The 72,089-nt window shown below is 35.4% G+C and overlaps 3 protein-coding genes across 3 annotated transcripts; 2 read left to right on the top strand and 1 right to left on the bottom strand.

Annotated features, from left to right (window-relative positions):
• The first annotated feature begins 11,848 nt into the window (after window positions 1–11,848).
• On the top strand, window positions 11,849–15,813 carry LOC110787509 (probable galacturonosyltransferase-like 1). The gene is made up of 2 exons (XM_021992143.2): window positions 11,849–12,542; window positions 15,278–15,813. The coding sequence occupies exons 1-2, from the start codon at window positions 11,903–11,905 to the stop codon at window positions 15,631–15,633; spliced, it is 996 nt and encodes a 331-aa protein (XP_021847835.1). The 5' UTR covers window positions 11,849–11,902; the 3' UTR covers window positions 15,634–15,813.
• A 595-nt stretch (window positions 15,814–16,408) lies between these two features.
• LOC110787508 (uncharacterized) lies at window positions 16,409–26,548 on the bottom strand. Its single transcript, XM_021992142.2, has 12 exons — window positions 26,230–26,548; window positions 25,540–25,582; window positions 23,876–23,902; window positions 22,772–22,870; window positions 22,537–22,640; window positions 21,944–22,136; window positions 18,815–18,922; window positions 18,602–18,697; window positions 18,053–18,073; window positions 17,865–17,923; window positions 17,112–17,202; window positions 16,409–16,685 (listed from the first exon to the last, which is right to left on the bottom strand). The coding sequence occupies exons 1-12, from the start codon at window positions 26,478–26,480 to the stop codon at window positions 16,581–16,583; spliced, it is 1,197 nt and encodes a 398-aa protein (XP_021847834.1). The 5' UTR covers window positions 26,481–26,548; the 3' UTR covers window positions 16,409–16,580.
• Window positions 26,549–47,794: 21,246 nt separating this feature from the next.
• LOC110787507 (probable calcium-binding protein CML41) lies at window positions 47,795–49,719 on the top strand. Its single transcript, XM_021992141.2, has 2 exons — window positions 47,795–48,170; window positions 49,113–49,719. Exons 1-2 carry the CDS (start codon window positions 47,901–47,903, stop codon window positions 49,515–49,517), a joined length of 675 nt encoding a protein of 224 aa, XP_021847833.1. The 5' UTR covers window positions 47,795–47,900; the 3' UTR covers window positions 49,518–49,719.
• Window positions 49,720–72,089: the final 22,370 nt, after the last annotated feature.

Here is a 72,089-nt window from a genome sequence, read left to right as displayed (position 1 = left end):
CTTGAAGACTTGATTTTGGGCTGTGAGCCAAGATTGAATCCATTATTTTTCATTGAACTGAAAGAATTTCAGTCTTATTTGTTGCTTTTTTCCTTCAGTCTTCACCATGCCCTGAAGCTCAAACAGCTTTGTTCAATTGTTCCCATTCAAAGTTACTTACTACTAAGGTTTTCTTAACATTGACAGAGAGTATGACCTTGTTCTATCGGGAGTAATGATAAGTAGTTTATCCATGTGTCCTCCGTTTGATTTGTCAGTTGAAAATATAGCATTCTCTAGGGCGACTAAGAGTTTCCTCTTTGGAATGAATGCCTCATTTCCCTCTCTAGTCTCTACTATTCCCCACCTTCCTCCATCTCCCACATTTCTCCTTTTCCTTTTCTCTCTAACTTTTTTTAGCAAGGAACCGAACTAAGGAAAACAAAATTCAAAACCTGAATTTCATTGAAAATAATATTTTTTTTCAGAAGGTCATCCTTAGATGTTAGAACCAGACCCCAAGACCAGGAAAGTTTTTTTCAAACATTTTGAGTTGATTAGATGGTTAGATCGCATAGTTCCAATGGAAAATACAAGAGTGCCAAAAATTTTATTTTAAAAAAAATCTTCGTAGATGTAAACCATGTAGTAATGGTATCATTCTTGAGAGGTAGTTTATTTCTTGTGTGTACAATGTAGTATCAACTGGCTATGTCACAAGCAAGATGGGTGAACAATGTTTTCTCTGGGATTCATTCCAATTTATCTTATCTTCTTAGTGGGAAATCTGATATGAGGCAGTAACCATCACAGCCTCCATAGACCTTTGGGGCATGCAACTAACAAATTTCACTGCTGCATATACTTAACCATTCTAGGCGATACGTGCTTAGACTTTCTTTGTCAATTGTCAGTGTCTTGTGAATCTGGTATGATGGTAACGGGATACATCAGTTGAGTATCGGACTTAGTATGATCTATTAGCTGACTTTTTATGTTTTCGTGCTATATACATTTCGGTGTTTACCCATTTTTAGCAGTTGGATGGGTCTGTTTAGGTTAGTTTGTGTGTAGGTCAGTTTTAGATGACGGCCAATTTGAGTTGTTTATGGCAGGTTTATCGGCCTTTTTGCCTTCAATGTTTGGGTGGACTTTTGTTAGTAAAGGAGGGCCATCTGAGTTCCTTAATTTACTGAGATTATAAGCTTGGAAATTGACAGTCTCATGTAGGACCAAAATATGAGATATAAAATTGATGATGTGAAACAAATAAATGAATTGGACTTGTGCAGTTGTTGCCTTTTGGGAAGAGCTTATAATTCATTTTCTGAAAATTTGTTCATCTTGTAATTAGAGTCGGGGACTTTTGGTTGGTTGCTGATGAAATTGATGCCATGACGTGTATAATATCTTTTCCCCGTAAGTTTGAGTTTCGATTCTTTGCTTGTCTTACTGTAATGAGGTTGACGGGGCTGGACCATGAAGTTCTTAACTTGCTTTTTCAGGGAATTGTAGGAGGTAGAACTAATCGTGTCTCTGTTTATGAGTTTTAAAACCATACTTCAGCTTAGACTTAGGAGTAATGAATTACAGTAATTTAGTCCGTCTGGCATTTTTGTACTGATTTGTTTGTGATTTAAGAATTAAGATGTTCTTTAGGAATGTTACTCTTGGAGAACCTTTTCTCTATATTCCCGTTCTTTCTCTTTGCCATTGATAAGAAGGGTCAACTTCGAACAGTTGAAATTTTTTCAAGAATCTGTGGTATACTTCGTATTAGATCACCGATTTAAGCAGCTAGGTTTTAATTCAAGAGTCCTTAAATACTAAGTTCTGGTAAGTTCCAATCTGAGCCTGATCCTGTTGAAACATTGGGAGTTGCTAAGATTGATCATGCATTTATTTATTTTTTATGTGAAGAAGATGAGTGCTGATTACTTAAAGTCATATCTGCAAATCTGTATGATTTTAACATGCCTCCATTCATAAAAGTTTGTTCATCTCCACGTTAGCAAAATGTACGTCGAGTGAGTGTATTACCAGCAAGGAAGTGATTTGTAATTTTGTATGTGTCTTTAGCATGGTCACTCTTGGTCTCTTTTATTTTCTTATGTGGAGTACCAGTTTTCTTGATCGAACTTTTAACTAAAGGAACTAACCTTTACACATTCCCATATGACCTTTCGACTTTTGAGCATACATCACGAATCTCCTTTTTCTTTTTTTCCATACATCTTCAAAACTGTTACTTCATACTGAGTGAGAAGTACTCTTTTATTCCTACACTCCTAGTTGCCCGAGGACCTTTAGTTCATTGAATTTTAGACCTGATCAACTATAGCCTGGCCCGAAAAGTACAGTGGTTGGGTAGCCTAAAATATGCATTTTAAACCAAAACCCGAGCCCGGTCCGAAAAGCCCACACCAAATTTATGGGTTTTGGGCATGGTTTTTTGTGTAAAAGCCCGGCCCGAATTTCTGATCACCTCAAATTGAATGAGACAATACAGATGTAGAAACGTGGAATACAGGTGATATAAGCTGGGGAGTAATTGGGTATGCTGGTATGATCTGTTAGCCCTGTGGTGTTCACACTCTTTCCTTCTAAATATAGTTTGCTGTTTCCACAAAAGGCCAGTCAGATTGTCAGGTAGGTTTTCTGATGGTAGTTTCAGTTTTAGTTCTTTGTCACTTTCAGGGAAATTTATGGTCAAGTTCTTATTAGCAGTCAGAAAAATCTTGTTGTAGCGGCTAACTTCTTGGGCAGGTTAAGCTCTACGTGATTCTTGACTGGTGCTCGTTGTTGGGATTTTGCGTGACTTTCACCTCGTTATTGGGAGTCTCACAGTGAATAATAATTGATTCTTTAGAATGAAGAAGTGAATCTGTGTTAATGTTCAGGCAATTCTTGCTTGTAATGGTACTTTTGAGTTGTATGAAATAATATGTTGGATGTATCTTTTAGCTGAACTTATAGTTCTGGAAAAAGAGAGTTTGTAGCTTGAAATTAGGGGATTTGCCACACTCCCATATATCCATCACCATTCACCACCAATTTGCCATTTCCCCTCCCACTTTAACTTTTTGTTTTTGAGAGATTGCGGAATCTGATGTGCATTAGTGAATTGTATGTCGAAAAGGAAGAGATTGAGATTGAGATTGAGATTACAATCATGACAGACTTTTTGGGATATAATGTAATACAGAGTATTGAACACATCTAAGATACACTCGGGTACACCTTGCACCTTCTCACATGATGGCCATGTTTGTCAATTAGTCATTAGATGTTAGATGTTAGCTGGTTTGGTTTGACTAGCTGTTAGTTGTTAGCGGTTTGTATTAATTGGTTTGACTAGCTGTTAGTTGTTAGCGGTTTGTATTAGTTGGTTTGACTAGCAGTTAGTTATTAGTTGTTTGTATTAGTTGGTTTGACTAGTTGTTAGTTGTTAGCTGTTTGTATTAGTTAGTTTGACTAGTTGGTTGAATTAACAGTTTGTGTGATATTTGGTAAGTTAGTTGTTAGTTGTTTAATGTGTAAGACTAAGGCCATTAATCACATTGACGTAAGTGATGATGTAGGTTGGTAAGAGTTGTAATTTTAGACAATATTAAAACGAAAGTTAGCATTTACACCTACTTCTTCAAACCTCTAATGCAAAATGCCCGTGTATTAATCTTTTTATCCCAAAACTCTCTGTGCCAAACCTCTCCCAACCAAAAACTCCCATTAGCTTTTTGAAATGACCAAACCTCTAATTCACCTCAAAAGACTCGTTTTTCTCCAAACCTCTCACAACCAACCACCCCTGACAAATTAACACATGCTTTGAACACATACTTTGAACAGAATTCTCTCTAGTTATTTATAATTCTCGGTCAAAGTTTTCATACTTGAAGACATATTCTAAAGCGTAAACAACTTACAAGAACGGAGGTAGTATATCATTCATACAAACTATTTGTACTCGTCTATAGTAGGTGATTGTATAAATGCCTGTAAACCAAGAAATAATGAAGGATACAAGTTGGGTTGAATTACGCTGCATGGGCTGGGCCCACCACATCTCTGGGTCTAGTGTGTCGGCAGGCCCAGGCATGACCCATGACCAATTGCCCACTCAATCACTCATCTATGTTTTGCTTTGCTTTTACATTAGTGGAAATTACTGTCTTAATCATACCATTATTGGTATTATACTCCTGAATTTTGGGTTTTAATTGGATTATAATTATCTGCCATTATCTTTTCTTTGATTTATTTGCAATTATTGAAATTACATTGAATTTGGCAATCTAGAAAATGTATAATGCTGGAGCAGTTGTGGATTTCAATTGAACTATTGTCTTTTGTTGTTGTTTTTCAACTCCTATGAAAAAAAGAAACCAAGTGTAAAACAATTTTTATTTGGGTAGTAAAACGTTTTTTTAATGGGTTAATAGTTAACCTATATAAAAAAGAGTTTGACCTACAACACAAATACTATTGAGTCTTTAAAGACCATTACCTAAATCAAACTAACAAAAGAAGCATTAGTAGCTCGTAGGTTCCGATCTATCGACTTATTTTATCTGAATTTATCTGAAATTTATTTTATTTTATTTTGTATGAAATAAACTTATTTGTGTTTAAAAGTGTCTCTTAACTTAACTGAATTTATTTAAACTTAACTGAACTTAGTTTGTCCGGAATAAGTCGAACTGAACAGATCCTTACATACGAAACTTTAAAAATAAAAGGTGTAGGAAGTTATCGGTCTTCTTGCCGTCCCTTAAAGTTAGACCAATTTATCAGGGCTTTAAACTTTGGATGAAGTATTTTCGGATATCTGATATGTGTGGCGCTAAAAGACAAAATAGGGAAAAATGAAGTACCATTCATGTTAAAAAAAAGTAACATTCTGTAAAAAAAAAGTACTATTTTTGTTAAAAAAAGTACAATTTAATTTATTTTTTTGTCTTTTGATATGATATGCATTTGCAAACACATATCAGATATCCGAAAATACTTCCTTCTTGCTAGACCACCCCTACAATACATATATTTTCGACAATTTCCATTCAACTTAGGGAGAAGTTTGGGTAAGAACCATTGAGATGATGTCAAGATAACACGTGCCTAACACGTCGATACTGGTGACTAAACCCTCAAAATTGGCTAAATCAACACCAAAAGGGAAGCCCCAACCCGACCTTTACCTTTACCGCAAACCAGAATACGACGGTCGACGAACACTAGTAGATGGTGGCGGTGACGACGGCTTTGATTAATTCAACGCCAAATTCACCTGATTCTAGATTCGACACCCTTCCATTGACTAGCCTGGTGTCTTATACGCAAAAAACTCTACAAATTACAATGACACCCTCTTTGAAGTTAGCACTAATAAATTAGTAATGACCTACGGTATTGGGAGTATGTTTTCTTCCGTATGTTGTAAAATATTATTGAAGGGAAAAACTTATCGTGTATTCTCATCGATGATGAATTATATTACTTCTAAATATTATTTTTCATAACATAATTTTCCTTATCGTAACATTATTGTTCAAAGTTTTAACACATGTAGGAACAATAACGTACGTACCACGTGGAATTACATTAAATCATTTACGAAGTAGTAATCAACTACGTACACTAGTACGTGGGTGAAAAGTTGTCAAGATGGTTGCAAGAAAGTTAATCGACCAACAACTTTTGGCAATTGTAGTAATGCATTAATTGCGGTGTGAAATAAGATCTGATTTCTTTAGAAATTAACAAGTGTGATGTCCCCCTTTTAGCCATACATTTTCTCGAAATTTTGGGATAGGCTTTAGGACTAGTAAAGATATTTTTTTTCTCCATCTTATTTTTGTTGATTATCAAGGAGTAATTATTTTGGTTAAAGTTACTCCCTCCATTCCTTAATATTCGTAACGATTTGATCGACGCGGAACTTAAAACACTTGAATAGATTTATTAATTTAATGGGTGGTAATTGATAGTGAAACATTTTTTAATATAGTTAGTGCGAAATATGTAAAGGGGTAGCGGAAGTGTGAATTTTTAAATGATTTTTTTTGTTGGGAGTGGGTTAGTAGGTAAATGTGAGAAATAATAATATTGGTAAATAAAATTCCATTTATAGAAGCGGTGCAAGTATTAAGAGATAGCCCGAAAAGAAAAGCGGTGCGAGTATTAAGGGGCGGAGGGAGTCGATCTTATCAATCTGGATAAGAAAATTCATATTAGATTGGATAAGAAAAAATAAAAAGCATTTATAGAAAACATTAAGATCAGACCAGAAAAAAAAAAAACCCGGCCACACCAGATGAGAAGAAACAAAACATGTAACATTTAGGGCTTGTTTGGTTGACATATGAATTTAATTCCTATAGGAAGTTGTAATTCAAGGGAAATTACTTCCCTTGTTAAATTCATGGGATTTTCCTTAATTTGTTTGGTTGACAACATGGGAATTAGAAATTCCCATGAATTTTGATTGACCAAGGGAAAACTAGGTAATTAACTTCCCATGTTTTGTAGGAATTCCAACTTTCCATGAATTCCAACTTCCTCCATTTTTACTTTTTTATGTCAACCAAATAACTACACTATCTATAAATTCCCATGAATTTCCACTTCCTCCATTTTTAATTGTCAACCAAACAACCCCTTAAACTATAGTACAAATTAGAAAAATTCAAACAAAATCAGATTAGACCAAGAAAAATAAGACCAAATCAAATAAAAAACTAAAAAAATATGGCAGATCAAAATTCAGACCAAATGAAGATAACAAAGCCTAATTTAAGTATTTTGTAAATAAAGATCCGATAGATCACCAATTCACCATAAGTGGCCAATAAAAGACTCCATGTGTACCCTAAAACTTGTGAAAACTCGTGATTTCAAATGTTGATTTGTAAAGTGCATGTACATTAACTAATCTATTACTAATTATTATTGTTATTTGTTTCAGATGGACATGGAGAGATAATGAGATGATTTTTATATTGGAGAAATTAATTACGCATTCAAGGTATGTACACGTGTAAGAGATTATATACATCGGAAATGATAAAGGTCGTAACATGCGATCTTTAAGCCGTGTCACAATGATGATATGACATGCTTATATGTCATGATTTAAATTGAAAATTAAAATATTTTACTTATATAAACTATTATATATATTAATAAAAAAGTAGTAAAATCTTAATATTCTAATTTGTTTCCTTCTTTATATCGAGTACCTTATTTACAAATTTTCATAGTAAAAATATTGCATTGATAGTAAAAATATTAAACTGCCGCATATCCTACGTGTCGCCTATATGTACCAATTAAATTATGACACGTAAAATTGCGACAACTAAATGCTGTCGCAACTTGCGACCTTTATCATCACCCTATATACATATAGTAATATTATGTACATAAAAGTAAAATAATTATGTTCAAGTTAGTGTTTTGTTAGTATATCATGTTTATTCATGTCATAGAAATTGTGGTGATGTGACTATTTGAGTAATAGAAATCAATAAAAAATAATAATTACTCCCTCCGTCCCGGAATACTCGACCTGGTTTGACCGGCACAGAGTTTAAGGGACTTGAATTGACTTATTTAATTTAATAGGTAGTAGTTGATAGTGGGGTGTTATTTTAATGTAGTTAGTGGGAGGTGGGTTAAGAGGTGGGGTTGGGGGAGAGTAGAGGTTGAATTTTTAATTATTTTTTGTATGGAGTAGGGGGTAGGTGGGTTAATAGGGGTGGAGTGAGAAATAATATAATATTGTTAGAATATTTCCATTTTTAGAAACTGGTCAAGTATTAAGGGACGACCCGATAAGAAAAACAGGTCAAGTATTTCGGGACGGAGGGAGTAGTTTTTAGTAACTCAAATTAGCATGCATGAAGTGTGTACTTAGCTATTTAGCTTTGCTGATTTCGTATTTAGTTTGTTATGATCTGTATTTTTTATTGACTTTGACAAAAGTAATTGGTTTTGCAGGTAAAATTCATGAAGTCTGCCTTATGGAGTTATCATATCATAGTGTTCGAGTAGTTTATATTGCCTTAATTTTACACAATAAAGTTTAAAGTATTTTGAACTAATGGTTTTGACTAAAAATGTAGTAGGGGCCTTTATGAATGGTTCCCATTTGTAAATTTTGACTTACAAATGGTTTAACAAATTGAAGTTATTAATTAGTTAGTTTTTGTTGCAATACTTTGACATTTTGCGTTAACCATTTAACAAAGGTTACGATAGATACTTTAGTAATTCTTTTTATTTATTACAAAAAAATACTCTTAGTTTAAAAAAAAAAATAGAGGGTTATTAGAGTATTACGGTGTTATCCTTATTTATTCCAGCTAATTGATATAGACTGGATGACATACTTTCTCCATTTTCTTTTAATTGGAATAAGTTGTATGGTAATCAATGTATAACTTCAAACGTTTAGCATATCAGCTTTCAATACGCAAGTAGGAATTATATATATAAAAAATTGATTTTTTTTTAAATATATTATTAGGTTTTGGGATGAATCTACGCGATAATGTTTTTTCCTTAGTTACAACGTTCAAGAATATACCGCTCAGAAAATGTTTACTTTATTAGTACATTGTAGCATGTAGGGGGGTATGGTTGACTAGGAATAACCCCGTGTTCAGAGGTGAAACCACTACTATAGTTGTTGTTCATATAATTATTAAGCATGGTTTTGGACCATCTTGAGATTTTTCAACGACATCACCAACATTATTTGCGGTTTCTCCATCCACCAGAGGATTTTCAAAGTTATCTTAGCTGGTATCGAATACCAAGGGGCTACAAGTACAAGATTGATAGAGGTTTCTTGGCACAAGGGTACTAGAGATGCAGTTATGAATTGGTTTCTTGATGGTCAACATATTTCATATGGAAGAGTTCTGGGTGGGCGCAGGCAGGATCATAAGATTATCGCGACAAATAGAGGTTATGATAAGTCTACTAAAGTACCAAGTTTATGTTGAGCTACAATTCTTACAGATTCATAGCGATCAAAGGAATTGCTAAGAGAAAATGATTTGACAAATGTGTAGATGATATAGACAATTGCTGAAATCATGAACATTATATTGGTAGAACCTTTGGTTGTTGCTGCATCAACAAGGCAGATCGATAAGACGACAACTTGTGCAACAAACACATGATCTGACAACGAATGTTTTTACTTTACTTTTGCCCATTACTAATTTTCCATCGTTTGCATTCTATATGCTTATGTCCCAAAAAAAAAAATGACCGTCGATAATCACGATCTGAGAGTCAAACTCTTATGATTGTTGTGAACATGGAAAATGATTTTGGCATCTCCAAAGTTGATTTAGGCACATTTACTATGACATCATAATTTTTCATGCTCTATTCACAAGGAAGTGTAGCAAAATCAATTAATCAAAATTAATTTTCTTTATTAATGTATTCCCTAATCTTTTGAAATTTTGACATTTGTCGGATGGACTCGAGTGCTTATTGTGGTGAGATGTACGATGTAATGAAAGGAATATCTTCTCACAAGCTAATGTAAAACAACTAATGTACTCTTGTGACCTTGTCCCATGCCTCAATTTTTACTTTATTAAGCCTTGGCCCTTGGGTAAAGTAGTGCCATAAATATGGCACTAGGTCGTGCTAGTGCAAGGTACAACACAACACGAGATAACATGTCAAAAATACGGTCTGAATTCTAAGGTAAAAATATATGTTTCAACCTGATCTTATATGATAAAACATGTTAAGTGAAATTAAACTTAATCATGTAAATACGACATGTCACAAGGTTATGTGGGGTAGGGTTGTGCACCGTCTTTTTAAAGATTTTGTCATGACACACAACAAGTGATTTTTTTTGTGGGTTGAGCTTATTTAAGTCCAAGACACGCGGGCTCGGCACGACCCACAACCACCTTTAATAGTGCACAAGACTTAGGTGTGTTCTTTTCACTTATAAAACCTATACTTATCTATATAAACTTATTGGAACCGATTAAATTGTTTGACGTTATGGGTCTAATACGACGTGATTGAAACTTATTTGGATCTGACTAGACATGGTTGTAAATTTGTAATAGAGTAAGCTTGAAAGAGTAAACTATAGAACCTCATTGGATTGATAGGATTTAGTTGGAACTTATCGACCATATATAACCTGATTAAAACTTATCGACTTAATACAACATGATTGATACTTATCTGAACTTATTTTTTAAGGTGAAAAGAACACACTATTGGTAAAGAAAAGATGAAGAAGAGAAACGATGTTGGATCATGCCTGTAGACCTGATCATCTATAGCCCAGCCCGCAGACCCGACCCAACCCAACCCGATCAGAAAAATACGAATTTGAACAACCTCAAATACACATTTCAGAAAAAAGCACGAACCTTTTGTGTTAAAGTCCGACCCGATCCAGCCCGACCCAAATTTGATCAACTCCAGATCATGGGGGCAATGTCAATGTGTGTAAATATCTTGAAAAGTTTTGACTAGTAGTAAGCTACTTCGTATCTTATTGGCCCACATTAGCTAATGATTTTCAAATTTCTTTACCAAACGACCTCTTTATGAGTAAATGACCTCAATTCAATCCTTCTTTTTTTTTTTAATGCCAGTCGACCTCTCTATTCATCTACGCGCATTCAATGCTAAAGCTAAGCAACAGACAGATAGACACCACTCAACACTTGAGCATCTATTTTCCTTTTTCCCTTTCTCTTTTAAACTACGACTACTTATTATACTTATATGGAGTAGTACTTTATATTTTATTAGGTAATTAAGTAGAAAGACCCACTAAATTAGAAAAAAGTCTATATTAAAAGTAGGTTATGTTTAAAATGGACGTAAGTGACTCATATTGTACTGATTAATTTAGTATGGGTACTGAATTAGTGTGTTGCTAACAAAAATGGTACTCCGTACTAATTAGTATCAATAAAAGTCACTTACGCTATTGATACTTAAATACTATACGAGTTGGTACTTGAAAGAAGTTGTATTGGGTGATTTCAATCCAATTTGATCACAAATTACTTGATGTTAGGAAATCCTCACAGAACCAGCACCAACATCTACTGAAGTCAGTTCAGCTATATAAGTCCATATTTGAGTCACTCTCAAGCATTTCGCTGCTGATAAGGGCTAGACCCTGTAACCTACAAGTCCCGAGGTACAGTAAGTAGTTCTATTATTTTATGTCACTAATCATTTCACATAAACATAAACATAAACACATGTATATATACATAGTTGATCAAAACAGTGTATCGAGTGATGTAAATATGTTAGTCAATCCAGTTACACATGTCCACGTTTAAATCAATCCCAAACATTTAGCAGTTGATAGGAGCTCGACCTTATGTCCTCCGAGTCACACGGTAACTGCTTATACTTTTATCACTAATCATTTCACACAAACACACACATATGTATAAGACATTGATCAAAACAACTACCACGTCATATAAACATATTACTCAGTCCAACTACACACGTCACACATTTAAATCACTTCAAAACAGTTTGTAGCTGATAGGAGCTCGACTGCTCGACCCTATAAACTCCAAGTCACACGGTAAAATATGCTTATACTTTTATCACTAATCATTCCCATAAACATAAACATAAAGACAAATATATGTATAGAGAGTTGATCAAAACAACTACCAAGTAAGATAGATATGTTAGTTAGTTCAACTACACAAGTCCACATTTAACTCACTCTCAAATATTTCGCAGCTGATATACCTCGACCATATAACCTCCAAGTCACACGGTAACTAGTTATACTTTTTATCACTAATCATTTCACATAAACATTTACATAAACATAAAACACACATATATATACAAGAGTTGATCAAAACAACTACCAAGTCATGTAAACATGGCTCAACTCTTCCCCCTTCCCCTCATCATTATCATCCCTTTTCTACTATCCCTTACTTCATCTCTCCAATTCAAAGAAGCCCCAAAATTCTACAACTCCCCAAATTGCTTAAACAACGATCAAACCATCCACATTTCCATGACCCTCGACGCCACTTACCTCCGCGGCTCAATGGCCGCCATCTTATCCATCCTCCACCACTCCACTTGCCCCGACAACCTCCGCTTCCACTTCATCTCCGTCACCTCCGCCACCACCACCCGCCACCTCAACCACACAATCGCCACCTCGTTTCCTTACCTCACTTACTACATGTACTCCTTAAACGACGGTAACGTCGCCGGACTTATTTCGACGTCTATTAGGTCATCCCTCGACTGTCCGTTGAACTACGCGCGGAACTATTTGGCGGCGTTGTTGCCGGAGCGTGTGAAGCGCGTGGTTTATTTGGATAATGATGTTGTTTTGGTTGATGATATTGGGAAACTTGCTGCGACTGATTTAGGGGAAGATGCTGTGTTGGCTGCTCCGGAATATTGTAATGCTAATTTTAGGACGTATTTTACGCCGTCGTTTTGGGCTAATCCTGGTTTGTCTAATACTTTTCATGGAAGAAAAGCTTGCTACTTTAATACAGGTACGATCTCTGTTCTATTCGACTTATTTTGACTGAACTTATATTATTTGAATTTGTCTATTTTTTTTTGAGGGAAAATTTATTTGAACTTAACTGAACTTATGTTATCTGAAATCAACTTATTTTGTCTGAAATAAACTTATTTGTTTGTGACAATACCTGGAAAAAAAAATTATTTTTTCTGAACTTATATTATTTGAACTTAACTGAACTTATTTTATCTAAAATAAGTCAAAATAAATTGAATATAACAGAGCCTTAGTTGTAATATTTACTGTTCATCTTAATTTTTGCAACGTGGGTGAATAAGTAGGTGATTACATTCATGTCACCATTTTTAAATATAATTAAGGGGGGAAAGTTGGTTGTTGATTATGGATGAGGTTAATTTTATGAAGTCAAGTGGGTAACTTGTTAAACATAGAAAACTTACGGTTAAAAAGAAATGATTTAAACTAAAAACATTGTAATTAAAATATAAGAAGGAAGTAATTAAGACGTTCTATCTCTGTTTCATAATGATTTTTTTTTACTAGAATAGTAGTTCAATTGGCATTAGAGTTAAGACACCGTTTGTTTTAGCAGGAAACATTCTCAAAGGAAAATGATTTTGAAGGGACATAGTTTTTTTATTTTTTGCCTTTTTACGAGGAACGTAAACGAAAAATGTGGAGATGAGAGACGGATACGAGGAGAGGAAAAGAAAGATAAAGGAAATAGAAGAGGAAAATATGACATTTCTTCTTTTTCAAAAAGTTGTTTTCCACTTCAAGAAAATATTTGTTCACTTTTAGGAATAAGTTTCTACTTTTAACAAAAACAAATAAAGGAAAATCGAAAATTTACTTATCAAAAAAGTGTTTCCAATTAAAACAAACGGAGAACCTTTGTTGCGGCAACTAAACACTTTCAACTTACTTAATTGGTTGCACATATTAAGGCAACGCAAGTATTGAGTGCGAAATTGCGGATCCATCCATATACTTTAATTTAAAAGATTAGATTATATTCCTTGTTCAAGCAATTAATAAATTTGACTAAATTAAATGTAATGTGCTATGTACTTTATTATCCCTTCAATAAATTAACCAAATCCGCATTTTTTCAAAAAAAAAAAACCTCAAGAATTTATACTAAAATGCTACTAAATGCAACATTTTTTGACATATGGGAGCATCAAAATTCAATAATGTCGGAAACGATGTATTAAATCAATATTTCTTTTGTTTCTGAATAAGTGCAACTCTTCCACTTTGTAACTAAATAAGAGATTGATTTTACGTTGTGCACCTAGAGGAATATAGAGAGGCATATACGGAGTAGCTAACAATTTCAAGAAGCAACTTATCGAAGTTGGAAAACAGATTTTTGTGTGATTTTACTTAAAGAGGGGATCTTGTACGATAGCAATTTAGAATCTAACATTTGGTCATATTACTATATTAGTGAACATGGAATCCAAAATTCGATAAGAGTTGTATAGTTGTATACCACCTTCGATAAGGGGTATTGCAACTTGCAAAAAGGTATGATAATATCGAACGTTGCATGAAATTAAATCCAACATTAACTACACCAATCAATGCGTGCTTTTAAGCTACACAATTCTAATTTAGAAAACAAACGTTGCATGAAATTAAATCCAACATTAATTACACATCAATGCGTGCTTTTAAGCTGTACAATTCTAATTTAGAAAAGATATAAATGCTTCTTTATATCCCTAGTACGTTGACAAAACAATGTTGGCATATGTCAAAAAAAAAAAAAAAAAACTAGTGTTAGAAAATAAAATCAACTAGGAGTTTGAGATATTTTATAGTGGGAAGTGTCCTAGGTGTAAAGAGTGGATAGGTGAATTGTAAATTAAACATAGAGATAGACTAATCAAGTAGTGATTGATGACGATGCATGACAAGATTTATGACGATTTAATTCGTTATATTTGTTATTAAAATTTTAAAATTATCTTCTAACTTTCTATGATTCTACTTTATTTGGGCCTAGTTTTAACATGATATGGATATTGGAATCAAGTTGGATGTTGCCCAAGGTCCTACCCAAGTTACAAACTCAACCATTTACCACGTAGATTCTTATAAATGATTAAAAGTAGGAATCGGGTTTGGGTTTGGGTTTGGGTTCGGGTTCGGGTTCAGGTTCGAGTCGGGATTTATGGACTATCATTATGACCAAACTTGCTAAACATGGGTCAGATCAGTTTAGGTTTAAGGCTATTGTGACAAAAAATTTAAGAGAATCAGGTGAATAGAATGCACCCTGATTAAACTACTTATGTAATTGCACACGAGTCACATGACCATCTCAATCTAACTTAATTAGTGTTTTATGAAAATAATCAAAAAAATTAAGATTAAATATTATATACACTCGGGTGTTCGATTATTTGGTTTTGCAGGATAGTTGGTTACATTATAAATAAGGTTATGTTCTACTCGACTTATTTTGTTTGATCTTATATTATCTGAATTTAATTGAACTGAAAAAAACTACGGAGTATTTGTGTTTGAAAATGTATGGAAGAACCTTTTTTTTTTCTTTTTTTTCTTTTTTTTTCTGTCTGAATTATCTATCTGAACTTAACTGGTCTTATTTTGTTTGAAATAATTCGAAATAAGTCGAACACAACAGAGCCTAAATGTTTAAATACATCAAAACATTATTTAATTTGAAATTGAGTTAATAACATTTTTCATCATAAAAAAACATGACAGGTGTAATGGTGATTGATTTAGAGAGGTGGAGAAATGGAGATTTCACAACAAAACTCACAGAATGGATGGAATTACAAAAAAGGATGAGGATCTACGAATTGGGCTCTTTGCCCCCATTTTTATTGGTTTTTGCTGGCAAAATAGCCTCAGTGGATCATCGTTGGAACCAACATGGGCTTGGTGGGGACAACTTTCGTGGGCTTTGTAGGGATCTACACCCAGGCCCAGTTAGTCTTTTACATTGGAGTGGCAAAGGTAAACCTTGGGCCCGTCTTGATGCTGGACACCCCTGCCCATTGGACTCACTTTGGGCCCCTTATGACTTGTTGCAAACCCCTTTTTTGTTTGACCATTGACTTTTTTTTAACCTTTTTGTACATTCTATCATCTACAAGTAGGATGTTGGGATGCATATAGTATGTAGGGTATCACATATGTACACATAGACTTACGACCTGAAATATATGTTGGTTTAGTATGGTAATTTTTCTCATCTATTAAAAAAAAAAATGTAGACGTAGATGTTGTTTTTTCAAGTTTAATTTTTATATATTGAAGTTGTAGAAACTGCGTAAATTAAACATTAGATGGAATTATAATTTTATTTAAAAGGTTACTTCGTGCCTTCGTGGCTATCGTTAAGCTCCAATTAGATAAGTTTATCGATACCCTCGAGTTTGGACCTAAGCTAGTAGACTGTAGACCTCTCCCAAGCCATAAATTAGAAGGTGCATATTGTATGTAGTTCTACATATAACCGGATTTAAAGCACATTTTATACCGTTAAAAACACTTTTCGAATTTAAAAGCATATTTTTGTGGTTTAAAAGAACATATTTTCAGTTTAAACACATACATTTATTTCTGAAAATTTCTTTTTTATTTTAGTGATTGTATTGTACTTAACAACCTGTTCTTTTAAAGCGAATGTGTTTTTTTAATCGGTAAATATATGTGTTTTTAAACAATAAAAATGTGCTTTTTTGAAGGAATAAAAATACAAAAAAATCTCATACAACTGGGTGTACCTTCTACTAATTGCTCCCAAGACCATACCCGGAACCAAGGGTAACGGTGCAGAAAGATCAAACTTTACTTACTCTACCTTGATTATCTTTAATGATCAATAAATAAATTTTATACTCAATTTATTTAACTTTGGTTAGCATTTTAAGAACATTAAAATGTTAATGAAGTTATGGGAAAAAGCAAGAATTAATGTACTTGCTCATGATCCTATTATAAGCTCAAATCACATTTTTTTTTTCCCCCATATGTAATGCTACAACTAAATACTCATGATTCATGAAACAAGAGACTTTGGCGCTTCTTCATAGTAGAATTCTCGATCTTCCTCACTCGTATTCCTCTTTCGCATGTGTTTGTAGTAAACATACTGCATGATTATCTACAAAGTAGCTTTGTCAAGGTATAACAAACTCCACATTTTTACTCGTATATATATAACTATTCAAGGCCTTTGGGTGATTGTGTCGTTACCAAGGGGTGGCAATCCGGGTCAATGGGACGGGTTCGGGTTTGGTTTCGGGTCAATTTCCGGTTGTGTCACAAAATATCAAAAAAATTGTAAAACTTAATGTTACTATAAAATAATGATAAATTGGTTAAATCGGGTCGATTTCAAGTTATTCGACTTCGGTTCAGGTCGGGTTTGGATTTCTCTCATTATTTTCAGGTTGGGTTATCGGGTCGGGTCATGGATTGCCAGCTGGTCATCTCTCGAGCATGGAATCAACCGAGAGTCGACCTATTCTAAGAAGCGAAAACAGAAGCTGAAGATTTATGTAAAATGGAAAAAAGAAAAAAAGGATACAAATAAGTCGAGCACCACGCAAACTACAGCATCCAGCAACCAAGGCATGTTAGCTTTGATTTCTTTGAATTCTGTGTGTCTCACCAATATGCTGCAATTTTGTATAAACAAGGAATGTTAGGTGAAGTTTATAATGTTTTACCACCAAAAAAACAGAGATTTCAACAAGTACAGATTGTGTGTTACAAGTTGACCCGAACTGAACTAAGGGTAGTGTAGATTAGACCTGGTTATTGGGCGGGTCGAGTCATGGTCGATGTGGGTCAAAAGCGGGTCGGGTAATAAATGGTCATTTTTAGCGGGTTAATGGGCGGGTCAAAGCGGGCCGTGGGTTAATAGCGGTCGTTAGTGGGCGGGTCAATAAACGAGCAATGAAAAATGAATATAAAGAGTCGTGTGCAAGTACAAGTGAATACGAAGCTACACATAATTTTTGGTATAATTTTCAAACATATTGTGGTATAAGTTTGACCCTATAATGACTCTTTCCAATAAGAGTCCTGCCCAATTAAAGCCCTATTAACTTGACCCTAACCCTATATTCATTGGACTACCGGCATACCCTATCCGATAACCAGGTCTAGTGTAGATTGGCTCGACTCACAGCTAGGCATGTGCAATGGGGCGGGTCAGGGTCGGGCCGTGTATAAATTAAACGGGTCAGCCCGGGCCAGACTTTTGGAACCGAGCTCAAGCAGCTAGTGAGTAATATATATAAGCTCGTTACAACAAGCGTGGAATAAGAGAGGATACCTTCCAACATACGCGACATTGGCGATAAGAGCAAACATGAACATCAGTGGATTCAGACCCTACAAAAAAAAACATATGACAACAAATTTTTCCATCACAAAAACAGGATAAGGGAAACTATCAAACTACACTACAACTGTTGGAAAGTGTTAAAAAAAGTCCCATGATAAATATATATGCATGATTACCTCCACACTTCCTCTTTTAATCTGGTCAATAAAAAGACAGCAATTTGTTAGTTATCAAATGTTGCAAGAACAAAAAAATTAACCTAATAAAATGATCTTGCATTTGGATGATATTAGGCCTGGTCATATTTCAGGTCGGGCCGGGTTCGATCCGGGCCATGCCTTGAAAATTCTATCAATTAGGTCGGGCCAGGACAAACTCGGGCCAAATTTTCTCCTCAAACCCCGCTATTTCGGGGCGTTCGGGCTTGGTCAAATTTATAACTAAAATTGCAATTTTGAGTTGTCCAAAACCCCCAAAAAATTAATAACCCGGTTGGGCCCACAAAACGGGAGTAAAATTTCAGCCCAAACTTTGGGCAGGCTTTTCAGCCCGAAACCCGTTATTTCAAGCCATTCCGGGCTAGGGAATTTTATAACTAAAATTGCAATTTTGAGTTGGGCCAGACTGGGCCCGGATCGGGAGTAAAAGTTCTGCCAAACCCGCTAGTTTTGGGCCAGGCCAACGGGCCGGGCTTATGACGATCAAGTCTAGGATGAATGACTTACATTCCAAACGATCTGAGGAATCCGGCCACCCATGTAAATAGCAGCCATCAACCACCCTAACCACTGACCAACTGCACTGTGTTCCGGACCATGTTCCTACATAATCAATTAATTAGTCTTAGTAATTAAGATCCTATTTTTTCACATAATTTACAGTAAATCTGAGTTTAATTTGGAATCATAATAAGTTGCAAGAAATGAATAGGTGTTTACGCTTAACAACATCCTCCTTCCGGTAAATCCCCTATAAGCTTCTGCTAATGCGTTGCCCCCCATCGGCAAGTTGGCCGAGACAGCAGCCACCATTGCCGCTCGAGCATTCTGACGAAAAAGACGGTGGATAAATGACACAAAAATAAGTTAGATGATGCATATGAAATTCATAGATAAGGTCCAACTTTTTCAAAAAATTAAAATCTAACAAAATTCATAAAATCATGAGATTGTTATATAGTTTTATTGATTTAACAAAGTTCAATAAAATTCATAAAATCTAACAAAATTAAAATTCATAAAAGGTCCAATGTTTGCGTTTTTCTACAATATACCCCTGTATTTCTTTGACTGTTAAGATCAAGGTCAGTAATAAAAAATCATTAACTTTTACAATTACAAGGGTACGATGTGTAAAATTTAAAACGTTTGGGTACAACGTAAAAATCAACGAACTACAGGGGTATAATATAGTGTTGGGGTGTTAAAATGGGCCCACCATTTTAACCTAAAAGCCAATAAAATCCACTCAAGCCCAATATCCCTTACAAGGCCTCAAAGGCCCAACAAAGGCACTATATATACCCCTCAAAGGGCAAGGTAAAGGGGCCATTCTCTAACCCTAGAGAAGCCACCCTACTCTCTCTCCCCTAAACACCTCATTTTATACATCAATTGTACTGACTTGAGCGTCGGAGGCTCCGCCTCGGGGACCCCCCCTTGGCCCGGAGTTCATCTTGCAGGCACCGTACGTGATCGGAACTCAAGACATCAAGGACGCTCCTTCCATCGTTTCAACCCCGGAACATATAGGAAGACCCTAACTGTTTAGTCATTTATCATCGTCACATCAACATGAGGACAACGTAACCTCGAGTGACCTTATTATTACGTGTTTAATCAACTGATTTATTAGACGAAATGCTTGATATAATCTTTTTAAGTTTCCAAATTCTCATAAGTTAGGGTGAGTTTATCCCTAGTCTTGAAGGGAGTCTCGAGGTGAGTCTCAAGCCTAAATCTTGGGATAATGTGGTAAAAGACTACACTAAGGGTGAGTTTATCCCCATACTCACCTCCAATCTTCAGATTCTGCCACATCAGCTTTCCACTAACTTTTTCATTATCCAGACTCACAAAAAACTCACCATATTTTTACACATTATCCCCAGACTCATCTCAGACTCACCTAACTCTTAAAATTATATTTTATGTATATATCTTTTTTTTTGTACATTTTCTAAATAATATTGAAAGTATATTTTCTTATATACAAACAAAGTAGACCTGATCAACGGGCGGGCCGGGCCGGGTTCGGGTCGGGCCGAGGACATAAAAATTTGTCCATTATGTCGGCCGAGGCGGGGCGGGCCAAGCTCCGGGCCAATTTTGTATGCCCAAAACCCGCTATTTCAGGCCAAAAATAGGGGGCTTTTCGGATCAATTTCGGGCCAGGCCAAATTTATAACTAAAATTGTTGTTTTGTGTTGTCCAAAGCGGGCAATTTTTTTTAAAAAAAATCGGGTCGGGCTCGAGAATCAGGCCAGAATCTTCTGCCCTAAACTCGGTAATTTTCGGACCGGGTCGGGCTGGGCCCATGTTGAACGCTCTAAAACAAAGTAGTTTATAATTCGAGAAAAAAAAATGAAAAAAACAGAAAATGTTAATTTCGAAATGGACATATATTCCGTACAAATTAGAAACAATAATACAACATATTAAATTCAAAAGATCTAGAATAAATTTAAAGGCAAATGAAACAAAATAATACATAAACCATCAATAATTTAGTTGGGTGAAATAAGATAAATTAAGTTTAATGATGTGGCATGATTTGATTGGAGGAAGAAAAAAAGTGGAGTCTTAAGTGAGTCTTGAGTGAGTCTTGGATTTTCAAACTCACTTCAAGACTTGGGGTAGTCTTTTACCACATTATCCCAAGATTTAGGCTTGAGACTCACCCCAAGACTCACTTCAAGACTAGGGATAAACTCACCCGCTGGCCCGGTCCGAAAATTACCGGGTGTTGGGCAGAAGGCCCGGCCCGACCCGGTTTTTTAATAAATTTACGGCCTTTGGACAACGCAAAACAACAATTTTAGTTATAAATTTGGCGCGGCCCGAATTTGGCCCGAAAAGCCCGCTATTTTTAGCCCAAAATAGCGGGTTTTGGGCATACAAAATTGGCCCGGCCCTCCCCGACATAATGGACAAATTTTTATGTCCTCGACCCGGCCCACCTTTTGATCGGGTCTACTTTGTTTATATATAAGAAAACATAGTTTCAACATTATTTGGAAATGTACCAAAAAAAGATATATACATAATAAAATATTATTTTAAGAGTTGGGTGAGTCTGGGGATAAACTCACCCTTAATAACACTTGAATCAATCAACATACAAAATCTTGTAGGTAACAAACATTATCATCAAAGCTAACAAATTACAAACGCAATTTTGCTACAACTTGTCCAAGACAGAAACTGACTAGATACCCTTCATATATATACCAACAGATAACACCAATAAGGCAATAATGTGTTAAAGACTGTTATGGGGAAATGGGGACCAGTAATTTTCACAATTGTCCTGCAAAACCTAGGACTACCTTTGAGGCTTTGACACTGTCAACGACTCAACACAATCCCCCTCTGAATGGATGTTAATTCGGGTCTAAGGATCGGGATAGAAGTAAAGATGGTTGTGGGCCGGCCGGGCCGAGGTCCGCCACAAGCACGAAAAAGCGCGAACGAAGTTGTGGGCCGGGCCTGGGACGCATTTTAGAAAAAACACGACAAGGAACGATAAATTTATTAAAATTAGGCTCAGACACGACGGTCTGACCCGGCCTAGCACGACGGCCTGTCCTTGGGTCGAGTCTAGGCCATGTTTTGAACTTGTCGGTCCGACGCAGCCCGGCATGATGCAGAGTGGGCTTGGCATGAGTTGGGCATGTGTTAGGCCCACTGCCCATGGACTCGGCTGAAGCCCGCCCCAGCCCAGCCCACAACCATCTTTGCATAGAAAGTTACTTTGGCAATGTGCACCCAGAAAATATTTACAAATAGCAAAATGACTACTATTAAGCCACAAAAATTCTGAAAAAAGATGGTTGTTAGCAAACTTACTGGACGTGGTATCTGTCTGGGAAGACTGCTAGTGGTACCTCTCTTTGAAGGGACGGTAATCGGGTTAGTCGCATCGTCGTCGTCCGAAGAGGAGTGGTCCCCGTGGCCCAATGCTGAGGGACCACTCCTGGGGCCCGACCTAAGATAAGACCGGAATGGTGGTGTGTCACTCCCAGCTAGAGACCTTGCTGACCTGCATTTCGGGTTCACGGATAACAAAAACAAAAGTATTAATTAAGCTTATCTCAATTCTACCAGTAGTTCATTCAATATATATTTGGTTGTTTGCTGTTTTTTCCAGGATTATCTACTACTCGCTCGTTCCATAATAATGTTTCAATTTATCTTTTTGACACTATTCAGTATTCACAGTTGAAGAGAATCCCAATTATATCCAATATATAAGAAAGAAAAACATATTCATGTGGGATATGACTTGTTTGATTCATCTCAATGAATACTTTAAGAAAAATAAAAAATTTATAGTAATTTTTAAATATTGTGTAATTATAGATAAAAACGATATAAAATGTGCACTGGCAAGCGTGAAAAATGAAATTGGAATATCATAATGGAACGGAGGAAGTACTTACATGTAATATCTTCGTGTGGGTGCTCTTACTGGTGCACTCGGGATTGGGATACCTGCCTGATCTGTTGGCTTCGGATTTAGTGGTTTTTTCTCTTCTTGATCAACCTATAATTAACAATTTTACCAAAAAAGTTTAATTAACAATTACTTTCCATTTTCTTATGAGAAATTTGGGCTGAAACTAAAGAACAAAAGTACAGATAATTACAGAAAATAAATGTAGGTCATAACATTACCTCGCTGAGGACTACGTTACGAGGACATTTCCACCATGAATAGAAGTAGTCATAGTATACACTCTGCAATACTAGCACTATTGTGCTAATCGTGTAAAACTGCGAAACATATAATGTATCGTATCAGAATGTAACTCTACACATTCGAACATATAATATATCGTACCAGTCTACCAGAAGCATAATAATACAAATGCTAGCTGATCGTATATGTTTAGTGTTTATTTCAAATATGTTACCGAGTAATTAAGTTGATGAAAATGCAAAGTGACTTTTCATTACTAATTGATAGAGTATAAAACTAATCTTGGGGCTTCAACCATCAGCTTAAGCTTTTGGTTGAGTTGGTCCTTCCACATGGTATCAGAGCCAACGTGACTCAAAGGTCACGGGTTCGAATCTCATCCACCCCTCCTTTCAAAGTGGAATATTTCGCGCTAGGCATGAGGAGGCCTATGCTGCATCCACACTTCAAGCCCAAAGGGCTTTCATGTGAGAGGGCGTGATAGAGTATAAAACTAATCTTGGGGCTTCAACCAAGATTAGTTTTATACTCTATCACTAATTAAAATCCACATTATTTATGTAAATTACAAAGGTGGTAAATGATGCATGTACAATTGCTCAAACCTATTGAATTTGAATTATGTAATCTTCTTATATATAGACTTTCTCCACTTAAATAATTTGAATATAATTAACTAAAATTGATATTCAAATGCATTTTTCTATATGTAAATATTGGTCCAATTAAGTTGGTTACATGCACACGCTGGACCGGAAGTATTATGTGTAGTTCCGGCCGTTTTTGGCGCCTTATGAGACAATCTTTTAGAGACGGAAGGAGTTCGGCATATATGTACATGTGACTACTAAACCTTTAAAATTTAAAAAGGAATATTCATAAAATTTAACAGGGAATATTCTTAAATTTTAACTGCTGCATTTTTCTATTGAGAGAAATTTTAAATTTTAACTTAGTCAACATAAATCAGAATTCAGTATCAAAGATTATTTCGGAAACTAACTAATACTCCGTATAACAATTTTAACGACCTAGTTTTCCCTAAATCAAATAATGAGAAGTGAGGACGAGATACTCACAAAAGCTGTGTAGAACTGGGTTGGAAGCTGCAATGTCACATACAAACAACATTAGATTTAACATCTTAACCTATGAAAACAAGCAAAATAATGTAACCAAAATAAGGCATTTTAAGTTAATAAATCAAGCATTACTCCGCATTAATTTCAACTTAAGAAATACTCCGTATATTAAATGTTTATTTACATCACTAAGAACTGGAAGCTGATTTTGACACACCTCTTGCGAAAAGAACACGGAAAACTGTAACCTTTTAACCACATTAGATTTAACAACCTAACGGAAAAGAAGCAAAATAATGTAACCAAAATAAGGCGTATTAAGTTAACTGTGAGAAGAGCACGGAAAACTGTCTTACAGTGGTGTACCAAAATTATTTCACTAGAGAATTGTACTATAGTTTTGGTCCAATGAGAAATCAGCATGTGAATAGTTAATAGTTTTTGGTGCAAGTGTAACCGTCAAGTGTCGACACTCAGCTGCTAATATGGCAACATAACATGCAGTACCGCCACTAGTTTTTTTCCCCCCCTTTTCTCAACTTGAATTAATAATTAAAGTAACAAATTAAAATTACATGAACTAATGAAGTTTCAAATTCGAATCCACCCGTCCACATTTCTACTTCTTCCGTCTCTTTTCGTTCTTTACGTTTGATTTTTTACATGTTTATTAACGACTAATTAATTTGCATTGATTCCCCTATTATTTTTTTTAACCAAGAAAAATTACATTTATATTAATGTGTATTTAGATTCCTCTATTTTATTTATTTAAACAAGAATGAAAATGATAAAGGTCGCAACATGCGACCTTTAAGCCGTGTCACAATCATGACGTGACATGCTTATGTGTTATGATTTAAATTGGAAATTAAAATATTTAACTTATATAATCTATTATACATGTTTCAAAAAAAAAGTAGGGAAATCTTAATATTCTAATTTGTTTCCTTTTTTATCTCGAATACCTTATTTACATATTTTCATAGTAAAAATATTGAATTGATAGTAAAAATAATTTGATGACGCATACCCTACGTGGCGCCTATGTGTACCAATTAAATTCATACACGTAAGATTGCGACAACTAAATGTTGTCGCAACTTGCGACCTTTATCATCACCCAAACAAAAAATATTACATTTGTACATTTATACTAATGTGTATTTAGATTCCTTTTTTTTTATTATTCAAACAAGAAAAATACGTTTATTTATAATGTTTTCACTTTGATCAAAATTCTTATAGTGGGAAAATTGATAAATTTAATATCCCAAAGAAAAAGTGTGAAAAGTTAAATGACCCAATGAATTTAATTGGTCAAATAGTCATTGGACACAAATTTTGATAAAATATTAAAGCATTTATGCGATGATATAAATGGAAATGTAAAGAACATTTTGAGACACCCAAAAAAAAACGTAAAAAACAAAAAGAAACAAAAAGAGACAGAGGGAGTAGTATAAAAAAAAAATGTAAATAACATTTTGAAACACCTAGAAAAATGTAAAAAATAAAAAGAGATGAAGGGATTAGTTTATATTGCCCTTTTGACTCACTCGTGCAAATAAATAAAAAATACGAACGAAGTTAAAAAAAATAACATAGTTTGAATTTTGAAAAAAAAAATGGATGAAATTAAAGAATTGAAGAACACTCACCGTAGCAGGCTCGAGAAGGCATCCAACAACATTAAAAATATCACTGAAATCAAACAAACCAAAAATAGAATTAAATAAGTTAATTTAACTGCCTGAACCAATGCAACATTATCATTATACTACACCATAATTCTTCCATTTTTTTTTAATTGTACCATCTGAGATTTCACGCTTGCCAATGCACTATTTTAACTACTAATATCTCTCATTATACATTTTAAAAAATTATAAAAATTTGATAATTTGAAAGTATATTTCGAGACGAATCTAACAAGATCCCACATGAGTATATTTTTCCTTACATATAAATCACTAAAAATAACTACTTCCTCCGTCTTTTAATACTCGCAACATTTGTTAGTTTCACGTATGCCAATGCACAACTTTGATCATTTATATCTTAAATTCTTTTTATGCAAAAATTATAAAAAGTTGATATTTTGAAAATACACATTGAAACGAATCTAACAAGATCCCACATGACTATGTTTTATCTTATATAAAAAGCACTAAGAACAGTCAAAGTAGATTATATGAATAGTGGCAAAAGTCCAAACGTTGCGAGTATTAAAAGACGGAGGAAGTATATAAGAATAAGCGAATAGTGCTAAAACCAAGATGGTGCAATTATAAAAAAAATGGAGGAAGTATATAACAGTATCAAACAATTTGATTCGGGTTGACCCATACCCGAGAACCCAACCGACGAGGAAGAGGAGAGAAACGCCATGGCTAGACTTGGTTTGAAAATTGGTGATGATTTGAGGAACTTCAGCAACAGCCCAAGCTAACAAACTTACAATTCCAAAAGCAAATGATAAATCATCTTTAAAATTACAAAGACAATCTTTGAAGTATTTTTCGATGAATTTTGAACATGGTTTTTGTTCTTTGAAACAGTATACTACCCTGTTTCGATCTGAATTGGATACCCATTTCATTTTTATGGGGGTATTTGATTTGAGTATTTCTATTTGTTTGCTCTGGTTTTTGTTTGTTTTGTTTTGTTTTTTCACCTCTTTTGCTCTTTTTATAGTGGGTTGGGTCACAACGACACAACTTTTATGTTTTGCTTTCATGGGTCGGATTATCCGATTTGAATGGGACCAACCCGGTGTTTTGTGGGTAGGAACCCGAAATACTACAATGTTAACTCAACTCGACCCACGTGCTTGACAGGTCTACTTGCTTGACAGGTCTACTATAGTACTAATGTAGTAATGTACTACTACCTTCATTTTATAAAGAGTTCTACAGTTACTATTTGCACAAAGATAAAGACAAAAGTAGAAAAGTTGGTTGAATATAATAGAATATGAGTAAAGTACGAGTAATATAAATGTGTAAAAATGTGGGTGGATGTAAGAAAAAAGAATGAATAAAGTAAGAAAAAGTAAGTGGAAAATTGTAAATATTATGAGGTAAGAAATGTAAGGTAGTAAATTTTCATGTCCAAAAATAATATAAAGCAAGTCTAAATAACATTATGAAACAGACTAAACGAAAAGTGTAAAGATCATTTTGAAATGGAGGTAGTATGTCTTTAGGGCAGTGATCTTTTCACCTAGTTCTTATTACTTATTAGATCAAAGCAGAAAAATTCAAGCACTTGCCAAAATCATTTGTACCAGACCACACAACAAATCAGACTAGTAAGAATCGGCCAGACCAGACCGTAAACTAGAAAAATTAGATTAGACCAGGTGAAGAGAACAAAGCATAAGTATGATGCCGACAAAATATTCACTTGTATTGTAGTAGGTTGGGTCACAACTTTTATGTTTTATCCTACATCACCTGATTATCCGATTTGAATGACACCGACCCGAAAATTTGTCACTAGGAACCCGAAATACTCAAATGTTAACTCAATTCGATCCACGTGTTTATTGATACGTAGTAGGTCCTAAGTTGTTTCGAACATAAAACGTATCGTACATAAGCCATCAGTTTAAATTACTGGCTACAATACATTATTGGTTGATAGGTCTACCATGCCTCTAAGTAGGACGTGTTCGAGAAGTAATTTACTTTATTTCCACTTATTTTATCTGAAACAAATGTACCTACTCATATTAACTTAACCGAGTTTATCAAAAAAATTATAAGTCTTTTGCGTAACCATTCCACAATAAATTATTTTACACCCGCTAGGTAACTTTTAATATAGTTTTGATTAACTTTTAAACATTTTTGGATAACTTTACACTTACCATGTAATCTTTATTAGAAATTTATTAGAACCATTTTTGGATAACTTTACACTTACCATAACTAAAAAAAATGTATCAAACTTTATTAGAAATTAATTTTAGTCTTAATTGAAATGGGATTGCCCTTGTGTTCCATGAACTGGAACTAACTAAACTTATTTGATTTATCTTAACTTATTTTTGCTAAAATAAATATAAAATTAGGTGAACATGGATGTACTTTTATCTTGCTTTGATTATGGTACTTGATCTTGTTGAGACTCAAGATTATTTACATGTGAGTTGTCTTACTTTAAAGTAGATGAGAGAAAACACCAACTTATAATCTTAAGAAGTTACCAATTGCCTGTTGGTTCAGTGGTGATTGGGGCTGAACTTGGTAGGGAGAACTCGTGTTCGATCCCCCGCAACAACAATTGGGAGGGGACTGGAACCTATCCACCCAGAACTCGCCCCGAATTCGGATTAGCCCTAAGGGTGAACCGAGTGCTAACACAAAAAAAAAAAAAAAAAAATCTTAAGAAGTTACTTTCACTATTAACAATTAATTTTAGTATGAAAATTCTGTTGGAGTTATATGTAAACCAAACTCTCCTCTTTTCGTGAAAGGATATTTAAATGATTTTTTGTTCACATTCAAATTTTGATGTTACCTTCACCAAGATTTCAAATAAAAGACTCAACTTGAGCATATGTAAGTTGAATTGTAAAAATAATAATAAAAAAATACTCAAAAATAATAAAAATGAACGGACTAAGTTAAATTACTTCAAATCCTTATGGTTGGACCAAATTAAATGTGACCTATTAGGACTCACAAACTGCTAGTTAGAGCTGGTGTTCAATGCTAACTTTTATAATGCTGATGTAACTCAATTTGTCCTCTTTATAATGGTGTTTTTTTAAGAATTGGTCGTGTATAATCGAGAAGAAATAAAAGTAACGGGTCTATTGTATTTTATGTGAAAATAAAGTTGTATTTTCATGAAATTTACGGTAATAAGACAATATTTTAGAAATGATCTAGACTGACAAATAAAAGGTCTTGCATGTAGGTCTATTGAACACAAAAATAACTTTTACCTACTACGTAATATTTTTTGTAACTTTTACATAATTAGGTAAACACTATAAATGATTAATCCGGTTAAATGATTATTTTATACATTATTAGTGATTTTGAATAATTGTTTTTATTAAAATGGAAAATTTTATCACTAAAAATAGATAACTTTTTACATGTTTAAAGTTAACTTTTATGCATTTTGAATTAATTTTTACTCCTGTGTACTGTAATGTCAAATGAAGCAAATATTTTTACCTAAAAGTAAGACTTTATGTTAGACCTGATCATCTATGGTCTTACCCGCTGATCCGACCAAAAAAGTACGAGTTTAGGCAACCTCCAATACACATTTTTAGACTAAAGTCCATCCCCGACCCGAAAAGCTCAAAAAAAACCTGTTTCGACACCAAAAGCCCGAACCAAATTTATGGATATATGGGCATAAATGTTTGTGTTAAAGAAAGGAATAGACTATAGAGAGTTAGACATTTCAAAGTAAACACAAACACTATCGACAATCAGCACGAAACCCGTTACCCGACCCTTACCAAAACAAAAAAAGTTCGGTCCGACACGGACACGAAGTCGTGGGCTGTGGACATGATCTGAGCCTTAATATTTTGGGAAAAAAACATGATAAGATACGGCACGACTCGATCCGGCACAAGAAAACACGCTAAATTTAGTAAAATTAGCATTAGACACGACGGCCCGACCCAGCCCGACATGAAAGCTTACGGGCCCAGCCCGACCAGGCCCACTCGGTCCATAGCCCGACCCAAACCGGCCCACTGCCATCTTTATAGAGGGTTAGACATTTCAAAGTAAACACAAACACTATCGACAATCAGGAGGGAGGCTACATCGCTGGTGGACAGCGGCACAATTACTCCATACCTGGGGTAAAATTGTAATTTCCGCTCAATAGTTGAAAAGTCAAACAAAGTATTACGTATGGGCAACAATGACAGTAATTAGTACAACAATGACAATATTTAATACAACAATAACAGTATTTATGCAAACGATGACAATACTTATATAACACTTGTATACATACTTTTGCTCATTCATTTAATATGCAACACTTTTATTCATTTATTTAAGTGGTCTCTTTACTTTTTATATTTCATTACAGTTGTATACATAATTTCCTTTTTTTTGGGTGATTGTGACTGTATTTTAATACAACAATGACAGTATATATACAACAATGATAATACTTATATTACCAATGACAATATATACATGGTTAGCAACACTTTTACACATTTATTTAAAGATGGGCCATGTTTTCATTTTTTATTTAAGGTGGGTATGGGGTCCTTATTTCGCAGGTTACCAGCGATGTAGCCTCGCCCGACAATCAGCTATGATCGAGAGAGGAGAGAGAAAGCTAGAGAGGGACAAGGTGTTGAATAATGTTGTTCGATAGCAAAAGTACAGATTGCAGCGAACCGAGGCCGCTTCATACACGCGTCGTATTCAGATAACGACTCACCTCCCTACTTTTTTCCTTCTTTTTTTTTTTTCTTTTTCCTTCTCATCATAACCATCTCACCATCCTAATCCAACACGTCATCACTTGATCTTTTCGACCATGGAGTATGGACGTATGGTTATAATGGGCCTAATTTTTACTTGTTTATGCGGAAGGGTCTTAAATTTGGTCATCGGTCGGTCATAGGTCGGATATAATTAGTTCCAGTAAAATCGGATAATGTAATTGTTCGGGTTGAATAGGTGAATTTTCTTCGAGTTACTTCGGTCTTTGTTAGAAATTTATAGGATTGGGTCAGTTTTTGACAGCCTTAGGTGTAACAAGATGAGGTAAAAATGTAAATAAGGGTTGATAAGTTCATAAAAGGTAATACAGAGTACTTCGTATAATATAGGTTCAATAAGATAATGAGCATGTTTGACAATTGAATGTTGGTTATTTCACTTGGTTTGTTTACCAGCAGTTTGTGTTGCCTTTTTGTGTTGGTTGTTTGACTATATATTTTCTAAAAATGTGTTTGGTAACGTTGGATGTTGGTTATTACTAGCTGTTTTATGAAAATGTAATTACCAAAATGAAAAGCCATAAGCCAATATAAAAAGCTAATCTTACTTGGTTTTGAGTTTAGGCGGAAAAGTCGAGTTTTTAGCCAAGGAAAAAGTCATTTACCAAATACTACCTCCGTTTCTTAAGTTCTTTACGCTTTGAAAAATGTGTTTAGAGTATGAAAACTTTAACCGTAAATTCTCACTATTATATACATCAAAACGTTACATGTAAGATCTTGTTAAATTGGCCTCAGTATGTATTTTCAGGATATCAACTTTTTATAATTTTTTCACATTCGAAATTAGATATATTAGTAGTTAAATATTGAATTGGAGTCCGTGCAAATGATAATTGTAACGAACGTTATGAAGCAGAGCTAGTATGTATTATTGGCTTTTGTCAAAATAAAAAAGCCAAAAGCTAATAAAAAAACTACGGAGTAGTTAATTAACAAACAGGCCCAATACTTTGATAAAATGAGACAAGGGCCAATAAGTTTAAGTGATTCATTTTTATAACTTCCAGTAAGTAGACCTAATTATTAAACAGGATAGCTTTATAATCGGTGTATATTGATTTTCCCATAAATAGACCCGGTTATTGGACAAAATAACCTCATATTGATATCGATCTATTCATAAGTAGACCCAATTATTAGAATAACAACCTTATGATTGTTTTGGTAAGTTAAAACTAAAAATAATTCATTGGACATGTCTAGTCTTTATTCAATGTAAGATCGTAAGGAATTAGCGTTGGTAAATTATAGGTCAAAATGAAACCCCAATAATTTTCTAACATTAAATTTTTTATTAACGTAAATACTCCACTTATTATAGTCCCGTAATCATTTGTACTCGTATTTGTCTCTAACCATTTCAAAATTTTCTTGCTTGTTTATTACTTCATTAATATTGATTTGACCTATCCATTATCGACCCGATTTATGGTGACGATTTTCAAGAGCAGATCATGACATATCTACCTTGTTATAACAAAAGCAAGAAATATTAAATAACGTAAATAAAGAACATAGATATTTAACGTGGTTCACTAACAAAGTGTTAGTTACGTCCTCAGACAGATGAGATGAAATTTTTATTGATTTGAAGGAATACAGATTACAAGATACAATTAGTTTGTGATCTAGAGAGTTTATATTGATACTTTGACTACTTTTTAGACAGATGCGGAAAAGCCTAGCGAGATTTCTCGTGCTCGTTCTGGGACGTTGCAGTAAGGGGTTTGATCGATTCAATACGTATTATAAGGCAACTTATATAAGAAAGTGTATTTGAGTAGATCGAGAAAGAGAATACAACTACTCCAATGTAGTGTGTTAGCACGAGTTTAATCATAGTGAGTATTTTGTTCATGCATAGTGACGGTATTATGGGTCAAATTCAGTGGCTAAATACACAAGAGCTTGCCTCAAATATCATGTAAATTTGTCATTTTAGAAGAGCAATGAACTTCTTCTTGATTTGTGGTTACATTCACAATTCATGGTCATTAATATAATGTAAGGCCACGAGGAGTCATGACCATAAATGTCAGTCCATAAGGCAGGGGCGGAATCATAAATTATGGAAAAAGATTACATGAGCACCTAGTGTACAAGATTTTATTGTACGCCGCCATTAATTTGTTGACACATCATCAAACCCACTAAAAAATGAGAATGAAAGACAATAAATATGCCATTTTAATTAACCAATAGAAAAACATGATGTACAATATGTCTTATACACTAGGTGTACATGTAGTAGAATCTATAAATTATATACAGGGGGCTAAAAGTTAACTTATACTCCGTAATTTTTATAACCATGAAAAATAAAAATAAAATAAAATAAAATAAAGTAACAAGTACAAAAGTGAGGAATCCAAGATTTGAACTTTGTACCTCCAACAACTTCTATTTTTAAGGTAAAATAATCACTTGATTTATATGAGACATTTGTTATTATTGTACATATTTAATATTTAAACATATCATGGGGGGCCATCGCCCCCGCCAAAACCCGCCCTCTAATTCCGCCCTCTAATTCCGCCCCTGCCATAAGGAGTTAAATAATTAATTAACTACTCTACTATCAAATCGTCTAACATAAAGATGGCCGTGGGCCGGGCCGGCTTCGGGTCGAGCCAACGGGCCGTGGGCCTAACCGGGTCGGGCCAACGGCAGGCTCACATTGTTTCGAGTCGGGTCGTGCCGGGCCGAAAAGCTAAAAAAGGGCCCAAGCCCACGGGCTTTCGTGCCGTGACGACCCGTCGTGCCTAAGGCTAATATTACTAAATTTACCGTGATTTGTCGTGACGGGTCGAGTCGTGCCGTGCCTTGTCGTGCTTTTTCCAAAAAATTAAGGCCTGGCCCACGGCCCACGACTTCGTGCCCTTGCCGAGCCGTGCTTTTTTCGTGCTCGTGCCGGGTCGGGTTTCGGACCGGCCCGTTCCACAACCATCTTTAGTCTAACACTATATTTGACCAGAAAAATCAAACCATATTAGTAAAAGTAAAAAAAATAATTACATAAAACATTCAAACCAAAAACTAAAAAATCAAACTAGATCAGGTGAAAAACACAAAATAGCGAACTTTATTTTGAAGGGTGTCCACGTACACGGACCACACTTGTCCATTGTCCTTGACTATTAACTCATCCTTCGTCCTTATTCCGAGTTTATTTACACCTTATATCCGTACTATAACTATATAGTACATACATTAATTACTTCAGACAAATATGGGGATATTCGTAGTATGTAGAAACATTATACTCCACACTAGAAGCATATTCGTGTTACAAACATAGACCTACATTAGAGGCACATTTGGGAAGATTTATATGAATGTCCAAAAGGTTGTCCTAGATTATTATTGATAGTCCATATAAATAATACAAAGATAGTACAATTAAAGTAAACTCTAAAGTATCTCTCAACGCCACTCTCAAGTTGGAGCATGAGAATCGAAAATGGCCAAGTTGGACATAAGAAATCAAACTGCTTCTTTCCAAGAGTCTTTGTAAAGATGTTTGTCAACTGTGGTGTGGTTGGAACAGATGATGTAGCTATCAATCATTTTGTAATTGCATCACGAGCAAAATGACAACCGATCTCAATATGCTGCATACGTTCATGGAAATTGACTTTTTGGCCATGTGAAGGGTTGAATGACCGTCACAAACTGGATGATACACATTACACACCTAAGCTCAATAACAAACCTTTTAGCTACTTTAAGTCACAAGTGATTGCAGCCATTGAGCGATATTTCGCTCCATCAGAAGGGCGAAACACCCTACGTTGCTTCTTTGTTTTCTAAGAGATAGAGGATTGTCCTAAAAATACAAGCCATCCTATTAGAGAACACCTTATGATTGGATACCCTGACCAATCAAAATTGCACCAACCTTGAGGAAACAACTCACTATTTTAAAAAATTTATCAGTGTCGTATTGTTCTTGCTCCTTAATTATACCTCATTTTTATCAAAAAATTGCAACACTTTTAGTTTTGCCACCATTAATACATCAACTTTGACCATATATTTTTACTAATCTATTAAAAACAAATGTTATCAAGTAAAATGTCGTTGAATCGGTCTTATGATATACTTTCATAATATTAAATTATAAAAAAATTCAGAATAAGATAATTAGAGATTATTATGATCAAAATTATATCTTAAAAAGCGTACTAGTCAAATTATTACAATTTTTTTTTAAACAGAGGAAGTATATACATATATATATATATATATAGTGCCCAGAGATATTACTCATACGAATTTTCTATTAGGGTACGATCTTAGGTTAAATTATTGACTTAAATTTTTTGTAATAAGTGTAGGAAAGAAAGAGTTATGAAACTAAAAGAGTTCAAATGTGGGTTTCATGACTAAAAGGATTGGGCTACTTGAATAATTTGAAGTGGAATCCAAAGCAAATGACCATTGGACATTTGGACTCAAGCCCAATTCTCCAACCCTGCCTTCGTGTCAAGAAATAATAGAATTGGCACCTTTTTTTTTTTTTTTTTTTTTTTTTTTTTTTTAATATATATATTTAATTTATTGAACTTTACCTTTTGCCACCTTAATTAAATGAAATTAAGTAAAATTTTTAGGTCCCGTTTGGTATTATTTTTGGTTTTTTACTTTTAGAAAGCTAAAAATAAAACATGAAAACCAAAAAAAATGTATAGAGCTCGTTTGATGTCACTGTCAGTTTTTAATTTTTTTTGTTTAATTTTGAAAGTCATATGATTTAGATTGAATCATGAACTAAAAAATAGTTATAATTACAGTAATCATGTTTATTTTGAAAACCGACAACAAAAAACTAGAAACTGTTTTTTGTGGTTTCCATATTTTGTACTCTGTAAAAAAAACAGAAAACTGAAAACAAAAAGTGATACTAAAACGGGCAGTTTTCAGTTTTTTTGTTGCCAGTTTTCAAAATCAACACGATTACTATAGATATGACTATATTTTAGTTCATAGTGTACAAATCATATGATTCTTAAAGTCATAAACCCAAAAACTGAAAAAAGGAAGTGATACCAAATATGTCCTAAATAATTACCCCCCGTCTCTAAAAAAATGTCTCATACTTCTTTTGTTCCTAAATAGTTGCACCATTTTGACTTTTGACACTATTCACTTGTCTTGCTTTGACCTTAAATTTCTACTAATAAATAAAATTAAAAATTATTATACAAAGTATTATTAGGTTTGTCTTAATACTCCCTCCGTCCCGGAATACTTGACCTGTTTTCCTTATCGGGCCGTCCCTTAATACTTGACCTGTTTCTAAAAATGGAAATATTCTAACAATATTATATTATTTCTCACTCAACCCCTATTAACCCACCTACCCCCTACTCCATACAAAAAATAATTAAAAATTCAACCCCTACTCTCCCCCAACCCCACCCCTTTACACATTTTCCACTAACTACATTAAAATAATACCCCACTATCAACTACTACCTATTAAATTAAATAAGTCAATTCAAGTCCCTTAAACTCTGTGCCGGTCAAACCGGGTCGAGTATTCCGGGACGGAGGGAGTATATATTTTAAATATATCAAATTTTTACTAATACATAATCATAAGTATTGATGGTCAAGGTTATGCGTTGGAAAACGTGAAAGTCAAAACGGTGCAACTATTTAGGAACGGAGGAAGTATACCATAAAATGAATGTCCATATTTATTTGTCTCATACCTTACTTAGTTTGTGATCCTTACATGTCGCGCCTTACACAATACTCCGTATTATTAATTTAATCTAAGTAAGAGACAAATTTTCCTACCAATTTACTTTTGATTATACCCAATTTTTAATGAAGTGATTTAAACTTGAGTGGATTATTTTGGTCAGGCTGGCTTCTCTATCTTGCATGCATTGATGTATTGCTTTCCAAATGTTATAACAAGCTGGTTTTAGCGAAGATTTGGGCTTGTATTGATAAGCCCATCTACTCAGCTAGTCATCTAGGCATCTATTAATGATACCTCCTCGGTTCTTTTTTAAATGAAACAATTATTTAGGCATGTTTGTCAATGCATGATTTCAAATATTAATATTTTCAATTATGATAAGAAAAAGTTATAAAAAATTGATATTGGGAAAATATTTATTGAGACGAATCTAATAAGACCTCACATGACTATGATTTTTCTTAAGTATAAATCACAAAAGATAGTCAGAGGGTTTTATGTGAATAGTGTCCAAAATTCAATTGTGTCATGTAAATGAGAACAGAGGAAGTATCTTTTTATATCTTTGCTTTGTAGGGTCGTTCTCAAATACTACTTCCTCCGATTTTTAATACTTGCAACATTGGTCACTTTCACGCATGCCTAAGCACGACTGATTATTAATATCTTTAATTCTCTTTAAGAAAAAATTGTAAAAAATTAATTTTTAAAAATACAAATTGAGACGAATCTAACAAGATCATACATGATTATGTTTTATCTTACATGTAAATTACCAACAATATTCAAAATATAATATATAAATAGTGTAAAATATACAAACGTTACGAGTATTAAAAATCAGAGTAAGTATAAAATTAATACAGTACTAATTTATTACGGATCTGTTGAGTAGTGAGGTTTTGATGATTATAAACAAATGATGATTATCTAATTAACATGTGTGCTAAGATGTGCATAGGAAGAACAAGCTATGATTAAACCAAGAGACAAGGGACATGAGCAATGATAAGCTATTGTTGACGAGAGTGGAGATGGCTACGTTATACATGTTGTTTATATGTAAATTAGCATTTACATTGGTAAACTTCATGTGGTAAGTAAAGTGACAAAGGAGGAACGAAATGATACTTTATATGGTCCGGCAGGAACAACAAAAAAGAGATCAGAAACAGTTTAACAGAGTTCCTAGTTGTCTGACTGTTCCTGTTCCCAGTCACCTGTACGAGATACGCATGCGTGCATCAATAGAGTTTAGGAGTGCATATAGTTCTGTCATATTTGCATCCTAATATGTTCGTTATATGCATGTGTAATTAAGAGTCCATATTGGGATAAGTTGTTTATTAGACTTAGGACTTTGCATTAGTTTAGGTCTCTTATAATATCCTATCATAAGTACATATAGTTGCGTGTGATTAGGACTCTTCATATAGTTATATATGCATTAGGAGTCTTCTAGGAATGCATATCATAGCTGGTCTCATTTATCATATATTATGGTGCATTGTAGACGATGTAGGAGTCTAAGAGTTTTAGTTTGCATAAGCATGTTAGGAAAGATTAAATGTTTACAGTTTAAGCTTTTACAATTAGTATTATGCATAATATAGGACTGTCTAGATTCAATGTATTTAGGTGTTTGAGTCACATAATACTTGCCGTAAATATTAAGTTCATATTAGGATAGGAATAGTATTTATCCACTAGTATATTATATTCCATATTATCCTATGTGTATTTTAGTTAAGCAAATATTATAATATATGATTTATGCATATTTATCATACTTGACTCAATATCTAACGTGGTTTATTATGCATGAAAATAAATGATAAATGACGTGTGTAGGTAAGACTTTGAAGAAGACCCAAAGACTTACAGGAAGAACGAGGATTCAAGAGTTAGAGAATCCAAGAGAAGAGGAACTTGGACTCGAGGAGAATTAAGAGTACAAGTACAGAGAAAGAGAAGAGAAGAAAATCTAGTAGCATTAGTGTGCTTAATAGATTTGTTTTAGAAACTGAAAGTTCGGAGCTGGTGGAACAACGTACGTGGAACAGTGTCAATGACGAGGGTACTGGTCCTAGTCTGCACGTAGTATATAGGATTGCATGAGTATAGTATTTAGATCACGTTACCTTAGAGTTTGTGTCCTAATAGAAGTCTAAACATAATAATACTAAGTCATGTACTAAGGAGTTTTAGTATAGTTAGGATTATGTGTTTGATAGTAATTAGGATTGCATTAGTTAATGGTTAAATAATGTTTATCTTATTTAAGAGTCATGATAGGAAAGGACTGTCGTTTAGATAGAGTTTTCATTAATATATCTACTGCATAAAGAGTTATTATTCGATCATATGTTTGTTAGAGTCTTAGGATAAAAGTCTATCATGATAGAGTTCTATTAGGTCTAGGATTCCTAAATAAAAGATAAACATAAAATATATCTTCTAGGGTTAATAGATAACATGCATCACTATATATACTGCATTCATAAGTCTAGGAAAATTGTCTGACTTAGTGGTGTTACGTGCTTAAGTTAAATCTACATTATAACCCACGTCAGTACCGTCAGTTCCTGTTCCACATACGTAGTTCCTGCTCCAGCAGAATTTCAGATTCTATTTGTTATTCTATCTTTTATTCTTGAGAGTTGGGAAGGGGTTTGAGTGAACCTTGTAATTGAGAGAATCAGCTTGAGTCGAGCTGAAGAGTTGAGAGAGAAGATCTCTAGAGAGATCATTGAGAAGGAACGGTTGAGGGACTGTTCATAAGTGAGTTGAGTTTAGGGAACTGTGATTTTCCTAATTAGTAAAAGGGTTTAAGTCCCTACGGGGCCGTGGTTTTTCCTCTCTATTAGGGTAGAGAGGTTTCCACGCTAAAATCTCTCTTGCAATATCTTAATGTTTTTAATTCCGCGAAAAAGTAGATCCAACATCTACAAACACTAATTCACCCCCCCTCTTGTGTTGTTCATCTAAACTAACAATTGGTATCAGAGCTGGTGCTCTATATTTTACAGGTAATTCTGATGAGTGATCCGGGAAAAGATGAACAATGTTATGAAAGAAACAGTTCCCACAATTCTGCTGTTCCTGATGGACGAAAAGGAGGATAGCACGTATTTGATGATGATGATTAACACAAAGATTGAAGAAAAATAATTAGAGGTAAATTTTCAATCTTTATGATATTATTTATGTTCGCTCTTAATTGTTAAATATTATGAACATCATACGTTATATATTATTGGCCATATGTGTGTTCATTCCGTAACGCAGAAATAGAAATCAACGATTGATTGTGAGCAACCTTGAATTAACCATGTTCATTTACAAGTTTTCAATAGGGCTTTGCTTTAAATTTAAAATGGTTCTTGCGGTTTTGAAGAGGAACAAAGTGGTCTTGTTTGTTGCCCAATTCCAGCAAAATTAAAATTTTCTACTAGTCTTGTCGATATTAAAAATATTTATATTTTTCCAAAAGGTTTGAAATATAATTTTATTATCTTGAATCTGAAAAGTTTGATTTTTAAATAGATTTTAAAAATTGCAAAGAATTTGTTTCATGAATATTTTACCAGGAACATGTGTGCAACAAGACTTGTTAAAAGCAATATTGATTTGAGATATCAAAAATTGTTTTTGCAAATTGTCGAAAAGGTCATGTAACTTGAATTGAACCACGTGACCATGAACACCAAAATTATTGAGATGGAACTGAGATTCGTTGTTCCTTGTGTTGTTTTCGGTAAAACAATTTTTGGTTCCAAAAGAGTTTTGAAATCTGTGTTTAAAAATTATTGAACTTCTTCATAATGCAAATAAAAAGGAAAAATCAGATTTTCAAAATAAAATTTTCAAAATCTGAATTTACTTGGAACAACCTATATATCGTTTATGGAACAAGTCATATCAATTTCAAAACAGGTTTTACGAATCAAAATAAGTTTCTTATTGGTGAAGTGTTGAACACATGTAGGTAGCTTATATGGAAATTTCCGACTTTAAGTTTTCAATTGACTTTGATGGAACTCAGACATGTTCCTACAACTGTTTCTAGTAAAGATGACCTTATCTATTTTTAGAATTTGAAATCCGACTTTAACTGTTTTAAATACGATTTTTATGTGTCTTCAATGGAAGAGAAGGTTTTCAAATCATTTCAAAAAATTATCAATCTTCATCTCACTAGAAACAGTACAAGGAACAAATCTGGAGGAACTGATTGTTCCTACTTATGGGAACTTAATTATTTAGACACTGTTATTTTAATATTCTCAAATAGTATGCCTAAAGTCAAGAAGGTTATGCATTATGAACTATTTACTTATTCAGTACCATATGAATGCATAATTAATCTTGTTAGTATTAGTAGTATAGTAGAACATGTTTGAAAAAAAAAAGGGGCACATATGACTACTCCTACTAACAAGAAGGGACTCAAGCAAATTTGGGTACCCAAGACCAAGAATTGATCTATTTTGCAGGCCATATGTGAGAAAAGACAATATAAAGCTCATGACAAAAATGTTATTCATGCACATATTTGAAGACATATAAGTGAGTCTCACGAAAAGCCTTTAAAAGAGATTCTAGAAGAGAAGTTGTGTTACATGTTTATATCATCATGCAAGAGATCTATAACGAAGAAATGGACAGCAAACAAATCACACAAAAAGGAAAGGAAAGATGGTGTATCCCTTAAGGTCCGTTGAAATATTAGGAACAGACGCAGTAGGAACTGGATAAGGAAACAGTAAAAAGTCAAATCCAGTTCCTCCACAACAAGTCAGTTCCCTGTAATCAAGATGGATGAAAACAACGAACAAGCTCATATGGATCAAATTGAAGTTTCCAAGACTATGATAAGGAGAATGAATTATGAGTGATATTAAGAAGGGAGCTTAATCAAAATCCTTATTTACTTTGTGTGAATTACTTTGTTTCCTTTATTTCTTATATTATTAACTTCACTTTGTGTTTGGTTAGTTGTGCAAATTAACGATAAGGTTTTGAAGGAAAAGAAATTGAAGCGTTAAAATATGTTCCACGTATCAAGGGAACAGAGACCAAGATTTGGCGGAACGACTGAAGTACTTAAGAATACAGGAACGAAAACCAACGTATCCATGAGAAGGCTTTGACGCTGACGCACAAGTTCCTAGTCCAACTCATGAGGAACTCAATTTCAGAAATATAACAGAAGTTCGGGAACAACTCTCTTAGTGAATGGACAACAAGGAACATCAACAAGGTGTACTGTTGTAAGTACAAAAGAGACTATCAAAAGGGAGTATTCACGTCTAGAATTTTCTGTATATTTATGCTTTAATATATATTTATTTCTTGAAGACTAACCTACTAACCTTATAATTGCACAAAAGATTACATTTGGGTTTTGATTTTAGATTACATCATTGTGAGCGAAAACAAAGATGCTTTACTGGTTAATAAAGACTCCAAACAAATGCAACTTATTCCTCAGATCTACGCGAGACAACCCAAGATGAAGAAGCACGGTCAAGAATAAAGACCAAAGGAAAGAGAACGAGTTCCTGTTCAGATGAAAGAGGAACAGGGAACAGGGAGCAGTTGAGACGAACCATTCAGCATCACTTAGAGCGTTCCAGCAAAGAAGAAAAGAACGCGAACAAGATCTCAACAATTAAAAGGTGTCACAAGGAGCAACTGGAGTACATGTGAAACTAACACTTAATGAAACTCGTAAGCAAGCCATAAATGATCAAACCATATCCAATGTTTTCAAGCAAGTTTGGACCATGTGAGGTATAACACTCTTACTCATATTAATGATGTGTCAAATTGCATGAATATCGCACCATTTATTTTAAGCAACTTTCTAAATGCTATTTCATGTGAATAAATGCTTTTGATGCTATCACCAAGTAGTAAAGGAACAAGACTTGTTGAAACTAACATGAGCATAAAGTACTCTTTTCCCAAATGAACTTTTCGTTTAGGGCCCTTGTACACTTTTCAATTGAAGTAAATCATGCACGCCTATAAGTCAATGTGTCACACTCAATTCTCATGTTTTAAAAGACATATTCACTTGCCCAAAATTATTAGAGGACTCGTTGAGAAATTTGGATGTAGTCCCAATACAAAATTCCTAAGTTGCCAAAGGAACAATGAAAGAAACGTTGAAGGAACAAGGCAGTAGTGTTCCTGAAATATTGCACTTCTTTTTAAATCTTTTAGAGGAAACAAACTTTCAATACCAATATCATTCCCCAAGTCAGGTTTGTGTTTTCGTGATTGGGTTGAGCCTACCCAGGCCGAGCCATTAGCATAATTCTACAATCTTATGATTGTGGGTGTGTGCTAAGTTCAATCATACTCTACAATCCTGATCTTGTCTTTCTCCATATCATCTTTCAATAATTTTAAATGTTCTTTCCTTATCTCATATCATATGTGTACTCTACCACTTCACATTCTCACTACCCTTGAACTCCAAAAATATATTCTTCTTTCCTATGGTTCGACGATGCATGAAGAGTAATAATTATGAATATGTTTTGAGAGGGAAGTCAAAGATGAAGTAGAAGCAGCGGGTTATTATTTATCAATAAAAGCTTTGAAGGAAAATCACCGTATGATGTACGTATCACATAGAAATTTACTAGGTATCATATGGAACTTCACTTCTACAAGGTTCCGCATGAAAGAAGATGGTAAGGAACTCAGGGGGAATAAGGTAGGGAACATTGAACAAGATTTTCATATTCGATGGTGGAACTTATATTTAATGGTAAGTCCTTTCTATATTATTATATGATCTTATACTCTAGGAAAGCTCAAAATTTTGTAATGACGCCTTTGTTTCAAAAAAAAAAAAAAAAATCAAAAAAAAATCAAAAAAAAAAAATCAAAAAAAAATCAAAAAAAAAAAAAATCATCAAAAAAAAAATCAAAAAATTGAAGCAAAGGTGATCAATTCTTGTACTTTATTATTTTCTCCTAGAATTCAATTATTATGAAGAATATCAATGAGTTACAGAAATTCAAACTCATACACTCGTTGAGCAGTAAAGGAACAGACGGTTCTAGGACCAGGAACAGGAAAAGGAAGCAACACTAATGTTAGTTCCTGTTCCACTAAACTTGGTAAGTTGAACAGCCACTGCAGGCACTGATTTCAGCAGTCAGTCCACGTTTCACTATGATGTCAGTTCCTTATGGAAGATTGGTGATATATGGGAACTTGGTACGATAAGGTGCTACATACAAAGAGATGGAGGTGTGTTGGATTTGGTTTCATATTCATTAAAAAGCTCTAATGATTGTTGAGGACCTCATTTAAAAGAAGAAACCACAAACACATCATCTACCCTTGGTTCCCTCTACTCGATTATTCACCAAGCCTTTTCTTCACACCATTTCTACTTAATTCTCGCCCTTGGCAATTAACAATGAAAACATTTTCTTCTAACCTTTTTTTGATATTATTTGTCAAGTTACTTCATTGCTTCTAACATTGGGTCTTTGGATTGTGAATTGGAATTATGTAGCAACAACATCCTCAGTTCAAAATTGGAAACTCGAGGACTTTTGTGACAAACAAGTGTCTAACCTATCAGGTGGTGTGTGTGACATATAAACTCAGGGTGTGTATGGTTAACCTAAAAAGATTGTGTGCAAAGTAACCCTTTTCGATAATGCCAAAAGGGGGAAGAGTATGTATGATGCTTATTGTTTGATATAATACAATCTAAATCCTTATCTATATGGTGTTTATTAGTATTGCTCTTACTATGTCATTAGACTTGTTCATAAGTTGTTGGTTTACAAAATTAAGGGGGAATAAGTGTAATCGATTTATTGCTTAAATTGTGATAAGCATCATTAGTTTGTCATCATCAAAAAGGGGGAAATTGTTGAGTAGTGAGGTTTTGATGATTATAAACAAATGATGATTATCTAATTAACATGTGTGCTAAGATGTGCATAGGAAGAACAAGCTATGATTAAACCAAGAGACAAGGGACATGAGCAATGATAAGCTATTGTTGACGAGAGTGGAGATGGCTACGTTATACATGTTGTTTATATGTAAATTAGCATTTACATTGGTAAACTTCATGTGGTAAGTAAAGTGACAAAGGAGGAACGAAATGATACTTTATATGGTCCGGCAGGAACAACAAAAAAGAGATCAGAAACAGTTTAACAGAGTTCCTAGTTGTCTGACTGTTCCTGTTCCCAGTCACCTGTACGAGATACGCATGCGTGCATCAATAGAGTTTAGGAGTGCATATAGTTCTGTCATATTTGCATCCTAATATGTTCGTTATATGCATGTGTAATTAAGAGTCCATATTGGGATAAGTTGTTTATTAGACTTAGGACTTTGCATTAGTTTAGGTCTCTTATAATATCCTATCATAAGTACATATAGTTGCGTGTGATTAGGACTCTTCATATAGTTATATATGCATTAGGAGTCTTCTAGGAATGCATATCATAGCTGGTCTCATTTATCATATATTATGGTGCATTGTAGACGATGTAGGAGTCTAAGAGTTTTAGTTTGCATAAGCATGTTAGGAAAGATTAAATGTTTACAGTTTAAGCTTTTACAATTAGTATTATGCATAATATAGGACTGTCTAGATTCAATGTATTTAGGTGTTTGAGTCACATAATACTTGCCGTAAATATTAAGTTCATATTAGGATAGGAATAGTATTTATCCACTAGTATATTATATTCCATATTATCCTATGTGTATTTTAGTTAAGCAAATATTATAATATATGATTTATGCATATTTATCATACTTGACTCAATATCTAACGTGGTTTATTATGCATGAAAATAAATGATAAATGACGTGTGTAGGTAAGACTTTGAAGAAGACCCAAAGACTTACAGGAAGAACGAGGATTCAAGAGTTAGAGAATCCAAGAGAAGAGGAACTTGGACTCGAGGAGAATTAAGAGTACAAGTACAGAGAAAGAGAAGAGAAGAAAATCTAGTAGCATTAGTGTGCTTAATAGATTTGTTTTAGAAACTGAAAGTTCGGAGCTGGTGGAACAACGTACGTGGAACAGTGTCAATGACGAGGGTACTGGTCCTAGTCTGCACGTAGTATATAGGATTGCATGAGTATAGTATTTAGATCACGTTACCTTAGAGTTTGTGTCCTAATAGAAGTCTAAACATAATAATACTAAGTCATGTACTAAGGAGTTTTAGTATAGTTAGGATTATGTGTTTGATAGTAATTAGGATTGCATTAGTTAATGGTTAAATAATGTTTATCTTATTTAAGAGTCATGATAGGAAAGGACTGTCGTTTAGATAGAGTTTTCATTAATATATCTACTGCATAAAGAGTTATTATTCGATCATATGTTTGTTAGAGTCTTAGGATAAAAGTCTATCATGATAGAGTTCTATTAGGTCTAGGATTCCTAAATAAAAGATAAACATAAAATATATCTTCTAGGGTTAATAGATAACATGCATCACTATATATACTGCATTCATAAGTCTAGGAAAATTGTCTGACTTAGTGGTGTTACGTGCTTAAGTTAAATCTACATTATAACCCACGTCAGTACCGTCAGTTCCTGTTCCACATACGTAGTTCCTGCTCCAGCAGAATTTCAGATTCTATTTGTTATTCTATCTTTTATTCTTGAGAGTTGGGAAGGGGTTTGAGTGAACCTTGTAATTGAGAGAATCAGCTTGAGTCGAGCTGAAGAGTTGAGAGAGAAGATCTCTAGAGAGATCATTGAGAAGGAACGGTTGAGGGACTGTTCATAAGTGAGTTGAGTTTAGGGAACTGTGATTTTCCTAATTAGTAAAAGGGTTTAAGTCCCTACGGGGCCGTGGTTTTTCCTCTCTATTAGGGTAGAGAGGTTTCCACGCTAAAATCTCTCTTGCAATATCTTAATGTTTTTAATTCCGCGAAAAAGTAGATCCAACATCTACAAACACTAATTCACCCCCCCTCTTGTGTTGTTCATCTAAACTAACAGGATCGAAGTACGTACAACTATGCTACTCCCTCTGTCCCTTAATACTCGCACCGTTTTGACTTTTTGCACTATTCACATAATTCACTTTGACCCTATTTTATTTATAGTATATGAAAACTAATGTTAGTATATAATATATTGTTGGCTTCATCTTAATATATATTTTCAAAATATTAAAATTTTATAAGTTTTTATAATATGTAGTTAAAGATATTGATGGTCAAAGTTATGCATCAGCATGCGTGTCCAGTTAAAACGATGCGAGTATTAAGAAACGGAGGGAGTATGTATTATAATATACATCCAAAATTATTCCCACGTAACCATGGCTCATTAATTGTTAAATTAATTTTGAAAACGACCCCATTAAATTAAATCTCGCCAACAAAACGTGAGCATCAAAAGGTAGCCGTAGATGTACGTACTACGTAGAATATGACAACGATGTGTTTATTCAATGAAATATACTTCTTTCCCTTTCAAAAAAATAATACTTCATTTTTAGTTTTATCGCTATTTATACACCAATTTTGACCATATGTTTATACTAAATTGTTAATGAAAATGTTATTAAGTAAATTGTCTTTGAATTGGTTTCATTATATACTTTAATAATATAAAATTTTAAGATTTTTTTAGAAAAAGATAATTAGAGATAATTGCGATCAAAGTTGTATCTTGGCAAACGTACAAGTCAAGGTATTGCAATTTTTTGAAACGGATGAAGTAATATAATAATTTGCATAAACCAACCACAAAACTCAGTATAAGTATTGTTCCAGGTATGAAACACGGAGCTTTGACCATGGCTGAATCTTTGGATGAGGAAAATCTTGCTTGAGTCATGTTGCGTCTAAGTGTACCTACACACAAGACACGTTAACAGGCGTCGGGGGTCGAGGATAACCCCTCCGATGTCTAAGTTAGTTTGTTATTCTACATAAGAGAGATCTTACTAAATTTAGGTGTATGTGAAAACAATAAATGGACATACCTTAGGAACTTTCACATATCGACCTATATGTAGTGTTTGTTGACAAAGATGGGTGAGCCTTGTCATGATGGGGCGTAGCTGTATAAAAGATAGGATTCCTTTATGGTTTAATCAAAAGTTTGATAGCCTAATGTGCGTATAGGTGAACAAGCCTAATTGGAGGTCAACTGGGCATCCAAAAAAGTATGATATTAAAATTAGTCAATTAGTACCAATGAAGAAGAATCAAACCCATGAGCCATGACCTTGGTAATACACAACAACACCTAAACCACTGCTTCAATTTTGTTTTTGTTAATATTTAAGAAACTAATTATATTATATCTGAAATTTGGGATATGTTTCGTCGCTTTCCTTACACGCTTCCAAAGCTGCCCCTGAATTTTAGCCAATAATTAAGACTAAGAGTCTACGTATAATAATTGGTCACACGATCATCTTCCTCTCCCAATATAATAGTAATTCTTACTTAATTAATTTGATTTTCATAGCAAGAAAAAGAAAGTCGGCATATTGACATAGACGAGTGAAGCCATGACATAGAGTTGGCCAAAACGAAGCTACCATGCAATTTCCTAAACACAACTTGTTGGACAAATCACTCCAAATTATGTTATTTCGTTAGCAACTTTCATTTCAGTTTCTCTTCATTTTTACTTGCACCTTAATTCATTCCAACATCTATATATATATACATCATATCAACCCAACATGCCATAATGACTCTAATTGCGTCTTAAGGAAGCTAATTAATTAAGCTAGTTAATTAGATTGACTTCCAAATTAAAATGGGGTCCGAATGTGTGTCTAGATCAAGTAGGTGGTTCTCCAACGTAGGACTACGAATAAGCCTCCACAAAAAGAAGTCGTCCAAGGCCGCCACCGCGACATCGCCCTGTTCGAGTCCTTCTGGATCCTCCCCTCGTTCTCCTCTCACCCCGCCCTCGATCACCCCTCGCCCCCATAATTCTTATCAAGCTGATCAGCTCGAACAGACTAAAACTCGGCTCGACTCAACTTGTTTGCAGACAAGGACGAGGGAGGAGGAGCTTAAGGAGGTATGTAAATATTATATTATTTTATTGTTACATATTCATCCTAGGATAACCGTACATGATTTCATGATTGACCTGGGAATTAGATATATGATTAATACTACTAGACTTGGGTTGTTTGGTTCACATAGTGGTATGAGGTTAGGAATGATATCAATAATATGGTGAAACTTAATATTCCCCTCATCCCAAAATTATTGTCCTGTTTTCTAAATCGAGCGTCTCAAAATTATAGTCCTGTTTCTAATTTTGGCTACTAAGGTCCTCACTGTCTCATGTACTATATTAAGAACCACACCCATGTACTATATTCCATTTTCTTATGTACTATATTCTCTTTCACATGTACTTTATTCCATTTTTCCATACAACTAAATCATCATTTGTACTTTATTCCACTTTTTCATATTCAATTTTTCTTAAAATCCGTGTTTTTGGTAAAACGGGACTACAATTATGAGACGGAGGGAGTACTTAATATCATGTGTATGGTGCAGTTCAAAAATAATAGGTACGAGCCAAACCCAACTTCTCTAGATTCTAAACCATACCTCGCTCATAACTAGCATTCGTGAACCAACCACCTTAATGCATTCTACTAGAATGATAACGTAGCTTCTACTGTTCATGATAGAGTATAAAATTAATTTTGAGGGTTCAACCATCAGCTCTATGACGCCCCCTCACATGAAATTCCTTTTGGATTTGAAGTTTGGTTGCAGCATGTGCCTCCCAATACCCAACGCTAAAATCCACTTTAAACCGAGGGGTGGATGAGGTTTGAACCCGTAATATTTATGTCACGTTAGCTCTGATACCATATCAAATGACCAACTCAACCAAAAAACTTCACCTGATGATTGAATCCTAATATTAGTTTTGTACTCTATAAGTTCATCCTTCTTTCTTTCTCCTCACCTAATATTTCTTAGGTGTTTCTTCAAGGTATTTCGTCATTTCGACATGGACAACGATGGGAAGATCACGGCCCTCGAGCTTCGAAGGTACTTTAAGTCGATAGGGGAGGTGATTTCGAAGGAAGACGCACAAGAGGTTATCGACGAGCTTGACTCGGACAAGGACGGAATGCTCGAGTTTAAGGATTTCGTTAAGCTTATGGAAACGAAGGACGACGACGAAGGTACAGATGAAGATATGAAGAAAGTGTTTGAGACATTTGAGCATGAGAAAGGGTCAGGGAGGATAACTCCTAGAGGTCTTCAAAGGGCTTTATATAAGCTTGGAGATTCAAAGTCTTTTAAAGAGTGTGCGGCTATGATTCAAGTTTATGATACGGATGGTGATGGTGAGCTTGATTTTAATGAGTTTCATCAAATGATGGCTGTTTAATTATTGATTAAACTTTCTTAATTCTTTTTGGCTTAATTTGATGATAGCTAGTTTCATCAACGAACTCTGAAATGAATGTTTTTGGTAGCTTAATTATCGTGCGTAGTAGTAAGTAGTAAGTAGTAAGTAGTGCGTAGTGTAATCTCTATTTTTTAAAGTTCGTTATTCGCGTTTTGAAATATATGTGTTTAAAGTATGAAAATTTTGAATGTAATTTTGTAAATAAGGGAGGCATCACACAAGCATGTAAGTAACAATGAAGGGGTGAGCACAACAGGGTACCCTGTCAAAATTTTAGAAATCGGAACCTGTTCCAACAGGTTCTGATTCAGGTACCCTGTCATTTAAAAATTTAAATAAATTATTGCTAATCTATTGAGGGAAAAAAATCTACTTTATAGTTTGGGATTTGATGGTTTTATAGCTTGGGCTTAAATTGTAATTTCTTATAAATATTTCTCAAAAAGTAGCATGGATTGTTTTATGTTTTAGGCATAGGAAGCAGTTTTATAAGGCCCGAACCCTTATTTTGGGTAATTCATATTAGAATTGGTGTGTAAAGGGTACCCAACAGGATACCCTTTCCAGAAAATTGAGAATCGAAATCGGAACCTGTTTCAACAAGTTCCAAATCTTGTTTCCCGAAATCAAAACCTGCACAATAGGTTCCTAACAGGTTCCGATTCAAGATACCCTAAATTTTTTCTCAACTCTAACAACGACGATCACTTTAACCTGTACTAAAAAAACTCGTACTCCGTAGAGTACAAATAGTTAACCCCGTACAGATAGATTGCAACTGGATTTTCCTCCTATCTTTGATAGGATATAGTGTTGTTGTGTAACAAGGCCACTCGGAGAGTTAGATACTATGAAAATGCATGGCCGTGCTCAGAATGGTTAAGGCTTAATGTAAAAGTTTAACAGTTGAACTCAATAATCCGAGAAACACTTTTGGACCTAATAAGGATGACTTGGATCTTACCTTATGTTCAGCAAGTAACACTAAGTGACAAAGGAATGTGAATGTACACTTGTCTTAACGACAAGTGGGAGACTGAAAGACATATGTCCTTCACCCAAGGTGCATTAGTCTAATACCAAGGTTCAGATTAATTACCAACAATTAATTCTGTAAGATCAAGTGATCGGAACAGCTGGCTGGAGCAATTCTTCCGATCAGTGAGTTCTAATCCTAATTAGGCTCACAACTTACTCTTGACTGAACCTATAAGGTCACACCATTGGCATGTAACAGGTCGCCGGATTAAAAGAATCGGAAATTCATTTAATAGCTTTTCGGGAATTAGTTCGGAAAAACATAAATATACGATATGACGTTGGATCGGAATCAGATATTGTATTGCGTATATTCGTAAGCTAGGCGAAACGAATAATCATATCGTACGACACGATAAATAAATTCCCGAACAATGATTTATACGCAAGACGGAGTGCGGCCAACAAGCCGAGTGCGCGAAGCACTCGAGACCCATGGGCGCGAATGCACACAACAATAACGCGGCAGCGCTGTGTTAGGTTATGATACATATGACAATTCATAAATCATGCGGAAAAACCATTTAGCCAGGAATACATATTATTTACACATAATCATATAGCATAGTTTAGATGCATACTCTTTGTTGCGTGCCTTCCCTAGCTGCGCCCGAACCGAACAAGAACAAGTCTTTAGGACTCCAAGTGTCGTCCCTCCGTAGATAGTCCACAGCACGTCCGGATCCGCCTTAATATTGACCAACTAGAATCGCCCTTAAGGTACTAAAGATTTTCGGTACTCTTAGGTAAGAAATGTGTCTGAATTTTCTCTCAAAAACTCACTTTGAATACTTGAATAATCTATGAAAATATGTGACCCTAGGCACGTATTTATAGAGTTATGGAAAGGGTTTTGGAATCCTATTAGGATACTAATTTATTTAATTGTAACCCTACTAGGACTCTAATTAAATAATCATTATCTAATAGCTTTAGGATTTTAATCACACTTCGAATCCCGATTGCATCAGGATTCTCGCACAAGCAATGCACGAGCACCGTACACCCGCGCAAGCCATGCGGCCCACGCTAGGCGCACAGCGCACGGCCCACTGCTGTGCTCCGCGCGCGCGCCCAAGGCCTTGGCTGGGCCTGGCCTTGCGCTGGGCCTGGTCGAGGCTTGGCGTGCGCTGGTGTGCGTTGGCTCGCTGGGCGACGGCCTGGCTTCGTGCTGGGCCTTCGTCTAGCGGGCCTCGTCCGATGCTAATTCGTACGATACGCTTCCGATTAAATTCCCGATTCCGGAATTCATTTCCGATACGAACAATATTTAATATTTCCGATTCCGGAATCAATTTCCGTTTCGAACAAATATTTAATATTTCCGTTTCCGGAATTATTTTCCGATTCCGATAATATTTCCGATTCTGACAATATTTCCGTTTCCGGCAATATTTCCGATTCCGGCAATATTTCCATTTCCGATAATATTTTCCGATACGTACCATGTTTCCGTTTCCGGCAACATCTACGACTTGGATAATATTTATATTTCCGATACGATCCATATTTCTGTTTCCGGCAATATCATCGTTTCCGGAGTATTCATTTCTTGCCTGTGACGATCTCAGCTCCCACTGAAACCAAGATCCGTCGATTCCGAATATCTATAGATGGAGTATTTAATGCCATTAAATACTTGATCCGTTTACGTACTATTTGTGTGACCCTACGGGTTCAGTCAAGAGTAAGCTGTGGATTAATATCATTAATTCCACTTGAACTGAAGCGGCCTCTAGCTAGGCATTCAGCTCACTTGATCTCACTGAATTATTAACTTGTTAATTAATACTGAACCGCATATATTAGACTTATCATTGAATGCATACTTGGACCAAGGGCATTATTTCCTTCAGTCTCCCAATTGTCCTTAGGGACAAGTGTGCATTTCCTAATTCCTTTGTCGCTCGATGCTTGCTCTTGAACATAAGGTAAGAGTTGTCATCCTTATTATGTCCAGAGGTGTTTCTCGGTTTCAGAGTTCAACTGATCAAATAAACAGATAATCATAGCCTATGATTCATCCGAGCACGGCCATGCATTTCACAGTTTCTAGCTCTCCGAGTGGCCTTGTACAACTTTTAAGCATCTCATCCCGATTTATGGGAGGACAATCCCAATCTTGCGATCTTGAGATTAGACTTCGTTTGATAGGTGATTACCTGAGCGTTGCCTTTATAGCCTCCTTTTACGGTGCGACGGTTGGTCAACGTCAAAGTAACCAGTTCTCAAACAAGTAATCTCAAATCACTCAGGTATTGAGGATTTAGTGTCTAATAATTTTAATGAAATTTACTTATGACAGATTTTCATCTCTTACAGTAAGGTTTCATAGGTCTTGTCCGATACTAGTCTTCCCAAAGTAAGTATCTATGCAAATGATTATGACATTGCCATGTCCACATAGTTCAAGAAACAGAACTACTAGTCATCTTGCATTCTAGTCGTCTAACATTTTCTATGCGTCCAATTTTATAGAAAACTCCGACTAGGGACCATTTTCAACCTTTGACATTCAAGTTCACTTGATAGACATTTCTTAGTCACAGGACTGGTCCTGACAGTCTATCTTGAATATATCGTCAAATTGAAGGGACTCATCATTTAATAAACCACAAATTAAATGGAAAAATGAATTCCTTTAATTTATTGTGAATGATTAACCAATAATGTTTTACAAAGATTTAAATTCTAAAACTTTAAAACATTAAACAGAGACATCAAAGCCATTCTCCAATATGCTTGATTCCCATAGCTGCAGTGTGCGAGTTGTGCTTCGCCTGCGGCAGAGGTTTAGTTAATGGATCTGATATGTTGTCATCAGTTCCAATTTTGCTTATCTCGACTTATTTTCTTTCAACGAACTCTCGTAGAAGGTGAAATCTACGAAGTACATGCTTGACTCTCTGGTGGTGTCTAGGCTCCTTTGCCTGTGCAATAGCTCCGTTATTGTCACAATACAGGGCTATTGGTCCTTTAATGGAGGGGACTACACCAAGTTCACCTATGAACTTCCTTAGCCATATAGCTTCCTTTGCTGCTTCATGTGCAGCAATGTACTCCGCTTCAGTTGTAGAATCCGCAATGGTGCTTTGCTTAGCACTTTTCCAGCTTACTGCTCCTCCGTTGAGGCAGAAGACAAACCCAGACTGTGATCTGAAATCATCTTTGTCGGTTTGGAAACTTGCGTCCGTATAGCCTTTAACAATTAATTCATCATCTCCACCATAGACCAGGAAGTCATCTTTGTGCCTTTTCAGGTACTTCAGAATATTCTTGGCAGCAGTCCAATGCGCCTCTCCTGGGTCTGACTGGTATCTGCTCGTAGCACTGAGTGCATACGCAACATCCGCGCGTGTACATATCATAGCATACATTATTGAACCAATCAATGATGTATATGGAATCCCATTCATTCGTCTACGCTCATCAAGTGTTTTTGGGCACTGAGTCTTGCTTAGAGTCATTCCATGAGACATGGGTAGGTAGCCTCGCTTGGAGTCCTCCATCTTGAACCTATCAAGCACCTTATTTATATAAGTGCTTTGACTAAGTCCAATCATCCTTTTAGATCTATCTCTGTAAATCTTGATGCCCAATATGTACTGTGCTTCTCCTAGATCCTTCATCGAAAAACATTTCCCAAGCCAAATCTTGACAGAGTTCAACATAGGAATGTCATTTCCGATAAGTAATATGTCGTCGACATATAATACTAGAAAAGCAATTTTGCTCCCACTGACCTTCTTGTATACACAAGATTCGTCTGCGTTCTTGATGAAACCAAAGTCACTGACTGCTTCATCAAAACGTATATTCCAGCTCCTGGATGCCTGCTTCAATCCGTAGATTGACTTCTTTAGCTTGCATACCTTTTTAGCATTCTTTGGATCCTCAAAACCTTCAGGCTGTGTCATAAACACAGTTTCTGTTAAAACGCCGTTTAAGAAAGCAGTTTTGACATCCATCTGCCATATTTCGTAATCGTAATATGCAGCGATTGTTAACATTATCCGAATAGACTTTAGCATTGCAACTGGTGAAAAGGTTTCATCGTAATCCACACCGTGGACTTGCCTGTAACCTTTTGCAACCAATCTAGCTTTGAAAACTTCAAGTTTCCCATCCTTGTCCTTTTTCAGTTTGAAAACCCATTTGCTTCCAATGGCTTGGTAGCCATCTGGCAAATCGACCAAATCCCATACTTGGTTTTCAGACATGGAGTCTAATTCAGATTGCATGGCTTCTTGCCACTGCTTGGAGCTAGGGCTCGTCATAGCTTGTTTGTAAGTCGCAGGTTCATCACTTTCAAGTAATAGAACGTCATAGCTCTCGTTCGTCAAAATACCTAAGTACCTTTCCGGTTGAGATCTATATCTTTGCGATCTACGCGGGGTAACATTTCTAGATTGACCATGATTCTCACCAGATTCTTCTAAAGATCTCTGAGTTTCATCCTGAATGTCATCTTGAGCATTCTCTAGAGTTTGTTGTTCGACTTGAATTTCTTCGAGGTCTACTTTTCTCCCACTTGTCATTTTGGAAATGTGATCTTTCTCCAAAAAGACACCATCTCGAGCAACAAACACCTTGTTCTCAGATGTATTGTAGAAGTAATACCCCTTTGTTTCCTTTGGATAGCCCACAAGGATACATTTGTCAGATTTTGGATGAAGTTTGTCTGAAATTAATCGTTTGACGTATACTTCACATCCCCAAATCTTAAGAAAAGACACATTTGGAGGCTTTCCAAACCATAATTCGTATGGAGACTTTTCGACAGCTTTAGACGGAGCTCTATTTATAGTGAGTGCAGCTGTATTTAGTGCATGTCCCCAAAATTCTAATGGAAGTTCGGCCTGACCCATCATTGACCTGACCATGTCTAACAAGGTTCTGTTCCTCCGTTCCGACACACCGTTCCATTGTGGTGTTCCTGGAGGAGTCAATTCTGATAGAATTCCACATTCTTTCAGATGGTCATCAAATTCATAGCTCAGATATTCACCGCCTCTATCAGACCGCAGTGCCTTAATCTTCTTGCCTAACTGATTCTCTACTTCACTCTGAAATTCCTTGAATTTGTCAAAGGATTCAGACTTATGCTTCATTAGGTAGACATAACCATATCTACTGAAGTCATCAGTGAAAGTGATAAAGTAGCTGAAACCACCTCTAGCATTTGTACTTATTGGTCCACATACATCTGTATGGATTAAACCCAATAGTTCATTTGCTCTTTCTCCAACTTTAGAGAAAGGTTGCTTTGTCATTTTGCCAAGTAAACATGATTCGCATTTACCATAATCCTCTAAGTCAAATGGTTCTAGAATTCCTTCCTTTTGAAGTCTTTCTAAGCGTTTCAAGTTTATATGGCCTAATCGACAATGCCACAGATAGGTGAGATCTGAATCATCCTTTTTGGCCTTTTTGGTATTTATGTTATATACTTGTTTGTCGTGATCTAATAAATAAAGTCCATTGACTAATCTAGCAGATCCATAAAACATCTCTTTAAAATAAAACGAACAACTATTGTCTTTTATTAAAAAGGAAAATCCCTTAGCATCTAAGCAAGAAACTGAAATGATGTTTTTAGTAAGACTTGGAACTTGGAAACATTCTTCCAGTTCCAAAACTAGCCCGGAGGGCAACGACAAATAGTAAGTTCCTACAGCTAATGCAGCAATCCGTGCTCCATTTCCCACTCGTAGGTCGACTTCACCCTTGCTTAACTTTCTACTTCTTCTTAGTCCCTGTGGATTGGAACATAAGTGTGAGCCACAACCTGTATCTAATACCCAAGAAGTTGAATTAGCAAGTATACAGTCTATAACGAAAATACCTGAAGATGGAACGACTGTTCCGTTCTTCTGATCTTCCTTTAGCTTCAAGCAATCTCTCTTCCAATGCCCCTTCTTCTTGCAGTAGAAGCATTCGGATTCAGAAGTGGGTTGACTGACCTTCCTCTTTACAGATTTGGCGCCAGTTTGCTTAATTGGGCTAGCCTTGTTGCCACCTTTCTTAGCATTCCTCTTCTTTCCAGATTTCTTGAACTTGCCCCCACGCACCATAAGCACATCCTGCTTATCACTTTTGAGCGTCTTTTCAGCGGTCTTCAGCATACCGTGAAGCTCAGTGAGCGTTTTGTCCAGACTATTCATACTGTAGTTCAGTTTGAACTGATCATACCCGCTATGAAGAGAATGGAGGATGGTGTCTATAGCCATTTCCTGAGAAAATTGCTGATCCAGCCGACTCATATTCTCAATGAGTCCAATCATTTTGAGAACATGTGGACTTACGGGCTCGCCTTTCTTAAGCTTGGTCTCAAGAATTTGCCTATGAGTCTCGAATCTTTCGACTCGAGCCAGATCTTGGAACATGTTCTTCAACTCACTGATGATTGTGAAAGCATCTGAGTTGATGAACGTTTTCTGCAGATCCGCACTCATGGTGGCGAGCATTAGACATTTCACATCCTTGTTGGCATCAATCCAACGATTGAGGGCTGCCTGAGTGACCCCGTCGCCTGTGGCTTCGGGCATCGCCTCTTCTAGGACATACTCCTTTCCTTCCTGCATAAGAACTATTTGCAAGTTCCTTTGCCAGTCAAGGAAGTTCTTCCCGTTCAACTTCTCCTTTTCGAGAATTGATCGAATGTTGAATGAATTGTTGTTTGCCATAATAAAAACTACAATTGAAAAGAATAAACAAATAAATAACCATTCACAGTTTCTCTTAATAAACTTAAATTCTAGCATACATGCATAATTCAATGTTTATTAAGCATTTTATTCAAGTTATTTGTTCCGGCAGGTGTGAATAAAATTATTCCAAGATCCTAAAATCATTGAAGAACTAAGCACAGTTTGTCGACTTAATCCTAAAACATCTTAGGTAAGCAAAAGCCTTTTGCTAATAGTCTAGAAACTATTCTTGGTTGATAGGTACGTCTAAGAACTTATTAGGTAAACCTATCGATTTTGCCACGACATAAAAGGACTCCTTACTTATATCGTTGAGTTTCACCAAAACTAACATGTACTCACAATTATTTGTGTACCTTGCCCCTTTAGGACCAATAAGTAACACCTCGCTGAGCGAAAACTATTACTAGATTGATGTAAAGGATATCCAAGCAAGTGTATATTTTGGCATGGCACCTTTTAACTCAATTTTTAAGTTTGGAACTTAAGGCTCTTACTATGTTGGTTAGATTTTAAGTGAACTAAAATCCTTAATCATGCAACATAATCAAGCCACAATCTTATGCATAATTAAGACATATTTAAAGCAATAAATAACTTAAAGCATGCACAAGATAAATGTGATCTAGTATGGCCCGACTTCATCTTGAAACTTTGACTTCAAAGTCCGTCTTGAAAATCTCCGTGGGAGGCACCATTTTCTTCAAATAGGATAAGCTATAACTAAAACTAATTACAACTATTTGATGGTACGCAGACCATATTTGAATTGAAAAACAACTTTGGTACTTTAGACCAATTACATTCAAATTAATGGTGCGCAGACCATATTTTCTATCCTATTTGGGCCATACTAGTTACTTCATAACCTGCAAAATAGTACATATACAATATATACCATTCACCCATTCATTATCATGAATGGCCCACATAGCTGGTTAGTAAAACACATTATGCATCACGTAAACATTTGCAGCAATTAATCAAGGGCACCAATAATCTACCAATTATTCAGTCCTTATTAATTCTAATCAAGTTGTTTTAACCTTAAGGATTTGTAGACCTAATCAAGAGTTTATGACTAAAAGGGATCCCACTTAAACCAATAAATTCATATGCTTTACTAATTTTAAACATAAAAATGTATTTCAAGTCTAACCGGAAACATACAAATTTAATTAAAATTTAAAGCTCATATAAATTTATAATTGAATCCAAAAATTTTAATTTAATTTCAGTCGTATTTAAATTAATTCATGATTTTAATTTTAGTAAAATAATCAGAATAAATAAAATTTATTATAATTACAATATTCAAAATTAAAATCCAAGAAAATAATTTAAATTATTAATTTTAAAATTAATTAAAATTACGTAAACTGAAAATTTCAAATTAAACATTCAAAACGATCTAATCGCAACGCAAACACCCTACGCATCGCACGCCCATGGGCCACACGCACACAACCATCGCTGGCCATGTGCGCGCAGCCCATGCGCTCGTTGCATAGCTGCTGCTTCTGTCCATCGCAAGCCATCGCACAAGTTGCTGCTCGCTGCGCGCGCCATCGCTCGATGCACGCGAGCCATCGCTCGCTGTGCGCGCTCGCTGCGCGCGCTCCAGCGCTCGATGCACGCGAGTAATCGCTCGCTGTGCGCGCTCGCTGCGCGCGCTCCAGCGCTCGATGCACGCGAGTAATCGCTCGCTGTGCGCGAGCCATCGATCGCTGTGCGCGAGCAATTGCTCGCTGCGCGCGCCAGACGCTGGGCGCAGCACTCGTGGCACGCGAGCTTGCGCTCGCTGCGCGCGAGGCTGCGCGCGCTTGTGCGAGGCAGTGCGCGTTGTGGCGCAGCTCGCTTGCTGCCCACACGCGACTGCCATGCCTTGCCTTCGCCCATGCCCATTCGTTCATAGCTCGTGGCCCACGACACAAGGCAGGGCTGCTGCCTTGTGCTCGTGCACCATGCCTCTGCTCATTGCATTCGTGCCGCACGGGCGACGAGCTCCCTTGCTCGTCGTCGCATGCCCGCACTATACAACACCCCTTAAGGGTAACACGAAGCGTCCATTGCTTTGTGCGTGCAAGTTATATGAACGAATCGCATAAAAATTTAAAATTTATATTTAAAATTAATGACAAATTAATAAATAATATTAATTTCATAATTTTAGGGCGAAAAAATCGAAAATTTATTATTCAATTGATTTCCGATTATCATGGATTCAAGCCTAGGTCATAAAAATTTAAATTTTATCATAAATTTACAATTTTTATGGTGGTTTTTAATCATAGGTTTCTAATTAAATTATAATTAATTATGAAAATCAAATTAATTCTAAATTATTCTAATTTTCAACTAATTAATCATAATTACAAATTAGATTGCATAATTAACAAGGCTAGGCATTCAAACTTGTTAAACATATACAGTAGGTCAATCAAAAATTCAAGATTTATCAACAAGAATCGCAAATATTTAATTTAACATCTTAAATTTACGAAATTTTGCATTCGAAAAACTAAAACCTTCAAAAAGTCATAGTTAGGCTTCGAATTTGGAATTCTGGGTTCGGCAGAAAAATATTCTTTTTGTCAAAATTTTAGCATGCCTTTTACATGCGGAATTGACACAAAAATCACTCGATTTGGATGAGTAACGAAGAAACTGCCGAAAAACTGCGTACGTATAATTAAATAAACGCAATTTGCAATTAATTAACAATTACGAAAATTAATCACCCCTTTTAATTCTTGCAAATTTGTAATATTTAACCATGTTCATGCAATTTAGATTATGAAAATAATAAGAGGCTCGTGATACCACTGTTAGGTTATGATACATATGACAATTCATAAATCATGCGGAAAAACCATTTAGCCAGGAATACATATTATTTACACATAATCATATAGCATAGTTTAGATGCATACTCTTTGTTGCGTGCCTTCCCTAGCTGCGCCCGAACCGAACAAGAACAAGTCTTTAGGACTCCAAGTGTCGTCCCTCCGTAGATAGTCCACAGCACGTCCGGATCCGCCTTAAGATTGACCAACTAGAATCGCCCTTAAGGTACTAAAGATTTTCGGCACTCTTAGGTAAGAAATGTGTTTGAATTTTCTCTCAAAAACTCACTTTGAATACTTGAATAATCTATGAAAATATGTGACCCTAGGCACGTATTTATAGAGTTATGGAAAGGGTTTTGGAATCCTATTAGGATACTAATTTATTTAATTATAACCCTACTAGGACTCTAATTAAATAATCATTATCTAATAGCTTTAGGATTTTAATCACACTTCGAATCCCGATTGCATCAGGATTCTCGCACAAGCAATGCACGAGCACCGTACACCCGCGCAAGCCATGCGGCCCACGCTAGGCGCACAGCGCACGGCCCACTGCTGTGCTCCGCGCGCGCGCCCAAGGCCTTGGCTGGGCCTGGCCTTGCGCTGGGCCTGGTCGAGGCTTGGCGTGCGCTGGTGTGCGTTGGCTCGCTGGGCGACGGCCTGGCTTCGTGCTGGGCCTTCGTCTAGCGGGCCTCGTCCGATGCTAATTCGTACGATACGCTTCCGATTAAATTCCCGATTCCGGAATTCATTTCCGATACGAACAATATCTAATATTTCCGATTCCGGAATTAATTTCCGTTTCGAACAAATATTTAATATTTCCGTTTCCGGAATTATTTTCCGATTCCGATAATATTTCCGATTCTGACAATATTTCCGTTTCCGGCAATATTTCCGATTTTGGCAATATTTCCATTTCCGATAATATTTTCCGATACGTACCATGTTTCCGTTTCCGGCAACATCTACGACTTGGATAATATTTATATTTCCGATACGATCCATATTTCCGTTTCCGGCAATATCATCGTTTCCGGAGTATTCATTTCTTGCCTGTGACGATCTCAGCTCCCACTGAAACCAAGATCCGTTGATTCCGAATATCCATAGATGGAGTATTTAATGCCATTAAATACTTGATCCGTTTACGTACTATTTGTGTGACCCTACGGGTTCAGTCAAGAGTAAGCTGTGGATTAATATCATTAATTCCACTTGAACTGAAGCGGCCTCTAGCTAGGCATTCAGCTCACTTGATCTCACTGAATTATTAACTTGTTAATTAATACTGAACCGCATTTATTAGACTTAACATAGAATGCATACTTGGACCAAGGGCATTATTTCCTTCACGCTGGCCCATGGCCGCGCGACTGCCGTGCGCGCGCATAGCACAACAGCTCAGGCGTTGCACGCAGTGAGGCAAGGGCGCGGCCCAAAGCCCACCGCCGTGTAGGCCCATGGTCGTGTGTGTATGTGTGTGTGTGAGAGTGTTGCTGGCCGGCTGAGCTTAGGCTTGGTCGGTTGACACACTTACTATTATTCTAATAACCTAACATACATGTTTTTCCATATAACCCTAATCAGTTTAAGCTAAACAAAAGAGAAACCTGTGTAGGCTTTTCTTCTGCAATTAACTGTCATCGTATCATTTTTCTACATTATGTAATAATTCAGAAACACACATTATTCAACTGGTTCCTCTAGATCAATTTAACCCTCCTGATACCCAAATCTGTGTAGGCTATTTGACATGGTCCGACGCAGGTAGAAGATGATAAATAAAATAGGTGATTGGTCGAATGGTGTATGCATGTATACATATAAAAAGTAAAAAAAAAAAAAAAAAATTTGCAATTCATATTACGATACTAATAAGAAGTACATATATATTTAAATATATTATCCAAGAATGATGACATTTAATTGGAAAAGAAAAGCCAAAACATATACTCCCTCCGTTTCTTTTTGTTTGTTACGTATTCCTTTTAGGGTGTTTTACAATGTTTGTTACATGGGAGAATCTTTCCTTTTTATAAACTTATTATACTATCATTTTTTGTGCAATCTTTTAATTTTAATTGGTCCAATTTTTTCAACTCATTAAACTTTTTTGCAATTTCCCAAGTATGTTAAGTTAGCAATCTTTGTGCTTTTCCATTATTGAATCATTTTGATAAATAAAACAATCTTATTGGTTGTTGTATTTGTTAGTGGATTGAGGTTTTACTTGGATTTATTGTTTAATAATAATAAAAAAAAAAGAATCTTTATTATACGTTAATAAACGTGCAAAAGTCCAAACGTAACAAACAAAAAGAAACGGAGAGAGTAGTATTATTGAAAGAGGAGTACTACTCCGTAACATTAATTAAGACATAGACACATAGTAAACCACATTAATTAGGCAGGAAATTGAAAACGCAAACAAACAGGTAATAATTAACTTAATAATACACATATACTGCTCGAGTTTTTAATTAATTAATCCGCGCTCTTTGCAAAGGTAATAGAATTTGATGAGGCGTGCGTAGAGGAACACCATTACTATTTACTACTCAGTACCTAGCAGTAGCTAATTCAAATGAAACTAAAGGTCGTAATTTAGCTAAGTTGGTTTGGGAAAGTGTTATTCAGATATTTTGGTTGCAACTTGCCAACTTGTATGCAAGTGAACAAATTAACATAGTACTTACTGGAGCTGAACTGAACTGAACTGAACTTAATCAAAAATTCAAGATTTATCAACAAGAATCGCAAATATTTAATTTAACATCTTAAATTTACGAAATTTTGCATTCGAAAAACTAAAACCTCCGAAAAGTCATAGTTAGGCTTCGAATTTGAGAATTCTGGGTTCGGCAGAAAAATAATTATTTTTGTCAAAATTTTAGAATGCCTTTTACATGCGGAATTGACACAAAAATCACTCGATTTGGATGAGTAACGAAGAAACTGCCGAAAAACTACGTACGTATAATTAAATAAATGCAATTTGCAATTAATTAACAATTACGAAAATTAATCACCCCTTTTAATTCTTGCAAATTTGTAATATTTAACCATGTTCATGCAATTTAGATTATGAAAATAATAAGAGGCTCGTGATACCACTGTTAGGTTATGATACATATGACAATTCATAAATCATGCGGAAAAACCATAAAGCCAGGAAAACATATTATTTAAACATAATCATTTAGCATAGTTTAGATGCATACTCTTTGTTGCGTGCCTTCCCTAGCTGCGCCCGAACCGAACAAGAACAAGTCTTTAGGACTCCAAGTGTCGTCCCTCCGTAGATAGTCCACAGCACGTCCGGATCCGCCTTAAGATTGACCAACTAGGATCGCCCTTAAGGTACTATTATTTTCGGCACTTTATAGGCAAATGTGTGACTGAATTTTTCTCTCAAAAACTCACTTTGAATACTTGAATTCTCGATGTAAATATGTGACCCTAGGCACTTATTTATAGAGTTTACGGAAAGGAATTATAATCCTATTAGAATACAAATCTATTTAATTATAATCCTAGTAGGACTCTAATTAAACAAACTTTATCTATTAGGATTAGATTTAATCATATTACGAATCCCGGTAGCCTTAGGATTCCGAGTAACACACACGAGTGGGGCACAAGCACCGCACACCCGCACGCAGGCCTTGCGGCCCACGCCGAGCGCACAGCGCAATGCCCACTGTCGCAGCCTTGTCCGCGCGCGCCCAAGCTTCGGCTGGGCCTGGCTTTTGCGCTGGGCCTGGTCGTATGCTTGGCGTGTGGTTGTTGCGCTTGGCTTGCTGGGCGATGGCCTGGCTTCGTGCTGGGCCTTCGTCCGGCAGGCCTCGTCCGATGCTTATTCGTACGATACGCTTCCGATTAAATTCCCGGTTCCGGAATTCATTTCCGATACGAACAATATTTAATATTTCCGATTCCGGAATTAATTTTCGTTTCGAACAAATATTTAATATTTCCGTTTCCGGAACTATTTTTCGATTCCGATAATATTTCCGATTCTGACAATATTTCCGTTTCCGGCAATATTTCCGATTCCGGCAATATTTCCATTTCCGATAATATTTTCCGATACGTACCATGTTTCCGTTTCCGGCAACATCTACGACTTGGATAATGTTTATATTTCCGATACGATCCATATTTCCGTTTCCGGCAATATCATCGTTTCCGGAGTATTCATTTCTTGCCTGTGACGATCTCAGCTCCCACTGAAACCAAGATCCGTCGATTCCGAATATCCATAGATGGAGTATTTAATGCCATTAAATACTTGATCCGTTTACGTACTATTTGTGTGACCCTACGGGTTCAGTCAAGAGTAAGCTGTGGATTAATATCATTAATTCCACTTGAACTGAAGCGACCTCTAGCTAGGCATTCAGCTCACTTGATCTCACTGAATTATTAACTTGTTAATTAATTAATACTGAACCGCATTTATTAGACTTAACATTGAATTCATACTTGGACCAAGGGCATTATTTCCTTCAGAGGGCAGTGGGGCTGGCACAGGAGGAGGCTGAAAATGGTGACGACGGTTGTCGCGAGGTTGATGAAGAAGAAGAGTTCATATGGAGGATGAATGACACTCTATTGGCCAAAATGGTATTCATTTATATAAAAAAGGCACAAGTCATCCCAAAAATGGCATTTAAAATATTATCATTTTTATGTTTATTTAAGTACTTGGAATTTTATCCAAAATAGTACTCATTTATCCAAAATGACACTCATTTAGCCAAAATGGTATTCTTAAATATATCAAATGGCAGTTAGTCACCTAAAAATGACACTTATTTATCCAAAATGGTATGTAAAATGGCACTTATTCACAAAAAAATGTATTCATTTTTCAAATATGGTGTTAGTGTAACCAAAAATGATATTCAGTTTTCAAATATGGTGTTCTTTAATACACTTTGAAATATGTTTGATATAAGGATTATTATCATAATCCACTAACAATATAGATATTGTAATTGGAATGAATAACTTTAATTGAATCCTAAACCAAATTTTACACCATGTTCCCAAAAACTAAACCTAAACACCCTAAACCCTAACCCTAAAGCCTAACCCTAAACCCTAAACCCTAACCTTATCGAGTGATTAACCATGATTCTTATGTCGAATCATAAATCAAATCATTGAATCAAATCATTAACCATATTTGATTGATTAAACTATGATTCCTAAGTCATTAACCATGTTCGATTGACTAACCATGATTCTTAAGTCGAATCATATATCGAATCATATATTGAATCATCAGATCGAATCATTAGAATGATTTACCCATCCAAGATTCTTAAGCCGAATCATAAATCGAATTGATGGATTTTTGGGGTTGACATGCCTGGCATGTTTTTGGGGTTGGCATGTTTTTGTAAGAATTGAATAATTCGAAAATTCATGTTTTGGTCTAAGTAGTTCTTGATCATTAAGTGTACTTAGAATTGAGTCCAAACGAAACGAAACGAAACGAAACAAATCGTAACATTGAATCAACATAAATCGAACCCTAAATCGAATGATCACTTCAATTAGAATAATTATTAACCATGATTCGTAAGTCGAATGAGTAACCATAATATAGATCAAAACACTTGTAATTGGAACGAATAACCTAAATTGAACCCTAAAACCATAAAAACTCCAATGACTAACTTAGAACCCTAAACCCTTTGTCTAATGACCTAAACCCTAATCCCTAATCCTAATGAGTCGAATCTTATGTCGAATCATTGAAACGAATTGAAGGAAATAATTCCCTTGGTCCAAGTATGCATTCAATGATAAGTCCAATATATGCGGTTCAGTATTAATTAACAAGTTAATAATTCAGTGAGATCAAGTGAGCTGAATGCCTAGCTAGAGGCCGCTTCAGTTCAAGTGGAATTAATGATATTAATCCACAGCTTACTCTTGACTGAACCCGTAGGGTCACACAAATAGTACGTAAACGGATCAAGTATTTAATGGCATTAAATACTCCATCTATGGATATTCGGAATCGACGGATCTTGGTTTCAGTGGGAGCTGAGATCGTCACAGGCAAGAAATGAATACTCCGGAAACGATGATATTGCCGGAAACAGAAATATGGATCGTATCGGAAATATAAATATTATCCAAGTCGTAGATGTTGCCGGAAACGGAAACATGGTACGTATCGGAAAATATTATCGGAAATGGAAATATTGCCGGAATCGGAAATATTGCCGGAAACGGAAATATTGTCAGAATCGGAAATATTATCGGAATCGGAAAATAATTCCGGAAACGGAAATATTAAATATTTGTTCGAAACGGAAATTGATTCCGGAATCGGAAATATTAAATATTGTTCGTATCGGAAATGAATTCCGGAATCGGGAATTTAATCGGAAGCGTATCGTACGAATTAGCATCGGACGAGGCCCGCTAGACGAAGGCCCAACACGAAGCCAGGCCATCGCCCAGCAAGCCAACACGCACCATCGCATGCCAAGCCTCGACCAGGCCCAGAGCAAGGCCAGGCCCAGCCAAGGCCTGGGGCGCGCGCGCGAGAGCACAGCAGTGGGCCGAGCGCTGTGCGCCTAGCGTGGGCCGCAAGGCTTGCGCGGGTGTACGGTGCTCATGCAATGCTTGTGCGGGAATCCTAAAGCAATCGGGATTCGAAATATGATTAAATCCTAAAACTATTAGATAATGATTATTTAATTAGAGTCCTAGTAGGATTATAATTAAATAAATTAGTATCCTAATAGGATTCCAAAACCTTTTCCGTAACTCTATAAATAGGTGCCTAGGGTCACATATTTACACAGATCATTCAAGTATTCAAAGTGAGTTTTTGAGAGAAAAATTCAGTCACATATCTTGCCTAAAAGTGCCGAAAATTATTAGTACCTTAAGGGCGATTCTAGTTGGTCAATCTTAAGGCGGATCCGGACGTGCTGTGGACTATCTACGGAGGGACGACACTTGGAGTCCTAAAGACTTGTTCTTGTTCGGTTCGGGCGCAGCTAGGGAAGGCACGCAACAAAGAGTATGCATCTAAACTATGCTATATGATTATGTGTAAATAATATGTATTCCTGGCTAAATGGTTTTTCCGCATGATTTATGAATTGTCATATGTATCATAACCTAACAGTGGTATCACGAGCCTCTTATGATTTATGCGGAATTGTCATATGAACATGGTTAAATATTACAAATTTGCAAGAATTAAAAGGGGTGATTAATTTTCGTAATTGTTAATTAATTGCAATTTGCGTTTATTTAATTATACGTACGCAGTTTTTCGGCAGTTTCTTCGTTACTCATCCAAATCGAGTGATTTTTGTGTCAATTCCGCATGTAAAAGGCATTCTAAAATTTTGACAAAAATAGTGTTTTTCTGCCGAACCCAGAATTCTCAAATTCGAAGCCTAACTATGACTTTTCGAAGGTTTTAGTTTTTCGAATGCAAAATTTCGTAAATTTAAGATGTTAAATTAAATATTTGCGATTCTTGTTGATAAATCTTGAATTTTTGATTGACCTACTGTATATGTTTAACAAGTTTGAATGCCTAGCCTTGTTAATTATGCAATCTAATTTGTAATTATGATTAATTTGTTGAAAATTAGAATAATTTAGAATTAATTTGATTTTCATAATTAATTATAATTTAATTAGATACCTATGATTAAAAACCACCATAAAAATTGTAAATTTATGATAAATTTTAAATTTTTATGACCTAAACTTGAATCCATGTTAATCGGAAATCAATTGAATAATAAATTTTCGATTTTTCGCCCTAAAATTATGAAATTAATATTAATTTATTAATTTGTCATTTAATTTTAAATATAAATTTTTTAAATTTTATGCGATTCGTTCATATAACTTGCACGCACAAAGCAATGGACGCTACGTGTTACCCTTAAGGGGTGTTGTATAGTGCGGGCATGTGACGACGAGCAAGGGAGCTCGTCGCCCATGCGGCACGAATGCAATGAGCAAGGGCATGGTGCACGAGCACAAGGCAGCAGCCCTGCCTTGTGTCGTGGGCTATGAGCAATGGACGAATGGGCATGGGCGAAGGCAAGGCACGGCAGTCGCGTGTGGGCAGCAAGCGAGCTGCGCCACAACGCGCACTGCCTCGCGCAAGCGCGCGCAGCCTCGCGCGCAACGAGCGCAAGCTCGCGTGCCACGAGTGCTGCGCCCAGCGTCGATGCCGCGCGCAGCGAGCGCTGGCTCGCACCAAGCGAGCGCTAGCGAGCGCGCACAGCATGCGCTGGCGAGTGCACGAAGCGAGCGCTGGCCCGCGTGCAGCGAGCGCTAGCGAGCGAACGCAACGAGCGATGGCTCGCTTGCATCGAGCGCTGGCTCGCTTGCATCGAGCGCTGGCGCGCGCGCAGCGAGCACATGCTCGCGTGCATCGAGCGCTGGCGGGCGCGCAGCGAGCACCAGCTCGCACGATGGCTTGCGAAGGGTAGAAGCAGCAGTTATGCGACGCAGCGCATGGGCTGCGCGCACATGGCCAGCGATGGCTGTGTGCGTGTGGCCCATGGGTGTGTGATGCATGAGGTGTTTGCGTTGCGATTAGATCGTTTTGAAATTTTAATTTGAAATTTTCAGTTTACGTAATTTTAATTAATTTTAAAATTAATAATTTAAATTATTTTCTTGGATTTTAATTTTGAATATTGTAATTATAATAAATTTTATTTATTCTAATTATTTTACTAAAATTAAAATCATGAATTAATTTAAATACGACTGAAATTAAATTAAACTTTTTGGATTCAATTATAAATTTATATGAGCTATAAATTTTAATTAAATTTGTATGTTTTCGGTTAGACTAGAAATACATTTTTATGTTTAAAATTAGTAAAGCATATGCATTTATTGGTTTGAGTGGGAGCCCTTTTTAGTCATAAACTCTTGATTAGGTCTACAAATCCTTAAGGTTAAAACAACTTGATTAGAATTAATAAGGACTGAATAATTGGTAGATTATTGGTGCCCTTGATTAATTGCTGCAAATGTTTACGTGATGCATAATGTGTTTTACTAACCAGCTATGTGGGCCATTCATGATAATGAATGGGTGAATGGTATATATTGTATATGTACTGTTTTGCAGGTTATGAAGTGACTAGTATGGCCCAAATAGGATAGAAAATATGGTCTGCGTACCATTAATTTGAATGTAATTGGTCTAAAGTACCAAAGTTGTTTTTCAATTCAAATATGGTATGCGTACCATCAAATAGTTGTAATTAGTTTTAATTATAGCTTATCCTATTTGAAGAAAATGGTGCCTCCCACGGAGATTTTCAAGACGGACTTTGAAGTTAAAGCTTCAAGATGAAGTCGGGCCATACTAGATCACATTTATCTTATGCATGCTTTAAGTTATTTATTGCTTTTAAATATGTCTTAAAATGCATGAGATCAAAAGCTTGATTATGTTGCATGATTAAGGATTTTAGTTCACTTAAAATCTAACCAACATAGTAAGAGCCTTAAGTTCCAAACTTAAAAATTGAGTTAAAAGGTGCCATGCCAAAATATACACTTGCTTGGATATCCTTTACATCAATCTAGTAATAGTTTTCGCTCAGCGAGGTGTTACTTATTGGTCCTAAAGGGGCAAGGTACACAAATAATTGTGAGTACATGTTAGTTTTGGTGAAACTCAACGATATAAGTAAGGAGTCCTTTTATGTCGTGGCAAAATCGATAGGTTTACCTAATAAGTTCTTAGACGTACCTATCAACCAAGAATAGTTTCTAGACTATTAGCAAAAGGCTTTTGCTTACCTAAGATGTTTTAGGATTAAGTCGACAAACTGTGCTTAGTTCTTCAATGATTTTAGGATCTTGGAATCATTTTATTCACACCTGCCGGAACAATAAATTCGAATAAAATGCTAATAACTTGTTGAAATTGCATGATTGCTTTAATTTTCAAGTTATTATTCATGATAAATGTTTAGACTTTGCATGCTTCAATGTATGTTTTAATTATTGTTTATAATTAAATATCTTGCACTGCAATAAATCCTTTTAGAAAGGTAACAGTAAATTTCCTCGATTGGTAGTGAATCCAAGAACGATTCACGGAAATGAGAGAAAATGAGCAATTTAAAATGTACGTTTCTTTTAGCGACTTTTATGGTTGTTTTCGAGTATCAAAGTCGAATGGAGAACCAATTGGTGCTTGTGAATTCAAAATACAATGTAGTTTTGAGATCATAAAGCATTGAGTTTAAACGCTCAGCTTTACCAATGGTTAACAACCTAAAAACTTTTTTCCATTTAATTCTCGAATGAGTCTAGTCCCTAGACATTCGAATAGATCGATACTTAGAGAACTTTAGAAGCTTCTGGTAAGATCATCTAGTTGAAACAAAATATTCAACATAAATTAAAATGGTAAAGAACCTTGTTGGTGACATTGGACATGTCTAACAAAGTATAAAAGTCAACACTAAAGAATTCAATTCTTAAGACTATAAGAAAGGGTACAAGAAATAGGAAAACAAGGAACAAATGAAAGGAATTTACCAATTCCGTTTCTACCTAAAAGTAAATGTTTAAAGAACAGTGACCTAGCAATCAAACTTCCTTGGTATCATATACCGCTTGAGGTTCTTACTTCGGTAATAACTCAAACGATGGAAGCTAGGATACACTAATGACCTACAAGTGGGAAATGAAGCATGGAAATGCTACATTAGTTGTAGGGTCATCTAGTTTGTTTTAAGTCCTTTCAAAGGCTGGAACTTAATGGCTATTTTGTTCCATAATCAGCATACCTAAATTTCTGCTTCAAACACAGAAAGACTCACATCAAGAAAAACAAAAACAATGTTTGTTTGTTTATTTGAATGAAATGGTCATTTACGGGATGAGTCAATATGCTTGATTAAAACAAACAACTCTTTAAAGAACTTTACTAGGTTCAAATCAACCCCTTGATTTGAGTTCCACTAATCTTTGGCATTGTTGCTTAGACCATATCAATAACTTAACATTCAAAAGCTCTATTTTGATGGACTTTTGAAAGTTTATTGATTTCTAAATCAATTTAAGACAACTAGTCTTACTTGTTGAAAGTAACAAAGAATATGAACTATTGTTAGAACTCCTAGACGATAGAGTTCAAAGCTAAAGAAAGATTTTATGACTTTATTATTTCACATGGATTTGAGTGAATATAGGTTTATTTACTCAAATGTGATATAAGTTGAAACTGTTTGGCTAGTTCAAAGATTCAGAAGTATAAAATCCACTTGGCAAGAAATCATAAAGATCTAGGTTAGATCATGTTGATGATTACTTGAGACCAAATATGATCATCAATGATTGTGTGTTGTAATTTCACAATCTAGGTCCATAAGATATGGCATATCTTAGTTGGAATAATCGAAGTCAATTAGTACTTGATTCGATTAATGATGAATCATAAAGACTTTTCCTATAATTTCTAAAACAAAATGCTCAACTACCACCAAACTAAACCAAATTCGTCAAAGCTATTGAAAAGTAATTTCAGAATAACTTTTCATAAAATATATCTAGAGAGTTGCAAAACTCAGTGGGAGCTTAGTGTTTGTCATTCGACAAACTAAGGACCAAGTGTAGATATATGTTTCATTGTGATTTATTCAAATGAGACACAAGGGTATTGTTTCTACCACGAATTTTTGAGAACATAATGTTTGTTTGCTCGAAATAATGTCCTTTTGGAGATTCGTTTCCAAAATGACAAGTGGGAGAAAATAGACCTCGAAAGTCTTCGAGGCGAACAACAAACATAAACGGACATTCCGGAGGCTTTTTCGAAGTGCTTCAGAAAATCCGAACTTATTCTTTAAGGACTTTAGAAGTGGCTTTAAAGAATAGACATCTCTTAGAAGACTTTACAAGTGCTTCAAGGA

The sequence above is a fragment of the Spinacia oleracea genome, chromosome 3, assembly GCF_020520425.1.
Source record: "Spinacia oleracea cultivar Varoflay chromosome 3, BTI_SOV_V1, whole genome shotgun sequence".
Taxonomy (NCBI): Eukaryota; Viridiplantae; Streptophyta; class Magnoliopsida; order Caryophyllales; family Amaranthaceae; genus Spinacia; species Spinacia oleracea.
The sequence above is the reverse complement of the archived record's forward strand: the minus strand, read 5'-3'. Positions and strand labels throughout refer to the sequence as shown.

Bases quoted from the DNA above. Each gene is read 5' to 3' on its own strand.
- LOC110787509 (XM_021992143.2), top strand. From the start codon at position 11,903: ATGGCTCAACTCTTCCCCCTTCCCCTCATCATTATCATCCCTTTTCTA. The intron at 12,543-15,277 runs GTACGATCTCTG...AAAACATGACAG, and splicing joins AGCTTGCTACTTTAATACAG to GTGTAATGGTGATTGATTTA.
- LOC110787508 (XM_021992142.2), bottom strand. From the start codon at position 26,480: ATGAAATGGGTATCCAATTCAGATCGAAACAGGGTAGTATACTGTTTC. The intron at 25,583-26,229 runs GTATGGGTCAAC...GTTTGATTTCAG, and splicing joins CTCGTCGGTTGGGTTCTCGG to TGATATTTTTAATGTTGTTG. The intron at 18,074-18,601 runs GTAAGTCATTCA...TTTATTGACCAG, and splicing joins TTCCTCAGATCGTTTGGAAT to ATTAAAAGAGGAAGTGTGGA.
- LOC110787507 (XM_021992141.2), top strand. From the start codon at position 47,901: ATGGGGTCCGAATGTGTGTCTAGATCAAGTAGGTGGTTCTCCAACGTA. The intron at 48,171-49,112 runs GTATGTAAATAT...TGTTTCTTCAAG, and splicing joins GGGAGGAGGAGCTTAAGGAG to GTATTTCGTCATTTCGACAT.